Source organism: Mesocricetus auratus, unplaced genomic scaffold, assembly GCF_017639785.1.
Source record: "Mesocricetus auratus isolate SY011 unplaced genomic scaffold, BCM_Maur_2.0 Super-Scaffold_100038, whole genome shotgun sequence".
Lineage (NCBI taxonomy): Eukaryota > Metazoa > Chordata > Mammalia > Rodentia > Cricetidae > Mesocricetus > Mesocricetus auratus.
In genome coordinates this window covers 11261472-11323219 of record NW_024429216.1, presented here as the reverse complement: position 1 = coordinate 11323219, position 61748 = coordinate 11261472, and the positions used below count along the sequence as shown (strand labels likewise).

The 61748-nt window shown below is 55.7% G+C and overlaps 3 protein-coding genes and 1 non-coding gene across 12 annotated transcripts; 3 read left to right on the top strand and 1 right to left on the bottom strand.

Moving 5' to 3' along the window:
- Positions 1-5256: 5256 nt before the first annotated feature.
- Gpr4 (G protein-coupled receptor 4) lies at positions 5257-16357 on the top strand. 4 transcript variants are annotated; one of them, XM_040734453.1, is made up of 2 exons: positions 5257-5381; positions 14400-16357. In XM_040734453.1, exon 2 carries the CDS (start codon positions 15166-15168, stop codon positions 16255-16257), a length of 1092 nt encoding a protein of 363 aa, XP_040590387.1. In that variant the 5' UTR covers positions 5257-5381; positions 14400-15165; the 3' UTR covers positions 16258-16357. The 4 variants fall into 4 exon arrangements, with proteins under 4 accessions (XP_040590387.1, XP_040590386.1, XP_040590388.1 ...); XM_040734452.1 differs by lacking the exon at positions 5257-5381 and adding an exon at positions 8324-8442; XM_040734454.1 differs by lacking the exon at positions 5257-5381 and adding an exon at positions 9928-9985.
- A 5805-nt stretch (positions 16358-22162) lies between these two features.
- On the top strand, positions 22163-48117 carry Opa3 (outer mitochondrial membrane lipid metabolism regulator OPA3). 2 transcript variants are annotated; one of them, XM_013125447.3, is made up of 2 exons: positions 22163-22476; positions 46434-48117. In XM_013125447.3, exons 1-2 carry the CDS (start codon positions 22335-22337, stop codon positions 46862-46864), a joined length of 573 nt encoding a protein of 190 aa, XP_012980901.1. In that variant the 5' UTR covers positions 22163-22334; the 3' UTR covers positions 46865-48117. The 2 variants fall into 2 exon arrangements, with proteins under 2 accessions (XP_012980901.1, XP_005086359.1); XM_005086302.4 differs by lacking the exon at positions 46434-48117 and adding an exon at positions 34455-37070 and having other exon boundaries at positions 22187-22476.
- LOC121135615 lies at positions 31719-31880 on the top strand. The gene has a single exon (XR_005872718.1). It is a non-coding gene; the product is annotated as a U1 spliceosomal RNA (small nuclear RNA).
- On the bottom strand, positions 47883-61535 carry LOC101822629 (vasodilator stimulated phosphoprotein). Of its 5 annotated transcripts, XR_005872691.1 has the most exons (14): positions 61316-61519; positions 54398-54569; positions 53934-54099; positions 52522-52609; positions 51618-51655; positions 51284-51525; positions 51069-51169; positions 49978-50029; positions 49808-49844; positions 49581-49626; positions 49341-49431; positions 48808-48865; positions 48470-48694; positions 47883-48022 (listed from the first exon to the last, which is right to left on the bottom strand). XR_005872691.1 is itself a non-coding variant. In XM_040734670.1 (13 exons), the coding sequence occupies exons 1-13, from the start codon at positions 61318-61320 to the stop codon at positions 48657-48659; spliced, it is 1134 nt and encodes a 377-aa protein (XP_040590604.1). In that variant the 5' UTR covers positions 61321-61519; the 3' UTR covers positions 47883-48656. The 5 variants fall into 5 exon arrangements, 4 of the variants coding, with proteins under 4 accessions (XP_040590604.1, XP_040590605.1, XP_040590602.1 ...); XM_040734670.1 differs by having other exon boundaries at positions 47883-48694; XM_040734671.1 differs by having other exon boundaries at positions 47883-48694; positions 49808-49841; positions 61316-61515.
- Positions 61536-61748: the final 213 nt, after the last annotated feature.

The following is a 61748-nucleotide window of genomic DNA, read 5'->3' as shown; positions in this document are numbered from 1 at the left end:
CACCTTGATGACCCTGGGGACAGGTCTGTGTCTCTTTCACTGACTTTGAACCCTGGATGGGAAGAGCCAGGATTGCTGGTCACTAAAACTTGTCTCCCAGCTCACTGCAGATGTAAAAGCCGGAACTTGGGCATGGTCACTGAGTGGCAATTAGCAGATGTTTGAATAGTGAGTGTGTCTATTGCGTACAAACTCCTCAAAGGGCCTGGGCCATGCCTCAGTCTGTGCGGAGCTCCCTGTGGGTCATGATGGTCTCTGAGCCAAACAGCTGCTGTCTTGGGGAGCTCACTTGAGCCCCCTTGCAAAAGGTCACCCCTGCTGGGATTTTTGCACTGTTTATTCCTTTCATACAGGGCTGGGGGGTCAGAAGACCCTACCCTGAGTACCCACCCACCATGCAAACACGAGGTCCCAGTTCAGATACCCACCCACCATGCAAACACGAGGTCCCAGTTCAGATACCCACCCACCATGCAAACACGAGGTCCCAGTTCAGATACCCACCCACCATGCAAACACGAGGTCCCAGTTCAGATACCCAGCACCCTCTCGAAGGACGGGATGGTGACGGCTGCAATCCTAGGGTAGCTGGGGTCGAACCTGAACCCGAGTTTTAATTTCTCTTTCCTTTTTTGGCTTTTCGAGACAGGGTTTCTCTGTTGTAGCCCTGGCTCTCCTGGAACTCAGAGATCCGCCAGGGATTAAACATGTGAACCACCACTGCTAGGCAAGCTTCTAGTCTTTTAAAGCCCTGCTTTCTGGGCCGGGCATGGTGGCACACACCTTTAATCCCAGCACTCGGGAGGCAGAGACAGGCAGATCTCTGTGAGTTCGAGACCAGCCCGGTCTACAGAGTCCAGGACAGCCAAAGATACAAGAAATCCTGTCTAGAAAGAAAGAACCAATTTTCTGACATTCTTGGGTAAAATCCTTCTTTCCTGTCGTCGATGTCCCGACCTGTCCCTTGCCCCCCCGCCACCTCCCATTGACTCCCCCATTCCTAGTTCAGCCAAAGTGACACCTGCTAACAGCGGCTTTTCCTTGAGCGCTCTTGACTCTTCGTTGCCCCCTTGTGGTCATCTTTGGATCTGCGTGGAAGGATATACCTGGAAAATTGCTGGTAATTCTCCACGCATCCCTTCAGGGTCACTCCCGGCGTTTGTCCCCCTGAGCTGGGTCGTGAGAAACTGCTTTTGTGCATGGCCTCTACCCAACGACTGTCCCTTGCCCTCCATCATGCCCCCCAATGCAAGGGCCAGGGAAGAGAAATTTTCCATTCTGAGGATTGCATGTGCACCCCAAAGGCTTGCAGGATGATGGCTTCCTTCCCACAGCCGCGGGTCCGCTGCAGTTTCTAGCTGTCTTTCTAAAACTGTCCTCCTGTAAACGTTCCCAGCGAAGCTCAGAGGAGCTGTGTTTTGCCGGCTATGTGTTGTACCAAATTGCGGCAAGCGTGGGGTGCTCCAGAAGAGGAGGGGCCCCACCCCTGCCGCCGGGCACTCGGAATTGCTCTATAGAAGCAGGCGGTGGTGGCTCAGTTGTAACCCAGATACTCTGGGGTGGGGAGGGGGGAGGATCGGGGGTTCAAGGCCGTCTTCAGCGGCATGTGCAGTTCAAGGCCCTCCCGGGCTGTGTAAAACCGAGTGCCATCTCTTAGGATTTATATAGGGCGACCATGACACGTGCCTTGGACCTGTCCTTGTAACTCTCAAGCATTGTGCGCGACCCCTCTGCACCCCTCTGCGTTGCGATTAACCCTCTCATTGCCTGCGTCCATCAAGCACCCTGTAGGAAGGGAAGGATGTGGTTCAGAGAGGGGAGGTCACCTGCCCAAGGCCACACAGCAATGTACAGCATCTATTTTAAGCTGTTTAATTTGAAGGTGTAGAATGAAAACTACATCTGTGATGACTGCAGAAAGAACGGGGTGCTGGGGAGACGTTGTCAGTGAAGTGCCTGCTGTGCAAGCATGGGGGTGCCTGTGTGGAGCTGGAGAGACGGCTCAGTGGTTAAGAGCACTGGCTGCTCTTCCAGAGGACCCGGGTTCAAGTCCCAGCACCCAGGTGGCAGGTCACAGCCATCTGTAACTCCAGTTCCAGATATCCGATGCCCTCTTCTGGCACTGCAGGAACATAGTGCACAGACATAGAGGACAAAATACCCACTTACATTAAAAAATAAACCTGGGCAGTGGTGGCACTAACCTTTAATCTCAGCACTCGGGAGACAGAGGCAGGCTGCTCTTTGGTTTACAGAGTGAATTCCAGTTCTACACAGAGAAACCCTGTCTCAAAAAAACTGGGCGTTGGTGGCGCACACATTTGATCCCAGTACTCAGGAGGCAGAGGCGGGTGGATCTCAGTGAGTTCGAGGCCAGCCTGGTCTACAGAGTGAGTTCCAGGACAGACACTGTGGTTGCACAGAGAAACCCTGTCTGGCAAAACTAAAAAAGCAAAACAAAACAAAAAGCTAGCTGAATTATAGCCGCTGAGACTACTCGCGAGCAAAGTCATTCGCCAAGCCTGACAACCTAAGTCTGGCCCACGCGAAGATGGAAGGAGAGAGCCAACTCTGTTTGCTTTTGGACCTCACATGGGCATTTCCCCCGCTCCCCACATACCATCAGACACCATAATGACAAACAGGGTTTTGGTTAAGCTCGTTGGTGTACGCCTTTTGGGCTACACTCAGGAGGCAGAGGCAGGTGACTCTCCAGTCTTCTGCAAAAACAGCAAACACTCTTAGTCACTATACCATTGTCCCAGTCCCTAAAGTAAATCCTAAAAAAAAATCCACCTTTGGGGCTGGAGAGGCGGCTCAGAGGTTAAGAGCACTGGCTGCTCTTCCAGAGACGTGAGTTCAAGTCCCAGCACCACATGGTGGCTCACAACCATCCGTAATGAGATCTGGTGCCCTCTGCTGGTGTGCAGGCAGGAACAATGTATACACAATATATAAATAAAATAAAAATAAATCCACCTTTAATTCCAACACTTAGGAGGCAGGACAGAGTGTGTCCCAGGACCATCAGGGCTACACAGAGAAACCCTGTCAAGAGTAAAACAAATATCTAAGATGATGACTCCTGAGGAATTTCTAAAATAACTTCTATGTACACACACACACACACACACACACACACCCTCACAGATACATGTAGCGCATGCTCACTACATATATGTTATATACATACACAAAAAGATTGAGTTGGGTATGTTGATACACACCTTTGCTCCAAGCACTGGGGAGGGGGAGGCGGGGTAAGGTGAATCTCTCTGAGCCTCAGGCCAGCCAGCATTATATAATGAAATCCTGTCTGGAACAACAAACAAATGTAGCACTGAGTGGTACACTCAGTGATAGCGCTCCTGCCTAGAATCCCCCAGTGAGGGGCTGGGGTGTGGCTCAGTGGTGGAGCCCCTGCCTAGAATCCCCCAGTGAGGGGCTGGGGGTGTGGCTCAGTGGTGGAGCCCCTGCCTAGAATCTCCCCAGGGAGGAGCTGGGGGCGTGGCTCAGTGACAGCTCTAGCATTGCATGCATAAGGCTTTTGGTCCCATCTTCTACACCACTCAGGATAAAATAACTATGTGAATTCTAATTGCTAAACCATCGCTATATGCCAGGTGGACCAGAATTCCTCGCGTCTACAATGAACTCTCAGGACTGAACTGTGCAAGAAGTGATGGCCGTTATAAAGGGGGGCAAGGCGGCTCTTTGGAACACTCGCCCACTCCCTGCACGCCGTGGGGATTTCACTTGTCGGCCACGGACACAGGACAGCATTGCTCCCCACACACAATGGCCTTCCTCCCACCAGGCAGGCTGATAACTAGGGAAAAGATTGAAAGGCGACATCTGAGCAGTGACATGCAGAGGTGGCCTGTGGGGACATCGAGCTCTAGAGGGCAGTAGGGACATTTTAAATATAGTTTCTGACTATTTGGCCTGGTACTCTCAGCCATCCTCCTGCCTCAGCCTCCCAAGGGCTGGGGGACTAAAGGCGCGCACCACCAGCCCAGAGTGACCCCTTTGTGCAGATTTGACGTTGTATTCTGTGATGTGACATGCCCACAAGAAAACGGCCCGGCCTAAGCGCTGCAGAGGAAACTGAGGCAAGGCTGCCGATCTGACTCCCTCCCGCATAAGGCCCCTTCGTCTGTGGCTCTGGTCAGTGGGTTACTTAATGAGGCGGCGTGACACGGGACAGTGAGGAGGTCAGAGGCCGGCTTGCAGGAGTCATCATTCTCTCTTTCCACGCTGTGGGTCCAGGGAATTGAGTTCAGAGTTGGCTACAGTTACCCCTCTCTGCCGAAACACCTCCCTGGCCCCTGAACAGACCCCATTGTCCTGAGTCCCTCCGGGTGACACACGGAGAAGGCGGTTAACCGAGGCTGGCAGGGAGGGGATGACAGGCTGGAGGTCCGAGGGCCAGGGGGTGACAGGCAGGAGGTCCCAGGGCCAGGGGATGGCAGGCAGGAGGTCCCAGGGCCAGGGGGTGGCAGGCAGGAGGTCCCAGGGCCAGGGGGTGACAGGCTGGAGGTCCCAGGGCCAGGGGGTGACAGGCTGGAGGTCCCAGGGCCAGGGGGTGACAGGCAGGAGGTCCCAGGGCCAGGGGATGGCAGGCAGGAGGTCCCAGGGCCAGGGGGTGACAGGCTGGAGGTCCCAGGCCAGGGGGTGGCAGGCAGGAGGTCCCAGGGCCAGGGGGTGACAGGCTGGAGGTCCGAGGGCCAGGGGGTGACAGGCTGGAGGTCCCAGGCCAGGGGGTGGCAGGCAGGAGGTCCCAGGGCCAGGGGGTGGCAGGCTGGAGGTCCGAGGGCCAGGGGGTGACGGGCAGGAGGTCCGAGGGCCAGGGGGTGGCAGGCAGGAGGTCCCAGGGCCAGGGGGTGACAGGCTGGAGGTCCCAGGCCAGGGGGTGACGGGCAGGAGGTCCCAGGGCCAGGGGATGGCAGGCAGGAGGTCCCAGGCCAGGGGGTAACGGGCAGGAGCAGGAGGTCCCAGGCCAAGCTTCGCTTCCCAGACGCATGCTTAAATTGGAAGCGTGGAGTTGGAGAGAGAGAGAGACAGAGACAGAGAGACAGAGAGAGACAGAGAGGGACAGAGAGAGAGTAAAGGGTTAACGGGATACCGTTCTGAAGGCCGGCGAGGTTTCCGGGGTTGAGTTCTTTATGGGGGGGCGCGGCTCGGTGGGGTGCAGGGCAACGGCAGAGGAGGGGTTAACGGGGGCGGGCCTGGCTGGGGCGGGGCCTGAGCTGCAGACTCCAGCCCGGGGCCAGGGGTTGTCGCTGTGTCCTGCCCCGCGGGGGCGCCCGCCGGGTCCCGCGCTGCGCAGAGAGACCGGACCGGGTCGCGGACACCGATCGCCCAGCCCGGCCGTCCCGCAGGTGGGTGCAGCCTCTCCGGTCCGCTTCTCCCCCTTCGCAGGTCCAAAGACGTCTGCGTGGCCGCTCCGGTGCCTCAGTCTCCCCTCCCCGCCGTCTCCCCGCCCCTCGGTCCGTAGAGCCTCTCTTCTTCATCTCCCCCCACTCCCTGGGATCTCTGTCTGTCTGTCTGTCTGTCTGTCTGTCTGTCTGTCTGTCTGTCTCTCTCTGTGTGTGTGTAATCTCACCAAACAACAAATTTAGCTTCGAGCTCGCCCTCTTGCCCAAATTGGCCTCAAGCACACAGCCATCCCCCTGCCTCAGCTTCCCAGAGTACGTACACACTGGGATTGCATGCGTGGGTCACCACGCCAGTTCCGCCCCGCTGGCTGGCACTTGTGAGACAGCCCCTGGCTGCACAGCTCAGGTTTTCTTTGAACTGGCCATCCTCCGGCCTCAGTCCTTTAAATGCTGAGGTTCTAGGTGCTCTTCAGCAACCGTGGGGGGGGCTCTGCTTCTTCAGGGCTCCTCCATCTGCCCCCCCTCCCTCTGGGCACCTGCTGCCGCCTCAGCCCTGGCTTCACACGCTGGGACCCCTCCTTCCCTTTGGATGCCCCCAGCTCTATCCATCTCAACGTTCCTGTGGAACACCCCCCGCCCCCACAGGGCTCTGGTTCTCTTCTCTCTGTGTCTCTCACTCTCAAGCTCTCGTGGCGCCTTCAGCCCCGAGACAGACCTTGTCTGTTCCTCTCTCCCTAAACCCTAAGACATCGCTGAACTTCTTCCTTCCAGCTTGTGGGGCTGTTTAGGGTTGGGGTAGGGGCCAGTGGGGTCGCAATCCAAGGCAGATGGACTCTGGGTGACACCGTGACGCCGGCGCCCACTTTGTAGTCACCCCATGGCTTCTGAGGTCACACCTACCCCCCTCCTGGTTTCAGGAATTCCTGACTGGGGGGGTGGACTTCCTCCCCCATTTCCTCCCTTCCAGGATTTGGCTAGGTCTCTGTTAACCCCTTCCAGAGTTGCCTCACTCCCCTTGCCCGGGACTGAACTCTGTACCCCATCCCCTCAACCAGGGTAAGGGAAGGCTCCAGTGCGTGTGTCAGAGAGAGAGAGAGACAGACAGACAGAGAGACAGACAGAGAGAAAGAAAGCTGGATTGCACCAGGGCACTGCTGTAAATGATGGAGAACACCCCAGCATTCCTTCTGAACCCCTAACCAGCAGCTGCACCCCACCTGGAAGCCTCCCTACCATCCCTGTCTCTGAAGTCGAACGTGTCTTCAGGGTTAGATACTGGGGATCACCCTGGGAATGCATGGGCAGGATGGACAGAGGAGGGTTCCTAGACTCAGACACCCAGGGACCCTGCAGCCCGGAGTCCAGCACCCAGGGACCCTGCAGCCCAGAGTCCAGCACCCAGGGACCCTGCAGCCCGGAGTCCGGCACCTGCCAGTTATCCTAGCACTTTGAAGCTAGAGACAGGAGGATTAAAGAGATTCAGGCTAGCCTGGGCTGCATGACACTGTCTTAAAAACAAACAAAAAACTCTTGTAGTGGCACATGCCTGTCACCCAGGCTAGGGTGGGGAAATCTTGGTCTGAGGCTGGATGAGACCCTGCCTTCAGGTCTTTGAATATTGGGGCCAGGGATGCTGAGACCCTCAGACAAGCACAGGGAACCAGAGCCTAGTGATGACCGAGTCCTTTAACCCTGCAGACGATGCTGACACCTCGCTGGCTTTCGGTATCCACCTGTGGGAACCATGTAGGCCCTCCCCCTTCCATTTTACACTTGGGGAAACTGAGGCCGTAGGGCAGAAGTGACCTTTTGCCAGCCTAGGGGACTGGGACTCTTGGCCAGCGGCAACCCATTTCCGGAGACCCGGGCTCCCTGGGCCATATCTGGAGAACTGGATTCTGGGACTACCACTAAAGTCGGATTAATTCAGGCAGTAAAGTCCTCAGCTAAGCGAGTAGGGAGCAAAGCCAGACTTGGGTATGAGCGGCTGGAAAAGCCGGAGAGAGGGCGTGCGGGGTGGCGCAGTAAAGGTTTTTCTAAGGGCTTGCTGGTGGAGAGGGAAAGGTACCAGAGGCGGCCTGCCTGCGCTGGGGGGTTGGGGGAGGAGTTTCAGAAGGAAAGAGAAAAACCGAGGGATTAACTCTACCCGTCTCCTGACCACCCCCCCACAAGCCCACTGTTCCCCCGGGACAGGGCCTATAATTTGGTTTGTGTCTAGACAAATAATAACTTAGCTGGTGCGAAAAGGAGGGAGGGAGGAGGCCAGACCGTGAGCAAGGGGTCAGAAGCAGCCTGGGCTTCTAGAGTCCCTTCCCCAGGTGGGGAGAATATCATTTTGGGGGGCCGGTTGGAAGTGACAGCCAACTATCCTATCCTGACACCCCCGGCGCACACACCCACACACGCGCGCGCACACACACAGATTCTGGGAGCCTTCAGCATCATAGAATGCTGCCCCATCCGAGAATTCATGGGGTTTTTTTTTCAAAGTCAGAGCAGAAACGGGGAGAAAAGAGGAAGTGGGGTTCACCTATTTACAACGCGTTCCCATTTCTGCAGAGAGCAAAAAGGGAAATGTGTATTCATTTGCTGGGAAAAGATAAAAATCACCCAGGGTTTAATAATAGATTATGAAAGTCATAGTGTGTTTTTTTAAATTCTTTATTTTTTTTTTTGAAATCATAGAGGGTTCTAACAATAGAACTTCAGAATCTTGGGCCGGGAGGCGCCTGGAGTATTGGAAACTGACAAGGGTGCAGCTGGCAGAGGCGAGGATAATAATAACAGAAAGCAGAGAATCAAGACTCCAGAGTGTTAGAACATTCGACCCCAAACCGGGCTGGACACAGCAGCCTCGGGACTTGAGAGCCAGTGGATTCTAGAATGTCAGCGGGGAAAGTTCTAACAATTCCACCTTCCTGCTGGGTGGCGTGGGCGTAGCCGACAGGGGAGGGGTGGGGGAGAGACGCGCCTTAGTGGAAATGGGGAAACTGAGGCCGAGTCAGGACCTGGCGCGTCCTGACTGCACCCCCCTTACCATTTCCGCTTGCTGCCAAGGCACCAGGTGGGCAGCGAGAAACCCTGATCACATTTCAGCTCTAATGAGCAGACCGGAGCTGGCTGGTCCCCTGGGGCCTCCAGAATGGGGGAGACTGGGAGCCCATGATGCAGGGAAGGGGGAGCCAGCCAAGTGGCCTCGGAAACAAAGGTGGTGAGTGGGCTAAGGGCGGATGATGGGGGCTCCTGTCAGTCCTTTCTCTCGGCTGCTCAGCCCTCCGTGCCTTTGAATCTTGCTGAACTGGGCAGGCGCCTTGTGAGACCGGGGATTTTTTCCTCTCTTTCGCAGCTGAGGCCCGCAGGGGCGAGCCTCTCCTGTCCCCCATATGTCACACGCTTTGTGCCACACTTGAACTTATATTTTCTGCAGGAACCTGGGTTGGGAGGAGGCTGTACAATTCGGGCACTCACCTTCCCAGCAAAGACTCAGTGAGGGTTTAAGATAATATATTGACTCCACCTGGGGCTGGCCAAGGGATGGAGGACACTCCAGTCATGGTGGGTCAGAGAGAGAGAGAGAGAGAGAGAGAGAGAGAGAGAGAGAGAGAGAGAGAGAGAGAGAGAGAGAGAGAGAGAGAGAGAGAGAGTGTGACCACATGCATGTGCAAAGTGATTTTGTTTTTCAAGATTACTCTGTGTGTAGTCTTAGCTGTCCTGGAACTCACTCTGTAGACCAGGCTGGCCTCGAACTCACAGAGATCCGCCTGCCTCTGCCTCCCGAGTGCTGGATTAAAGGCATGCACCACCACTGCCCGGCACAAGGTGAATTCTAATTTGGAGAGCAGAGGAGGGTATTGGTGTCTTCTCCCACACCCACACTCCGTTATGAGATCTGTCCCCGATGCTCACTGTTTCATGAGACTGTCCAGTCAGCTCACCTACCACTCTTCAACCTGGGGATGCAGGCACACAGCGCATTCCTGGCTTTTAGTGGGGGCTGTGGGTTCGAACTCAGCTTCTCTTGCTTTCACAGTAAATGGTCTTACCCACTAACCATCTCCCCTGCCTCCAGGGTCACGTGTGTGTGTGTGTGTGTGTGTGTGTGTGTTTAAAAGAAAAAGAAAGGTCCCCATTAATGGGGTGCAGTGGTGCACATTTTTTTTCACATTTTTAATCCCAGCACTGGAGAGGCAGAGGCTGGATCTCTGAGTTTGAGGCCAGCCCAGTCTACAGAGTGAATTCCAGGACAGTCAGGGCTACAGAGAAACCCTGTTTCAAAGTAAAATAAAATAAAATAAAATAAATAACAACAACAAAATCCCACGTCCCCATTTTTGACAGATTCCCCAAGGGTCTGAGGCCCCCAGAAAGACAGGAGGACAGGAAGGAGAGGGAAGGAGTATTCAGAGGAGGGGGCACTTTTTAGCCCAGAGAAAAAAACAGGCTTTCCACCCCGGCTCTCAGTTTCCCCAGACGCACCAGGAAGAGCGAGCTTCCTGTCCCCACTCACCCTGGAGCTTGTGCTGTGAAATTCTAAGAATCAGAGGGTTCTGTGATGCCGTGGGGGAGGGGGAGTGGTGGTGGCCAGATGCCAGGCGGGAAGAAGACAGGTCGGTCTGTCAGCCTGCCCTTGTGTTTGTCTGTCTGTCCGTCTGTCAGCGCCCCCCTGCCCCGTTCCTAGCATCCCTATGACTCAGGTAGGCTGAGGACAGGGTGGATACCAGACTCTGTTCCCTGGGAGGAAATTGGCAATGGGAAGTTCATTTCCGTTGGCTGCCAGGAATGTCTTTGCTGCCTGTGTACCCGGTCTCAGCAGGGACCCGGGGCCGTGGGGTGGGAGGGCGGCTCAGGGGACATCCAGCTCTCCCTCGAGGGCTGTCACGTGGGTGCTGAGAGTCTGAACGCAGGTGATCACCTCACACACCGATCACATCCCCAGGCCACCACTCTCTCTTTGCCCTTTGAGACAGGGTCTCATTCACCCCAGGCTGGTCCAAAGGACTGGAGAAATGCCTCAGGAGTTAAGAGCACTGGCAGCTCCTCTGAGAGGACCCAGGTTCAATTCCCAGCACCCATATGGCAGCTCACAACTGTCTGTAATTCCAGTTCCAGGGGATCTGACATCTTCTCAGTTGAATAATTAAAAAAAAAAAAAAGGACTGGTTTATCAAGTGCTGGGGATTTGATCCAGGGCTCCCTGAATGCTAGGTGAAAACTTCATCAGCCAAGCTATATGCCTAGCCCTCTTGTGTGTATGAGAGAGCGAGCGTGTGTGTGTGTGTGTGTGTGTGCGCGCACACGTGTGTGCATGTGTGTGCACGTGTGTGTGCATGTGTGTGCACGTGTGTGCACGTGTGTGCATGTGTGTCTGTGTGTTGTCATGGGGATTGAACTCATGCATGTAGAGAAATGTTAGAGAAGTACTCCACTGTTCAACCATGGCCTCTGACACCCACTGTCAGACTCTGGGTAAGCTTTCTGTCATTAAGCTGTATCCCCAGGCGTGAATATTGCTCAGTTGACTGACCATGCCTTATTTTTTCAAAGATGTCCGTGTATGATGTGATTAGGATAAAGATCATACCTGTCTTTTGCAGAAATTAGGGCTTCTAGAGGAAAAGAATCCCCTTGATGTCACGAGGATATGGAGAGAGAGAGAGAGAGAGAGAGAGAGAGAGAGAGAGAGAGAGAGAGAGAGAGAGAGAGAGAGAGAAGAAAGAGGGGAACAGAAGGCAAGAGAGATTTAGGGATAAGACTTGGACCAGGGCTGGGTGGTGCCAGGGCACCAGCACTCGGCAGGTGGATCTCTGTGAGTTTGAAGCCAGCCTGGTCTACAGAGTGAGTTCCTAGTCAGCCAAGGCTACACAGAGAAACCCTGTCTTGAAAACCAAACAGAACAAAAAGACTTGGTCTAGGTGGGAGGCTTTGATTGGTGGTAGCACGCCTACCCATTGGTTCCCATTGGTCTATCCAGAAACAAACCCATCCTGTTCCATCTCCAAGGGACCCAGAAGTTTCCAGCTCTGGGGTGAGGATGGCAGGTGTGTAAGCACCGCCACAGTGGGCTGGCCTTAGGGATCAGGACACAGCCTGACCTTCCTAAGTCAGTTAGGGAGCAGATGGGTCCTGCCTTTTAATCTCCTCCCTGCATGCAGCCTCTCCCTGGGTCTCCCCAGGGCTTGTTGATGCCTGGGGTACGGTGTGGGAGGAAGAGAGGGAGAGCCGTGACGGGAGAAGGGCTGGCCAGGGCGCCGTGCCTTCTCCCGGTCTCTAGAGACTTCTGGAGTGACTTCTGTACCCAGGCGTTGATTGGGCACTACAGTTTGCAAGACCAGATCTTCACACAGCCCACAAGTCACTCAAGTCCCAGTCCCCCGAGAAGGTCCAGGCAGACACAAGTGAGTCAGTTAAAAGTGCCAGGAAGAGATGGTCGTGAGGGTGGTAGGGAATTGTGACGGGGTGAAGGGGGGGTGTAGGCAGAGGTGCTGAAGAAGGGTTAGGCTACTCAGGGAGGGAGTGTGGAGGTATCGGAACCGGAGGAAGCTCATTGGTTTGAATGGCACTGAAGGGAGGAGTAGGTAAGGCAGCTAGGCTAGCTGGGAAGAGCCTCATTACCTGTCACCAAGCACCAGAGGTTCAATTTGTCCTTAAGTCCTTTTGTTTATATTACAGGTAGAGCCCAGGACCTTGCACATACTAATCAAGTGCTCTACCACTGAGCCACGCCCCCAGCCCCTCACTGGGGGATTCTAGGCAGGGACTCCACCACTGAGCCACATCCCAGCCCCTCACTGGGGGATTCTAGGCAGGGGCTCTACCATTGGGCCACACTCTCAGCCCCTCACTGGGGGATTCTAGGCAGGGGCTCTACCATTGGGCCACACTCTCAGCCCCTCACTGGGGGATTCTAGGCAGGGGCTCTACCACTGAGCCACACCACCAGTCTCTTAGAAGCCTTTGGAGGTTAGTGAAGAAAAGAACAAGAGCTGATCCTCTTAGCAAGGTCTTTTGGCCACCTTGGGAAGTGAATTGAGGGAGGCCCAGTGGTAGGACAGATGCTTCTAGGCTCCTGAGCCGTGAGGGCAGCACAGAATCAACAAGGGGTCAGAGACCCAGGCCTGCATTTACGGTCCATAGAAGGACTTTCCTTAGAAAAAAGAAAGACTCAGGCTCCTGGGAATTTGCTGTGTGACTCCAAGTTCGTTCCTTCCCCTCTCTGGACTACAATTTCCTCATCTGTCCAGTAGACTTGACCAGTTTCTCTCTCTGTCTCTCTGTCCTCCCCCTCCCTCCTATGTCTCCCTCTTCTGTGGATGGGAAGTTGGTGCTATGTGCCACGGAGCATGTGTGGAGGACACCTTCTGGGAGTCAGTTCGCTCCTTTCACAATATGGGTACTGGGGATAGAACTTGGGTTGAAGGCTTGGCTGCAAGCACCTTTACTGTAAGCCATCCCACTGGCCCCTCAAATGGTGTTTTCAAGTGCGTCTTGGGAATTTTTTTAGAGGTGGGTTTCCGGTCTCCACATCATTCCACCCAGACCACATGGCATTCGATCTTTTCAGTGTCTTTGACTGGATTTCTAAGTATGATCTTGATAGTATGGTTTTCTTTCTTTTTTCTTCAAGCGAGGCTCTGTGTGGCCCTGGCTGTCCTGGAACTCACTCTGTGACCAGACTGGTCTCAAGCTCAGGGATCCGCCTGCCTCTGCCTCCCGAGTTTAAAAATGCTTTTAAATCTGGTGATGCTCGCCTATAGTCCCAGCACTCAGGAGGCAGAAGTGAGGATGCTTGCAAGTTTCAGGCCAGCCTGGGCTACATACACTGTAAGACCCAATTTCAAACAATCTACCAAGCCAGCCAGCAAATGGGTAAAGGATGTGGTCAGTTGGTAAAGTGCCTAGAATTCATGAGGACCAGGGTGTCAATCCCAGCTCTGTATAAGCTGGGCACAGCAGCGTACTCCTGTGACCCCAATACGGGGGGGGGGGGCAGGAGGATCAATGAGTTCAAGGTCATCCCCAACTACGTAGCAAGTTCAAGGCCAGCCTGGACTACCAGAGACTCGGGGGGGGGGGGAGAGAAACAGGGGGAGGGAGGGAGAGACGGAGAAAGCTAAATATGTTCAGACCCTGTGATCATCAGGGGCTTGGTGCATGAATGTTCTCTGCTCTAAACTTGTATATCTTCCTAGAAAAAAGGAAGTGATGAATCCACGGACCTCGCCAGGACAATGGGAAAGGAGAGGGATAGGCTGTGAGGGCTGTGTCCCCGATGACACCAACCCCAGACTTCCCCTGGCTCCCTGACCCTGACCTTTCCAGAGTCTAACAACCCCTGCTCTGTTCCACTGTCAACCCCGGGGGCCCTTTTGTGTCCAAGGTGCCCTAGAAACTCAAGGGCAGGCTGGGAAAATGGCTAAGAGCAGAGATTTTCCACCTTGGGCATCAGGACCTTGGACAGGTCTGGGAAATGCATCTTGCTTCCGTTTTTCAAATCTCTCCTCTCTCTCTCCCTCACTCCCTGCCTATGCCTCCCTCCCTCTCCCCAAGTCCCAAGTGTCTGCATGCTTGTTATGCTACACACGCGGGCATCAGAGGGCAACACGCAGAATCGCTTCCTTTCTTCCGCAGTATGAGATCCTGGAATCAAACTCAAGCCCCAAGGCTTGGCTCCTTTACCCCATGAGCGGTCTCCACCACCTCACCCTCCACTGCTCATTTTGAGACAGATTTTCATGGCTTCAAACTCAATGCGTATCGGAGGATAACTTTGAACTCCTGATCCTCCTACCTCTACGCTCTGACTTCTGGGATCAAACGCACGTGCCAACGTGCTCAGCATGTTAGGTCTTTAATGTGTATTTGGGAAGCAGATCCCATGCTCTTGGGCATCCGTCTGCTCCTCAGGGTGGTACCCAGCAGTCCTTGCTGAGGTGTCCCGTTCCCTTCCACGCGGATAGTGGGAAGTGTGGGTGAGCCCAGTATGGGCGGCCATGCCTGCTTCACCATGCTGTCTCTCCCCAGGCCTGCCCAGCCCAGCTCTCAATGTGGTCAGGAGTGGGACAACTTCATCTCCGCCCTCGGCTCTCACCCGGATCAACTCTGAGTTAGTTTCCCGGTGCCCTTTCAGGGTTTTCCTTCTGCCCACAATCCTCCTGTGCCCAGCCCTTACTCACCTTCCTGTTTCCTAGCCTCCCTTCCCACAATTCCCGGCCCTAGCAAGCCCTTCCTCCTCCTGCTCTGTCTGTCCCCAGAGGACACTTTGGTGAGGTTACAGCGTTCGCTATTTCCTGCTGGTGTCCTTGCAGATGCCAGCATCCCAAGTTGCATCTTCCCAACTCTGTGTCTTTTTCTCAATGCTCTCCTGTCTTATTTCCCGAGTCTTCTAGAACATTCCAACCTAGTGGTACTTTATCATGCCCATGCTCACTCCTAAGACCCCAATAAGCGTGACACCTCTGGCGTCCTCATCTCCTCCGTAAACACTGCCTTCACCGGTTTCTCCCGGCCCCTGCCTTCATGCTCTGACTGCTGGCACAGACACTCCCTCTGACATTAGTCCCACCTGCTATCCTACCGCTATCCTTCCTTGACGCTCTTCCTCCCCAGTTCTCCTTTTGCTTAGCCTGCCGCAAAGCAAACCGGGACCCCTGTCCTCGTGAACCTCTTCCTATCATGTTCCCCTGAGCCTCCAAAGAGGGGGCTCAGGGGGCCCGATGGCCTCCCGCCCCCCGTGGCCCTGTAGCCCCAGCGGGCCAGGGGAAGAGCCCAGGAAGCCGCAGCGCCCAGGATGGGCAACCGCACCTGGGAGGGCTGCCACGTGGACTCTCGAGTGGACCACCTCTTCCCGCCATCCCTCTACATCTTCGTCATCGGGGTGGGGCTGCCCACCAACTGCCTGGCCTTGTGGGCAGCCTACCGCCAGGTGCGCCAGCGCAATGAGCTGGGCGTGTACCTGATGAACCTGAGCATCGCCGACCTGCTGTACATCTGCACGCTGCCGCTGTGGGTCGACTACTTCCTCCACCATGACAACTGGATCCACGGCCCCGGCTCCTGCAAGCTCTTCGGCTTCATCTTCTACAGCAACATCTACATCAGCATCGCCTTCCTGTGCTGCATCTCCGTGGACCGCTACCTGGCCGTGGCCCATCCACTGCGCTTCGCGCGCCTGCGCCGGGTAAAGACCGCGGTGGCCGTGAGCTCCGTGGTCTGGGCCACCGAGCTGGGCGCCAACTCGGCACCGCTCTTCCACGACGAGCTCTTTCGAGATCGCTACAACCACACCTTCTGCTTCGAGAAGTTCCCCATGGAGAGCTGGGTGGCCTGGATGAATCTGTACCGGGTCTTCGTGGGCTTCCTCTTCCCCTGGGCGCTCATGCTGCTGTGCTACCGCGGCATCCTGCGGGCCGTGCAGAGCAGCGTGTCCACAGAGCGCCAGGAGAAGGTCAAGATCAAGCGCCTGGCCCTGAGCCTCATCGCCATCGTGTTGGTATGTTTTGCTCCGTACCATGCTCTCCTGCTGTCTCGAAGTGCCGTCTACCTGGGCCGGCCCTGGGACTGTGGCTTCGAGGAGCGAGTCTTCTCCGCCTACCACAGCTCCCTGGCCTTCACCAGCCTCAATTGCGTGGCCGACCCCATCCTCTACTGCCTGGTCAACGAGGGAGCTCGCAGTGACGTGGCCAAGGCCCTGCACAACCTCATCCGCTTCCTGGCCAGCGACAAGCCCCAGGAGATGGCCAATGCTTCCCTCACCCTGGAGACACCCTTGACCTCCAAGAGGAGCACCACCGGCAAGGCCTCCGCGGCTGTCTGGGCGGTAGCTCCACCGGCCCAAGGGGACCCGGTGCCACTGAAGGTGCTGCTGCCGCCGGCACAGTGAGCCCCGCCCCCGAGTCTCATGCCCCGCCCCTCTCTGCTGTATGCAAATGTATGTAAATATGGCCTGTGAATATCGGTAAGAATACAAGGGGGAAAAATGAGTTTTTTGTGTCTCTCTTATCTATCTTCCACCCCGCAATGATTCACTTTAACTGGCAGGGCCTGACGGGGGATTGACAGAACCAGGAGTCATCAGTGGGCTCCCAGAAGGGAAGTCAGTCAGCATGAGGTGATAATTAAGTCAACTGTTTCTAATAGACAAAGACAGAAGAGCCTGGCCTTGTAATCCCAGCCACTAGGGAGGCTGAGGAAGGAGGATTTGGAAATTCAAAACCTACTTGGAGGCCAAGCGGTGGTGGCGCATGCCTTTAATCCCAGCACTCAGGAAGCAGAGGCTGACGGATCTCTGTGAGTTCGAGGCCAGCCTGGTCTACAGCAGCTAGTTCCAGGATAGCCTCCAAAGCCACAGAGAAACCCTGTCTCGAAAAACCAAAAAACAAAGCCTGGGAATGTAGTCTAACAGTAAGTGTCTAGCAAAAATCCCTGGGGAGGGGCTGGGCACGTGGCTCAGTGTAGAGCCCCTGCCTAGAATTCCTCAGTGAGGATCTGGGGGCATGGCTCAGTGGTAGAGCCCCTGCCTAGAATTCATGCTGACGATAATTCTTTCTTGCTTGTATTTTGGAAAAAGTGTGTGGTTATTCATCAGAGTCTGTCTTTGAGCTCATGGTCCTCCCTCCTCAGCTTCCCAAGTGTGGAGCAGAGAGTTTCTTTTTTTTGGGGGGGGGGGTTTCGAGACAGGATTTCTCTGTGGCTTTGGAGGCTGTCCTGGAACTCACTTTGTAGACCAGGCTGGCCTCGAACTCACAGAGATCCACCTGCCTCTGCCTCCCGAGTGCTGGGATTAAAGGTGTGCGCCACCAACACCTGGCTGTGGAGCAGAGAGTTTCTGAGATTCTACAGGAAAAACATTCTCTCAGTCTGGTGTGGTGCAGGAAGACGGGGATGCTCAGGAGAAGAAGAGCATCCACCCACCCACCCTCCATAACCGTCTATCCATCCATTCACTCCTGCCTCAGAAATGATGCCCGGCCAGTGATGACCAGATTCTGTTCTTGAGTGGTTTCGTATCACCAAGTAAGCAGTGAACACAGCAAGACAAAAACTTTAACTTATTGCTGGGTACGGGCTCTGCCACATCACTCCTGTGGCAGTCAGAGGACGACTTAGAAGAATCTGTTCCCTCCTTCCTCCATGTGGGACCCAGGAGCTCAAACTCAGGTCACCAGGCCTGGATACAGCCTTTACCTGCTCTTGCTGGCTCCTCCTTCCGCCTCAATTATTGAGGTACTAGGACCCCGCCCACTCCGGCACTCCTCTTGGCTGGTTCTGTACTCTTGAGGTCCACACAGCCTTGAGCATCTGATCTCCCTACCCTGCCCCGTTTCTTGAGTAGCTGGGCCACCAGGCCCAGGCTGTTTCGTTTTCATTGTTGCTTTTTAGTCCCATCTCACTGGGTAGCCCTGGCTGGCCTGGGACTTGCTATGCAGACTGACCTAGGACTCACAGACATCCCTCTGCTTCTGCCTCCTGGTTCTGGGGTTAAAGATGTGCGCCACCATACCACTGGGACCAGTCTTTAGGATGTACTTTGAAGGAGGCCTTTGTGGGAGAAAACGAGGGTCTAAAGGATTGTGTAACTTGAGCCCCTGACCCATTCTGGGAAGAGGGTGCCCAAGGGGCCCGGGTGGAAAGGGCCTCTGGGAAGCAGCCCAGGCCCTGGTCCAGGACAGTCACTCAAGAGGCCACAGGGCGAAGGGTGGAAGGTCCCACGGTGAGTCAGTGCTGGCGCCACCCTGGGCTCCCTGTCCCTCCCAGATCTGCGTCCATTCCCACGCCCCAGGGTGGCCAGGGCTGCCGGACTTAGCTTATGGTGTCCCTTCCTCTTTGTGGCTTAATGGGTCATCCAGATGGCTGTGGCCTTTCCTTCACCAAGCAGGAGGGGACAGGAAGTGCCCAGCTCTGACCAGCGCGTCCTGCCCCAAGAGATGCCTCTCCCTATGACTTAGAGACAGGCCCCTGAGATGGGAAGATCACACACACAGAGACAGACACACACACACAGACACACACACACAGACACACACACACAGACACACACACAATCACACACATATGCAGACACACACACACAGACATAAGACACACACACAGACACACACACAGTCACACAGAGACACACACACAGACACACACACAGACACACACACAGACACAGAGACATAGACAGACACAGAGACACACTCACACAGACACAAGACACACACACACAGAGACACACACAGACACAGGCACACACACAGACATAGTCACACACACAGACACACACACAGACACAGAGACACAGACACACACACAGACAGACACAGAGACACACTCACACAGACACAAGACACACACACACAGAGACACACACAGACACAGACACACACACAGACACACAGAGACACACACACAGACACAGTCACACAGAGACACACATAGAGACAATCACACAGACACACACACAGACACACTCACACAGACACAGACACAAGACACACACACAGTCACACACACAGACACAAAGACACACACAGACACAGTCACACAGAGACACAGAGACACACACACAGACACAGTCACACACACAGACACACACAGACACAGTCACACACACACAGACACAGTCACACAGAGACACAGAGACACACAGACACACACAAACACAGTCAAACACACAGACACAGACACACACAGACACAGTCACACAGAGGAGGAGGCTTGAAGAGAGGGATGGGGGTACAAGGGCACTCAGTAAAGAGGAGTGGAAAGTGATGGGTTTCAGCAGGCTGCAATCTGGGGAGGACACGGGGGTCTCTGCATGGTGGGGCGGGCCTGTATGCCCAGGACTCTGCAGGTCAGTGCAAGATGGTTGTAAGTTTAAGGTCAGACTAGGCTATGTCACAAAATTGTTTTGTTGTTGTTGGGTTTTTTGTTTGTTCTTTTGGTTTTTCAAGACAAGGTTTCTTTGTGTAGCAGCCCTGGCTGACCTAGAACTCTGTAGACCAGGCTGGCCTCGACCTCACAGAGATCCGCCTGCCTCTGCCTCCCGAGTGCTGGGACTGGAGGTGTTCATCACCACTGCCTGGCTGAGACTGTCTTCCCAACAAAAGAAGACAAAACAAAGTGTATTCAACACATACTCTGTGCTGGAAGCTGTTCTAAAAGCTAAGGACATGGCCAGAGAAGAATTACATATACATCTACAAGTTGGGGTCCTAGAGTCCCTAGTAGGCCCTTTGTCCACCAAGGATGAGAAGATAGCCCTGAGCCAAGAGGTGGTGACCACGGCTCTAGTCCCAGCACTCAGGAGGCAGACAGATCTCTGTGAGTTCAAGGTCAGCCTGGTCTACGGAGAGAGTTCCAGGACAGCCAGGGCTACACTGAGAAACCCTGTCTCAAAAACAAAAACAATACAATACAAAAAGTTGACCCTGGGCTGGAACTCAAGAAACCCCAGTGTCATCACCCTGATTACCCATGGAAGCTTGGGCCTCAGTTTGGAAGTCTGTAGAATGGGAAGAGGGGGCTCTGGAGAGATGGCCCGTGGTTAAAAGCACATACTGCTGTCCCAGAGGACCCCAATCCACTTCAGGTGGCTCACAAACACCTCTAATTCAGCTCCAGGGGCTCGCGATGCCCTCTTCTGGCCTCCACGGTTACTGCACTCATGTGCACATACCACTGCCCCCCCCCACGGGCACGCACAAATACACATAATTAAAGATGAAAATAATTGGGAAGCAGATAATGGAACTCATCCAACTGGAGGAGCTGCTTTTCAAGATTCTGGACATTCTTCATAATTTAGACGTTTGGGTCAAACACGTGGTCCCCTGTGATGACTATTCTTGGTTGTCAACTTAACTGGGATGAACTAGAACCTAGAAATGGAGGGCGTGCTGGTGACCTGCATCTTGAGGCCGCACCTTCTCCTGGGGGCCTATATAAGGACGATGGGGGAGGAAGGGTCCATTCCTCACCCGCTTTCCCTCGCCTCCTCAGCCCATCCACTCCTTCTTTGGGATCCCGCAGAAGGGCCGAGACACCCGGACTTGTAGAACTGAGCGGCCACTAGACTCTGGGGCTTCCCATTCATGGCGAGCCATTGGAGGGCAGCCTATAAGTCATTTCAAGAAGTTCCCATGCATACTCACTCCAGAAGTTCTGTGACACGACTGATACACCCCACTTCTCTCTGTCCAGAGTGGGCATCAAACCCAGGGTCTTGCAAAAGCTAGGTGAGCACTTTACCCAATACAGCTACACCCAGCCCCTTTGACAGACATCTGACAGTGTGTGACACCAGGCCCAGCTGCCATCAATACGGACAAAGGATTGGTCCCCTGGTGTGGAAGTTGACCAGAGACACTGAGGGAGAAAATCAGGGTTCCCTGGTCCCCTCCTGCTAGCCACCTCTGCTCCTGTGCCTTCTTGTCCCTTCTTGTCCCCAAATACCCATCCTCACGCCATCATCCAGGAATTTCTCTCAACTCAGTCCTGACTTTGTTTATATGATTTTGCTCCCTGCTGGTCAAGGGAGGACAGTTTGGGATGTGTCCTTAAAGTTCCTTCCTGAGCCTGCTCCCTGGGGACGCTCACCCTCCCCAGGAGGAAGTTGCCGTACTGCAGGCCCATGTCACCCGTTCTTCCGGGCCTCCGTCTTTTGGTGAGTTGCTTGGGGAAAGGATGGGCTAGCTACAGAGCGCCTTTAGGCTGGAGTTAGAGATTAACACGGATGCATGCACGGTAGTGAGGGCTTTTAGGGGGCTTGCACCATTCCAGCATATCCATGTGCGTCATTTCCTGTGCTTACACACTCTCAGAATTCACATACAAAGCCTGGGATTCAGCTACTGCAAGAGCCCTAGCCCAGAACCACGCGGCGACAGGGCCGAGTTGTGGCGCAGCCTTGACTCCCCCAGTGAGGGGCTGGAGCCAGTGGCCTAGCACGGGAAATGTCTTGGGGGTCCATCCTCAATCATGAAAAAAAAAGAGAGAAAAAAATCAGAGACGTAGTTCCAAGACAGGTCTCGGCTACGCTGGGGGCTCTATGCCAGGCTGGGTTTTTGGTTTATTTATTTATTTAAATTTTTTTTTGGTTTTTCGAGACAGGGTTTCTCTATATTGTTTTGGAGGCTGTCCTGGAACTCGCTCTTGTAGACCAGCCTGGCCTCGAACTCACAGAGATCCGCCTGCCTCTGCCTCCCGAGTGCTGGGATTAAAGGCGTGCACCACCAACGCCCGGCTTGGTTTGTTTTTAAATAACTTAATTTTGTTTTATGTTCCTTGCCGTTTGGCCCGCGTGTGTGTCTGTGTGAGAGCGTCAGAGCCCGGGAACTGGAGTTACCGACAGGGGTGAGCCGGGAATTGAACCCCAGGTCCTCCGGAGGAGCGAGCGTCAGTGCTCATGACCACTGAGCCATCTCTCCGGCCCGAGACCCGGCTTTTTGGGAAAAAATTAATAACGATAATGATAAAAACCCAGAACTGACTTCCTAAGGGGCTGAGTCCCTCCTCCAACTTCAGACGAGAGTGAGTAAGCGACCAGGTCTGCGCGAGGACGCGGCGAGCGCTCATTAGACTTTAAATGGGGCTCCAACGAGGCGCCGCCCGTGGGCCGGGAAGCCGACGCAAGGGCGCGGTGACGCCAGCGACGTCGGGGCTCGGGTTCCGGCCACGCCCCCCACGAGCGGCCGTTTAACGGCCCCGCCTTCGGACGCCTCACTTCCGCTTTGCGTTTGCAATCCCCCCCGCCCTCCTCCCCCGCGCAACGAACGGACGTCGAGGCGGCGACGCGGCGACGTCACGGGGCGTCTCCGCCCCCGGCGCGAGCGTGGGAGACGCGCGCTCGTACGTAGGGACGCCCCGCCTTTACGCAGGCACGCCGCGGCCCAGCGGCGGGCGGGAGAGGCACGGCGAGGTCAGCGGCGCCCCGCCCAGTCGGCGAGGCTGCGCGTGCCCAGGGCGAGCGCCGAGATGGTGGTGGGCGCGTTCCCCATGGCGAAGCTCTTCTACCTGGGCATCCGGCAGGTCAGCAAGCCGCTGGCCAACCGCATCAAGGAGGCCGCCCGCCGCAGCGAGTTCTTCAAGACCTACATCTGCCTGCCCCCGGCCCAGCGTGAGTCTCTCCCCGCGGTGCCCCAGCCCTGCCATTCCCGACCTCGCTCGGGGGAGGGCGGGCTCGCTGGACCTGACCAATCCCGGCGCGAACCGGCAAAACCCTGGAGCCAATGGGGATGGCCTCTGCCGGAGGGGCGTGGTGCTTGTCTAATAGCGAAGGAGGGCGTGCGGTCGGGGCGTCGCCGCGCGTGTTGGGGAATGCAAGCCAATGGGGAAGAGGGCTTGCGGCGGTTGACGTCTACGACGGCCAATAGGACGAGGGGGAAAAGCCGGCAGGGGGTGGGGCTTACGTGTCAGTAGTTAGGAGCGGCGCGGGTAAGCCCACTCGGATCCCTCGCCCTACTCCGGGAATTCCATCCCGTTCCTCAGTTTCCCTGCTGCCCTGTGGGTGCTTGCCTGTCTCTCTGGGTTTAGACCACGGTGCTTACGGCTTAGTTTTACTCTGGGCCTGAGTTAGGGGCGAGATGGTGGTGGGATCTGGGGCCCTGGGGAGCAGCCCTGCATCCTGGCAACAAGATGAGCCCAGTATCACGGGCATCTTCGTACCCATCCATTCATTCGGTAGCTGCACCGTGCAGGCCTCTTGCGCTGGGTACTGGCAGATAGGGTCCTAATATGGCAGCGTTATCTCAGAACGGTCAGGGACCGCAGGCAGTCTCCGGGTGAGCCCAGGCAGCCTGAGACCTCACTGGCGTCGCAGACGCACCCAATAGGAGCCCCTGGCAAAGGCTTATCTGTCTCCGTGGAGCAGAGACGAGGGGGAAGGTTTTGTAACTTGCTTGGTCGGGAACTACCGTTCACCCGTCGTCCCGGATACCTTATGTATGATGGGCGTCTGTTTCGTACGAGGCCTGAGCTGTCCCTGCTTAAGAAGCGACAGGGTCTATGCCAGCACCTGTTTGTCAACCAAAGACCTATGCTGTGACAATCTAGATGGGATGGCAGAGCCCACTAGACACGTGACCTGGTGTGGAGTGGTACTTCCTGACAGGTGGGTGGGACCTTAGGAGAATCTCACCAGGCCACGGAGGGACAGGGACAGAGATGGCCCCAAGGGAAGGAACATGTACCAAGGCCAGCTGGCTAAGGGGAGGCTTGTCCTTTTTTCCTCCCCCTGTGTGTTTGGCAGTTCTTGGTCCTGTTGGCATTTGGACAAGGGTTGGGTTTTGAAGTCATGGGGGTGCACACTCATGTCCCAGTATTTGGGAGGTTGAGGCAGTAGAAGCAGGAGGCCAGGGCCAGCTTCAGATACCTCAGTGAGTTCAGCCTGTCTCACACCCACCACCACCAAAAGGAACGGCTGGCATCATGCGCTTGCAGTCTCAGCGCCTGGGAGGCAGAGGCAGGAGAATCGCTGCAAGTTAGGAGCTGGCCTCACTTCCACTGTCACTTCCAAGGTTCCCAGGATGCAGGCTGAGGGGACAGCATGAAGTCCACAGAAGAAGAAAGTGAGGCCTCTGGGGCAGGAGTGGGGTGCTGGGGTCACCCTCCATCACCGCGAGGCTGTGCCGGAGCCTGGATGTGGACTCTGGACTCCCGGGCTTGTTCAGCACTGGGACTGCTCTTAGCTTTGTAGTTGGAGAACAGTGTGGCCCCACCCCCAAACTGATGACTTGGGCGGATCACTAATCCCGCATGAGGGATAGTATGGAACAGTAGCTCTCGGTGGCTGTCACTGTGTTCTTGCAGTGACACCGAGTCCTCCTCAGCCACTGTCTGCAGTGTCCTTTCCCACTGTTTGTGTGGCCTCTGCACTGAGCGCTGCAGTTCTGTGAGGAGCAGGGAGATACAAGGAAATCTAGGTCTCGGCCAGGCAGCGGTGCGCACGCCTTTAATCCCAGCACTCGGAGCAGAGGCAGGAGGACTTAAAGTTCAGGACCAACCTGGGGAATAGAGAGTTCACGGCCAGCACATGTTTTGAGGCCCGGTTTGAAAGGAACGAGTGAAAAGAGATCGCTGGAGAGGCATCACTGCAGCAGAACACTTGTTACAGCACGGGGGGTGGGCGTGGGGCCAGGCGTCAGGACGGATACTTAACCGTGCCAGCACTTGAGGGAGGGGATGAGAGGGTGAGGAGTTCAAGGTCACCTGCAGTTAAATCTAGTTGAGGTCACCTGGGCTCCTTGAGGGTCTGCTGACTGTTCTCCTCCATTATGGCTGCCCGCCTTGTTTTTCATGAGGTTGATGCTGGCCCCCAGGGGTCCAGTGTGGGTTCCCCAGTTGAATTTGAGCCCTGTGTCTCTGGCAGGGACCCCACTGACAGAAGGAAGGAACATGACTAGGAATGCAGGAGGAGGAGGTTTGTTGTAGACGCGTAGGAGAGCGTAGCCAGAGGCAGGGACACCTGGGAGAGTCCCTAGTGGCCATGACCTTGAGACATGAGGAGATGGGGCAGGGAACCAGGTGCATCACCAGGAGGCCCAAAAGAGGAGATGAAAGGGACGGTAAGCTCAGTGGCTGTGTTCTATCGGAAGGTTAGCTGGGGAAGGCAGCCAGCCCTGGGCTGGAGAAGTTTAGGGTTCCGCCAGCCAGAAAGGGCCTTGTAACAAACAGGTGGGGACTGAAGGATCCGGGGAGAACCTGGTAGCCAACATCCCTTTGACATTTCTTTTAATGTAAGGGTGTGTGAATACATATTTTATTATTTTTTATTTTTATGTGTATTGGAGTTTTGCCATGGATATCAAGTCCCCTAGAACTGGAATTACAGACATTTGTGAGACATTGAACCCAGGTCCTCTGGAAGAGCAGTCAGTGCTCTTAACTACTGAGCCATCGCTCCAGCCCCTCCCCCCCTATGTTCTATGGCACCTCAGCCGTTTGTCCCAGGTTTGAAACCTAACACCCACAAAGTATGGTGTGTCCGTGTCTGTCTGGGGAAGGTGTGTGCATGTGTGGACATGTTCTCGGTGTCTGTCTGTCCCCCACTTGGGATGATGTCCTATGGTTATCGTGTCAACTGTGAGAGGAGCCCGTGCTTTCCTGTCAGTGGAGACTGCCCTGACAGCTTGTTTGGAGGTAGAGCTGACCGGACTCAGGCAGGAGAGGGGAGATGGCAGACGGTTCTGAGGTTCGAAAGTCTCCCCCCCCTCCCCGTGCCGGGTTCATGTTTTCTTTCATTCCGTGCTTCCCGTCTTCTCACTGCTAAGTGCCTGTGACTCAGAATTCCCAGTCAGTTCACCACGACTGTGCCCACCTGAGGTTCTTGGCACTCGGCAGGGTAGGCTTGCCCCTTGTATTGTGTTTACGTTTTTCTTGTTTGAAGATAGGGTTGGAACCATAGATGTGAGTCACCGTAACTGAAGGAAGACATTGGTTTTGTGTGAACAAAAACACTGGGCAAGTGGGTAGCATGGATAAAATTTAAGACATCACCTCTAAAATACAGTTAATGAAGCGCACGCCTTTAATCCCAGCATTTGGGAGGCAGAGGCAGGCGGATCTCTGAGTTTGAGGCCAGCCTGGACTACAGAGCCAGTTTTAGGACAGCCAGGACTACATAAAGAAACCCTGTCTCCAAAAACAAACAAAAAGTAGGGTCTCACTGTGTAGCCCTGGCTGGCATGGAACTATGTGGACCAGGCTGGTCTCGAACTCATAGAGATCTCCCCGCCTCTGCCTCCTCAGTGCTGGGATTGTGTGTGTCAGTGTTCTCAGTTACTCAGGATAACCAAAGGAGAGGGTCACTTCAGGGTGAAATTAGACCTCTCGGGCAGCTGGGAGAGAGGTCCTGCCTTAATGGACTGAACCTCCAATAGCTGTACAGAAGCTTTTTTATTGATTGTTACACAAAAGTTGTTTTGTGGGTAAAACAAGTTCCTCATAGCAAAGCCCCTGATCTAATCTATGTTTCAAACGTCACACCACGCACCTGTAGTCCTTATTGTGGCACTGTTTGCAGTACTCAGGTGTGCCAGGGCCGTCTTGTGACGAAAGTCACGCCACGGCTGTAAAGCGCTTTCAGAAAAACAGCTCTAGAGATAAGAGAACAAACTGTTTTCCACCATGACTTCAGTCTAACAGCTTTTTCGTTCTAATGTTGCCCCAAGATACAATGCTCCATGATTTCCTGCTACGGGTGTGTCACCGCACCTGGCTGCCTGCCCCTTATCCACACAGCTGAGCGGACAAGAAGCCCTCCAGCCCCGAGGCCAGCCAGGTAGTTCCTGCCTGTCCCCAGGAGGCTACACTCCTGGGAGGAAGAGAGGCCTAGCATCTGGTCCAGTTCCTTGGTGCGCTGTGCGATGCAGGCAGAACTCTTTCTTTTGTTCTTTTTTGAAGGTTAGAAGACAGGGTCTTGTACAGTAGCCCAGGCTGGCCTGGGCCTGGAGCTTCAGAGGTCTTTCAAGTGTTAGGATTGTAGACACGCACCACAGTGCCTGACTGAAAAGTTCTCTCTTTCTCTAGCTCCCGTGCGTGTCAAAGAGTGTTATCGATGCGTCCAGGGAAGCTGTAGGTGACTGGGCAGGAAGGAACCCCCAGTTCATTTATGCTTATCCCTTTCCAGCATACAGCTCATTTTCCTAGCTTGCCACACACAGCAAGCAAGGCCACAGTCATTCAAAGATGTCCACATTGACATTAGTTGTATTTTCAACCCTGTAACCTAATAGTTGAGGCAGACGAGGTAGATAAAGAAAAGAGGTTATTTAGCTGAGAGTCGGCAGCACTTGTGTCTGCTTGACTCTTTTGATGGTCTTCGTGCTGGTAGAGTCCCAGGGTGTCACTCTATTTGTGGCTCCTCTTCAGCCCTTGGGCTCCATCATAGCGATCTTAGGATCTAACGTCTTCACTGTCTAAGTCTCCACTCTCTTAACCGCTAACTTAGAACTCCAGGCAGTCAGGCAGGAGGATCTCAAGTCCCTTGCCGTCCTGGGCTGCGTAGTGAAATAATATCTCAAAACCCAAAGGAAGGCTGGGTGGTGTCGCACGCCTTAGTCTCAGTACTCGGGAGGCAGAGGCAGGGGGATCTCCGTAAGTTCGAGGTCAGCCTGGTCTCCAGAGTGAGTTCCAGGACAGCCTCCAAAACATTACAGAGAAACAAACAAAAACAACCAAAGCAAGAGCCAGGTGCAGGGCTCACACCTGGTGGTCCCACCACGTAGGAGGTGGAGGCAGGAAGTTCAGGAATTTAAGGCCAGCCTGGGCTACTTGATACCTTAAGAAACAAATATTAAAAAGGGAAGAAAGGCTAGTGCCGGTGTAGCCCAGGGGTTGGGTGCTTGCTTAGCATGCACAGGGCCCCGAGCCCCGTCCCTAACAGCGCACACCGGCAAACAGAGAGGGTGTGCAGTGTGTGTTCTCTAACCCGGCACCGGGGAGGCGGGTGGGCCTCTGTCAGCTGGAAGCCACGCTAGGCTACATACCCAGACCATCCAGGGCTCTGTGACGAGACCCTGTCTCAAAGACAGACGGGGGGGGGCACGGCAGGCAGACAGACACCTGATTAAGTACAGCTGCCCAAGAGTTGGCTGAGCAACAAGTAGACGACCTGCAGGAGCAATGTGGCTCTGTGGGCACTGCCGGCCTGGGCGGCCTGGGGAGGCACTGGCATTCTTATTCTTAATGGTATCCAGAGAAAGTCACTTCCCCAAGTCTATTTATATCTTGACAGTGGTACATCAGCTCCAGCTTGTGGCCACCAGGCTGTGGCTGGTGACCTCCAAACATTCAAGATGCTCTCCTTAAAAGAAACGGTGAGAGCGGTTTTTCTCTGTGTGCGCGCACGCATTTATCATAATTACTGGTTATGCATTTTGCTACCATAATATACGGCTATATTGTAAGTATTTTAAAAAACCAATTAGAAAGGGTAGCATTAACCTTTTTGTTTTTTGTTTTTCCAGACAGGGTTTCTCTGTTGTGCCTTGTCTGTCCTAGAACTCAGTCTGTAGACCAGGCTGACCTTGAACTCTTGAGATCCACCTGCCTCTGCCTCCTAAGTGCTGGGATTACAGGTGTATGCTTTATTAATTATATTTTAGAAGTGATTTTTAAATTTTATCCATGCTACCCACCCACCAGTGTCCTTGTTCACATAAAAACAGTGCTTTTCCTTCAGTTATGGTGGCTCACATCTATAATTCCAACCCTCAGAAGTCTTGAGGCAGGAGGATTGCTGATAGTTCAAGGCCAACTTAGGCCAAAGAGCAAAACTCTGCCTCAAAAAAAAAAAAAACCTAAGTAGGTGATCATTGTGTGTCCCCGAGCAGGTCTGAGCTGGCATTTGGATGCCACCCCCAACTCTCGCCGCCGGCCTGGGTGGTACACTCACTCCTACAATCCTAGCTACTCGGGAGGTTGGAGCTGGAGGATTGTGAGTTCAAGACCAAGCTTGACTAGTGAGCCTGCCTGAGAATAAAGTTTTTAGCCAACGGGTCTAGGTGGCTTACCTGACGTTTGAGAAGCAGGAGAACCAAGAATTTAAGGTCCTCAGCGACTGAACAAGTCTGAGGTCTCCTGGGCTACGTGCAACAGGGCAGGGCATAGCCGTGTGCCTGACCCGCCTGAAGGCCTGGCTTCCACCTCCAGTGCTACAAATAAACAGGCAACCGCCTGGTGAGGGCTGATGGGTTTACAGCCCAGTGTGGAGAGTCTCCTTGCCCGGCTGCTGACAGTACTCGGAACAGACAGGAGAGGGCGCCCGAGTTGCTTCCTTGGCTCTGTCCCCCGGTCGGGTTCGCTCTGTCTGGATGGCAGGCTTGGGAGGCTGGCGGTACAGCTGACTCCCTGGTGTTTTACCCCTTCTCACGTTCTCTGGAAACCAGCCAGGAAATCTTCACCATGCCTGGACTCATACCTCCTGCTGGCTAGACAGCAGGCCCAAAGGAAAACACCTCTAGGTGGTTTTGTGGCTCTGTCTAACTCTTCCTGAGTTTTTTTTTTTAATTCAGACAGTTCTCCTCCTGACCTCACTAAGACTGCTGGAGCTCTGAGCACCATGCTTCTTATTTCTTTTCTTTTAATTGAGAAGTCTCTCTTTTAGATTTGTTTATTTTATGCATGTGCCTGTTTTACCTACATGTATGTTTGTGCCCTACATGCGTGCCTGCTGCCTGGCAGTTCAGAAGGGAATACTGGATCTCCTGAAACTGGCGTCATGCAGTTGGGAGCTGCCTAGCAGCGTGGGTGCTGGGAACTGAACCCGGGTCTTCCAGAGGAGCAGCCCACTTAACCACAGCCGTCTCTGAAGCCATGCTCTGCATGTGTCAGGAGAGACCCACGGGTGCAGCTTAGTGCCAAAGTGTGCTTTAGGCCCGAGGTTCAGTGCCCGGCACTGGGGGAAGGAAAGTGACAGCCATTGGCCAGGTATGGCGGCACATGCAAGTCCAGCGCTTGGGAGGTGGAGGCCGCAGGATCAGGTGTTCAGGGTCCTCAGCTCCCAGCAAGTTCCAGGCCAGCCTCTGCTGTGTGAGAACTTGGCTTAAAAGGGAGGGGGCTTGTCGTGAGGGACGGAGAAGACACTTCTGAAGGTGGAGAGTGTTCTTTCGGGCCCTTCAGAGGCTACTGTGTCCTGGTCATGTGCCACCCCGCTGTGGGGAAGAGAGGCCTGGCCCTTGGTTTTGAGGCGGGGGTCTTACTGGCTCAAGCTGGTCTGAGGCCGTCTTCTTCCTCGGCCTCCTCAGCGCGGGAATTACCGGCACGAGCCAGCACGCCCTCCACTGTGGCAACTTTTTTTTGTTTTGTTTTGTTTTGTTTTTTGAGACAGGGTTTCTCTGTGGCTTTGGAGGCTGTCCTGGAACTCGCTCTGTAGACCAGGCTGGCCTCGAACTCACAGAGATCCGCCTGCCTCTGCATCCAAATGCCAGGATTAAAGGTGTGCACCACCAACACCCAGCCACTGTGGCCACTTTTAAGCCCACAGATGAAGAAACTGGGGCTTCGGGACAAGAGGTGACTCCGCGCGGGCTCCAAGCCAGACATTCTGAGTCTCGGTGGCCACAGTGCTCGAGGGCCCAGCTCCTGCTCCGTTCTTGCAGGTAGCATCTCTGCTGTCTCCAGTCAGAGTGCTTGCCCACCCTGGGATGAGCCAACACCCTGTGAGCCAGGCCTGGAGCAACTCCGCCCCTGGCTGCTGCTCCGTTCTTGCAGTGGGGAGCAGACAGGTCTGTGTGGAGTCCTGACCAGTCACATAGCAAGCGAGCATCAAGCGCAGGACTGGAACCCAGGACCACCCAGCCCCAGGCACACTGAGCCCCTGGCCTCTCTGCGCTCCAGAACTCCCAGGCCTTGGCTCTGCTACACCCAGCTGGCCTGCGCAGTCTGGTGGGGAGCACAGGCAGAGGCCATTAGTAGTCACTCACTCCTGCCTTTAGTGCCTGTGTGCTGGGAGCTCTTCCGGAGGAAGGACCGCAGGCCGGTGACACAGGCGATGTCTGTGCCGTGCACACCCGTGCTCGCAGCCTCCAGAGGTGGAAGCAGGAAGCTCAGGAGGCCTTCAGGGCCAGCCTTGGCTACGCAGGGCGTGTGTCCATGTGCCTGTCTGTGTGTCTGTGTGCCTGATGGCGCTGGAGGCCGGAAGGCGGCTTGGAAGCTCTGGGGCTGGAGTTACAAACTGGGCACTGGGAATCGAGCCCGGGTTCGGAAAAGCAGCCAGCGCTCTTAACCACTGAGCCATCTCTGTAACCTGTCTTTTGTTTTCCTGAGGCAAGTTCTCACTATGTACCCAAATCTGAACTCATACCGTGATCCTCCTGCCTCAGGCTCCCATGCTGTGCCACCATGCCAGGCTTTAGAGTGAGCCTTGAACTGACTGGGACGCGTCTAGGAAGGGACAGCCAAGGCAGGGGCTACTCAGAGCCATATGATAATTTACCAACCAGTGACAACGGTGATTACTTAAAATATGCTGTCCATTATCTTGACAAATGATACTCGGTGTTTATTGTGATCCTGACTTTGTGAATGAGGAATATTCCATAGAGAATGAGTCCCCAAAGCAGCCTAGGCTGAAAAATAAGTCCTTCTGGGTCCCAGGCTGCTTCACTGGAGCTTAGTTAGTAATATTTGATTTTTTGTATGTATATTCTATTTTTTTATAATTTATTTTTAGGCCTGGAGAGATGGCTCAGAGATTAAGAACACTGGCTGCTCCAGAGGTCCTGAGTTCAATCCCCAGCAACCGCATGGTGGCTCACAACCATCTATAGTGGGATCTGGTGCCCTCTCCTGACATGTAGGCAGAACAGTACATGTAAATAAAAATTTTTAAAAATAATAAAAGAAAAGATTTATTTTTATATCCTCACCTGGCAAGGGAGATACCATGATCATGAAGGTAAGGTTTTCCAGAGAGAGGGTTACCCATCACACCCCGGGTGTGCTGGCCCTGCAATTTCCCCAAATGTGGGGAACTCGACTGCATAATTGGTGAGTGGCGGGCTGTGTTCACGCTCTCCCCGCAAAAAAGATATATGTTCATTTCTTTGTGTGTATGACGTTTTGTCTGAATGGATGTCTGTGCACATGCTTGCAGTGGACGCTGTGGGTCGGGAATTACAGACAGTTGTGTGTGCCTTGTGGGGCAGGGAGTCGAGCCTGGGTCTTCTGGGAGAGAAGTAAGTGCTCTTAGCCGCTGAGCCGTCTTCCCAGCCCCGTCTATATAGTCTTTAAAGTGTGTTTGGTTTTGGTTTGGCTTTTCCAGACAGGGTTTCCCTGTGTAACAGCACTGGCTGGCCTGGAGCTCACCGTGCGTGCGTGCGTGCGTGCGTGCGTGCGTGCGTGCGTGCATGCGTGCGTTCGTGTTCGAGTGCGCGAATGCCATAGGTGTGCTTAGGGAGGTTAGAGAGTGTGTTCTCCACCATGCGGCTCGGGGGTTGGGTATTCAGGCTAGCTGGTGGTCATCTTTACATATGTACCGTCTTGCCGCCCGACCCCTGACTGTATTATTATTGAGATATAAAATGCACGTTAACACTAAGGGCAGGTCCAAAGTGTACAGAGAACCGGTCTTGAGGGCACGGTCCTGCAATTGCAGCTCTCAGGAGGATTCTGCCCCAGCCTGGATTATATAGTGAGCCTCTGCCTCAACGTGCAATAAACAGGAACAGGAGCCACGGCTCGGTGCTTAAGAGCACTGGCTGCTCGGAGGACCCAGGGTGGTTGCTGTTTTGTTTGTTGTTTGTTTTTCAAACCGTTAGGCTTGTTTTTCTGTATTTTTTGTTTTACATGCCAATCCCAGTTCTCCCTCCCTTCCCCCCCATCCACTCCTCAGAGAAGGTGTGGCCTCCCTTGGGGAGGCAACAAAGTCTGTCACATTTCATTGAGGCAAGACCAAGGCCCTCCCCCCTGTATCTAGGCTGAGCGGGGTATCCCTCCATAGGGAACGGGCTCCAGAAAGCCAGTTCATGCACTAGGGATGAAGCCTGGTCCCACTGCCAGTGGCCCATAAACTACCCAAGCCACACGCCTGTCACCCGCTTTCAGAGTGCCTAGTTGGGTCCCATGCACGTTCCCCAGCTGTCAGTCCTGAGTCAGTGAGCTCCACTTGCTCAGGTCAGCTGTTTCTGCGGGTTTCCCCATCAAGGTCTTGACCCCTTTGCTCATATTATCTCTCCAGAGGACCCAGGGTTAATTCCCAGCATCCACATGGCCGCTCATAGCTGTCTGTTACTCCAGTTCTAGGAGACCTGACACCCTCACACATACGTTCATGAAGGCAAAACATCAATGAACATAAAATAAAGATAAATAAATTCAGAGAGAAAAGCAGAAAACAAGTAAAAAAGAAAAGACCAAAACTACAGAGAAACTCTGTCTCGAAAAACCAAAAAAAGAAAAGAAAAAAAAAAAAAAAAAGAAAAGGCCAGCCTGGTCTGCATAGTGAGTTCCAGGCCAGCCAGGGCTACACAGTGAGAGCATGTCTCAAAAAACAAAACAAAAAACCAACGTAATAAACAATAATAAAAACTAAAATGAAGGCAGGCATAGTGGTGCATGCCTATGATCCCCTCAGCTTGAGAGGCTGAGGCAGGAGGATTGCTACAAGTTCAAGACCAGCGTAGCTCTACATGGTGGATTCCAGATGAGCCAGGCATAGTGAGGCCATCTCAAAAAGAAAAGGCTGTGTTGGAAGTGATTCAGAAAGGAGCTAGCCTGGGCTCCTGCTCTCCCATGCTCCTCAAGGCTGTCTCCAGGGCTGAGGGGAAGCAGGGCCAGTGAGGGGAGAGCTCTGCCCCAGGAGCACTGAGAACCTGCGATTGGAGCCTCCCGACCCTCAAGAGGTACCCAGTGTCTCAGCTGGGCTTTCTGTGGCGTCTCCTCCTCCTCCCGGGGTACGTGGGCGACGGTGCCAGGGAGGAAGACAGCCAGCCGCTCTGTGGTGACCCAGGGAGCTGCAGAGGGAGCTGGGTGTAGCTGCTGGGGCTTTACACCTGTGTGTTCTTGACTCGGAGCGGCTGCTTGTGGCCGTCAAGGACATGGCCTCCACCTAGGACCTCTTCTGCCTGTGCTGCTCTCTGGAATCTTCCTGTGCTTTGAAAGACGCCCTGGACTGAGGCCTGATCCTAGTGGAGCAGGACTATACCCCAGCTACTCGGGAGGCAGAGGCAAGCATGTCAGGAATTCAGGGCCAGCCTGGGCTAGATCTGGAAAAAAAAGTGATTGGACATAAGGTCCATGCCTGTCATCCAGCCTTGGGAAGTGGAGGCACAAAGATCAGAAGTTGAAGGTCATCCTTGGCTACATAGGGAGTTGAAGGCCAGAATGAGCTACGTAAGATCACGTCTCACATTCACGTAGACAGAAGGAAGATGGGCGTGGTCTCGGGTGTGTCAGGCATGCATGAGACCCTGGGTTCTGATCTGGGGAGAGAAAGCCACAGGTGGAGAGGCATGTGTTGTCCCCTGGGTGAAGCAAGGGACAGATCTTGCTTAAGTCAGCCCCTACGCCCTCCTTGGTCTCTGACTCCAACCAGGACAAGAAACTGGGGGGCCGGGGGTGTCTTCGGAGCACACCTGACCTCTGTCTCCCCTACAGTGTACCACTGGGTAGAGATGCGGACCAAGATGCGCATCATGGGCTTCCGGGGCACAGCCATCAAGCCGCTGAACGAGGACGCAGCGGCCGAGCTGGGCGCTGAGCTGCTGGGCGAGGCCACCATCTTCATTGTGGGCGGAGGCTGCCTGGTCCTGGAGTACTGGCGCCAGCAGACTCAGCAGCGCCACAAGGAGGAGGAGCGTCAGGCAGCCTGGAACGCGCTGCAGGACGAGGTGGGCCGCCTGGCGCTGGCCCTGGAGACGCTGCAGGCCCAGGCCCAGGCAGCGCCCTCTCTGAGCGCCCTGGAGGAACTGCGGGCCGAGCTGCAGGAGGTGCGGGCCCAGGTCTGCAACACACACGCGGCTCCCAAGTGCCACGCAGCGTCTTGCAAGAAATAGCCAGCCGCTGGGGCCTGGACTTGCATGTGGCCGTGAGCCCCCAGCAGGGCCTTCTCCCCACACTGCCTGGCCTGGCCCAGCAGAAGCCACCGGGACCTTGAAGCAGCTGTGACACATGGTCACATACCACATGACAGAATCCGAGCATTTCCCCCAGGGAGCATCGCAGCAAAAGCTGACTCGGAGTACTCACCCCAATCAGGAGTTTCGTTGGACTTGAGGCTCTGCCACCCCGTCTCCCCGCTGTCCTGGCAACAATGGAAGCAGCCCTCAAGCCTAACGGGGCCTGGTAGACAGGTCACCCGCCCATCCCTGGAGCGCCTTCTGCCTTTGGTGGGTATGGGCGTCAGGCCAGGGAAGCCTCTGCTCCCGTGGAGGTCCCCTCAGCCCTCAGCCTGTGGTGTCAGCCCTCCCTTGGTGCGGCTGTCCTGGCTGCTGTCACCACTTCCCTGTCCTCGGCGTCCTTGGGCCTGGTGTCCAGTGACAAGGTGTGTCCTCCTGTCATTCTCCAGTGGCATTTCTCAGGCCTGTGGGTTAGGTGTCACCCCACATCGGTCTGCACCCTCCCCACTCCTGGAGCCCCGGGTCTCCCACCTCCCTACCCCCAGATGTGACACGTTCCTAGGAATGTGGTGCAGGACACAGAGTCCTCCCACAGTTCTGGAAGCCAGCAAGGGAGGGAGGTCAGGGTGTGGGCCCCTCCCCCTTCTGACCTCAGGGGCTCCAAGCCTTCTGGGCTGGTTCCTCTTGCCTTCATGTGGCCTTCCCCCCCCCTTCTGTCTCTTGGACACTGCCCTCAATACCAGGCCCCTACATCCGGGTGACCAGGTGGAAAGATCCGTAATTGCGTGTCTAAGGCCCTGTTTAAATGGGGATACTCTGACAGGCCCCAAGGTTAGCTTGGGAGGCCCTCTGTTCCGAGTGTTAACTACCCTCCTCCGCCGTCCTCAGAGTGCGCAAGGCCACGCTGGGCTCCAGAAGGATCGTGGCCGCAGTGGTCACCGTTGTGGCTGTCAGTCCCTGATGTTAGGAGCCCCCAAATAAGGAGGCGTCCCAAGGACACATAAGTGGCATAATTAATATGAACCTGCACACTGGGCCAGTATTCATTAATAACAGAGAAGAGTGGCTGTGGCAGCTCACGTCTGGGATCCCAGAGGCTGCGGCAGGAGTGAGCCCGAGTCCCATTGTGAGTTCCGAGACAGCCTGTCTCAAAAAAGAGAAAGAAGAAAAGACAAAACCTTGGAGGAAAGCCAGAAAAGGTGTTGGCTCTGATGGGAAAGGGGCCAAGACTCATCCTGTGAGCTCTTTCCCATAGTGGTAAACTGAGGCCCACGTGGAGGGAAGCTGAGGGACTTGGCCAAGACGCCACAGCTCAGGAGAGACAGCCACATAGGGAGGAGGGGACCGCATGGTTGAAGCTGTAGGACAAGGTGAGGAGGGGGCCTGGCCTCTTTCCAAGGGCCAGAGGCACTGAGTTTCCGTTCTTATCAGAAGAGCCCGAGGCCACACCTGAGAGCTCTGAATGTAGGGAACAGATCCATCCACCTGGCCTTTGTCCCCAGAGGGTGAACATGACCCATTCTCAGAATTCACCAGGCTTGCTTCATTCAGAGACATCAATTCCTAGACGAGGGAGAAGTTGGTGTCTTTAAATGTGGGAGTGGCTGAGTTTGGTGCCGTCTGAGAGAAAAATGCAAAGGACAGACAGACTGCTGGATGAGGGAGGACAGAGGGTGGAGCCAGGGGAGCCGCTCAGAGCCTGACTGCCATGGTTACCCCTGAGGTCCAGTCTAGCACTCACAGCTCCAAGACCCTGCCCTGGGTCAGGCCACAGCAGTTATGGCAAAGCCAAGGCAGGTCAGTCTTACTGCAATAGGACAACTTCCCTGTTCTTAGTTCCCTGAAGAACCCCACAAGAACGTTTTCCCTGACGTGAATGTCACCTTCAGACCACCCAAGTATGCAAGTAGGCCTGTGGGCCTCTCCTGACCTGGTGGAGCCTCAGGATCCTGATGCATGTGGACATGTTGGGGCCAGTGAGTGCCCTCACCCATGGTGGCAGTGTGGGTGTGTGGTTCCAGAAGCTTCCACAAGACAGGAGGTCAGAGCTGCTTTCATGGCTCTGCCGTCCTACTCGCTGCTGTGTTACATATTTCCCGAGTGGGGAGGAGGGTGAGAATAAATTTATTAATGAGGCTGCTTGTCTTCAGGCTTACTTGTGTGTGTCCAGTTTATTTGTGTCCATTTTTCATTGAACAAATGTCCAATAGACTTAACAAATGGAAGTCATTTCCTCCAAGCCTGATGACCTGAGTTGAATCCCCAGGATTCGATGTTAGAGAGAACTGACTCCGTCAGGCTGTCCTCTGACCTCCGTGTTCACATTGTAACGTACACACAACTATAAACACACAATAAATAAATACATAAGTAAGATGCAATGAACATTTTTTAAAGTCCAGGTTGGGGGTGTCATATGCCTGTAACCCCAGCACTTGACGGTCCTGCTAAACAAGAAAGGCTTCGTGTTCAAAGGGGCTACATAGGAAGATGCTGTCTAAACTTCCCAGGACTGCAGCTGGCATGGTGGCACGTGCCTGAGTCTCCGCACTCGGCAGAGTCGAGAATTCAAGGCCATTGTCCTCCACAAGTGAGCCTGGGGCCGCCTGGGCTCTGCGAGACTTTGTCTCAAAAACAAACCAAAAATTAATTTTAAAGTCCAATCCTTATGAATCGGGCAGTGGTTACCCTAGCCCGCCTAGTCTACAGGGTAAGTGTCCGGATAGCCAGGGCTACCCAGAGAAACCCTGTCGAAAAAAGAAAAATCCAACCAACCGGAAAAGCTGCCCTTTGTTTCTGCTGCCGTTTGAGGAGGATTCACGGGTTGCCCACTGTGTGCCCAGCCCTGTTCTTTGTCATGCTGGGTGCCCAGCGGAGCCCTGGTCAACTGCAGCCCCAGCCTCGTGGATTTACAGCCCGGTGGGAAACAACTACGCATGCTCTGTTCTCGGTGTTGTCTGCCCTACCCTGGTTATGTGGCTAGATGGGGCTGGACTGGACCCAGACCTCTCCCCTCCTGAGTGACTCTGGGCTTCAGGGTACAGCAGACAGAGCCCCGTTCACACCCCTCCCACAGCCTGGACAAATGTCAAGGGCACTGCCTGTCCCATCCCTGGCAGGCCCTGCTGTCCCTATGTTGGTTTCATTGTCGGACAAGCTCTTGCTTGCAGGAACCAAGATGTTGGAGAGTCACCCCAGAGGAGAAGGAATCTCACACCAGCTCCGGCCAGTTCCCCTGGCCCCAGGGCCACCCCTTGGCTGGCCTCAGGGCACTGTGTGCAGACGAACAGGAAGAGCCTGCCTAGCAGCCGGGGTGCCACCCTACCAGCTGGGTACATGCTCGCTGAGCGGCTGTGTCCCCATGAGCCAGCAAGAGACAAAGACAGCGTTACTGCCATGGAGCTGGCTCTCCAGTGCGGGGGCAAAGGGCTGATGCTTCGGAGTAGGCATCGTGTACAGTTCTTGTCTGGCATGCCTGAAGCCCTGGATCCAGTCCCCAGCACTGCTTAAACTGTGCCTGGCAGCCTGACACTCTGGAGGGACATCAGGTTCAAGGTTGAGAACTCGGGGGAGACTCCGGTGAGAAGAAACTGCAGTCTTGACTGCAAGGCTTAGCAGACTTGGCCCCTGAGCCAAATCAGTCAATAAAGGTTTATTAAAACGGCTGTGTTCACTTCACTTTTCACGTTATTGCTGGCCACTTGAGCAGAAAGCAGTTACCCACTGTCCCGTCACAGAAGAGGTTGGCTGACTCCACTCAGCAAGGGCCCCCTCTGCGCAGGAGAGCTGAATGTGGTAGCACACTCAGCACTCGGGAGGCAGAGGCAGGAGGATATCTGTGAGTTCCAGGTCAGCCTGAGCTATGCAGAGAAACCCTGTCTCAAGACGAGAGAGAGAGAGCGCGCGAGCGAGCCAGCCTCTAGAACAGAAGGTCATACGTAGGGTCTCTAAAGACTACCCCCCAGTCACACGTTAGCCCCTCCCTCTTCTTTCTGTGTCCCCCTCAGTCCCCACAGAAGCGAGGAAGGAACTGAGCTTCCATCGAAACCCTTGAGGAGGAAGAGTTTCTGTAGTCCATCAAGAATACATTGTATAATAATTCGGTTCTCCCTGTATGCAGATCACAGTGTTGGGTAATTTGGGGCACGTGCATACATGTAATAACATTGTGTGTGGTGTTGTGTGTATGTCTCTGGAATGACAGTTTGGTGAGGTCATCACCTAGCAGTAAGTACGTCCTACTATGCCGTTTATTGATAATCCAGTTCATGAGGAACCGTATTGGGTTGGAGAGATGGCTCAGCAGTTAAGAGCTCTTGTTAGTCTTGCTGAGACACCAAGTTCAGTTCCCAGCACCAGACAGTGGTTCACAGCCATCCCTAACTCCAGTTCCAGACATACACATGGTACACAGACAGACATGCAGTCATCCGTACACATAAAATGATATGTAAATGTAGTGAGTCTTCCTCTGCCCCGCCAGCCAGCTCCCAAACAACCACATGGAGACTCACTACTAATAATGAAAGCTCGGCTGATAGTTTAGTCTTGTTTTTGTTAGCTCTTTTTTTTTTGGTTTTTTGAGACAGGGTTTCTCTGTGGCTTTGGAGGCTATCCTGGAACTCACTCTGTAGACCAGGCTGGCCTCGAACTCACAGGGATCCGCCTGCCTCTGCCTCCCGAGTGCTGGGATTAAAGGCGTGCGCCACCACCGCCCGGCTTTGTTAGCTCTTATAACTTAACCCATTTCTATAATCTATGTACTTTTACATGGCTTTGTTACTTTTACTGTGTCCCGGAGTCTCTGCCCTTCTTCCCATCATGCTCTGTGCCTGGAAATACTGGCCGTTAAGCATTTTATTAAACCAGTCAGAGTAACACATCAACAACAAATCAATATTTAAAAAAAATATAAAGTCAGGTGTGATGGCATGCGCCTTTAATCCCAGTACTCAAGAGGCAGAAGCAGATGGATCTTTGGAAGTTCAAGTCCAGCATGGACTACAGAGCAAGTTCCAGGACACCCAGGGCTGTTACACAGAGAAACCTTTTCTCAAAAAAAAAAAAGCCAAAACCAAACAAGACACTATATTAATTTGTGTGTGTGTGTGTGTGTGTCTATACGTGCATGTGTGTGTTCTGTGCACCTAATATGTATTCTAAACATTAAACTGCCCTGATGTGACAGCACATACCTCAATCAGCTCTGACTGAGACAGGACAATTGTCACAAGTTTAAGTTTGAGCAGCCTGTGTGTGGGGTTCACACTTGTAATTCTACACTGGGCAAGTGGAGACAGGAGGGTCTGGAGTTTTTAAGATTTTATTTATTATGTATACAGTGTTCCACTGCATGTCTGCTTGCAGGCCAGAAGAGGGCACCAGATCTCATCACAGGTGGTTGCTGGGAATTGCACACAGGACCTCTGGAAGAGCAGCCAGTGCTCTTAACCTCTGAGCCATCTCTCCGGCCCTGAGGATCTGGAATTTTAAGATCATTGTCAGTTACATAGCAAGTTTGAGGCCAGCCTGTGCTACATGAGAGCCTGTGCCCACCCCCCCACCCCCCACACACACACACGCGTGCGCGCACACACACACCAAAAATGTTCTTAGTGGTGCACACCTGGTATCCCAGCACTTGGAAAGTAGAAATAGGAGGATCAGGGAATCAAGGATAGCCTGGGCTAAGTAGCCCTTGAACTCACTAAGTGGTGAGTTAAGTGCCAATTTGGGTTACATGAGACCCTGCCTCAAAATACAGAAACAAGCAGGCGTTGGTGGCGCACCTTTTAATCCCAGCACTCGGGAGGCAGAGGCAGAGGCAGGCGGATCTCTGTGAGTTCGAGGCCAGTCTGGTCTCCAGAGTGAGTTCCAGGACAGCCTCCAAAACAATACAGAGAAACCCTGTCTCGAAAAACCAAAAGAAAAAAAAAAAAAAAACCACACAGAAACGACGCAACAATACAACCATAAAAACCCCGCAAGCGCGGTGGGTATGTCTGCACACGTGGTTATGCAGGAAGGGACAGAGTCACGGAGTCTGGGGGCTCCAGCGCCTGGGGCCACAGCAAGGGCACAGCATGACTGCAAACGAGGGGAACGTGGAGACCCATGTGTCCACATCCGAGCTCTGCGCCCGTGTGGGCAGCCAGCGGGAAGAGCGGACTCCAGGTTAACACCGTGAAGGCGTGTCGTCACTAACGAGCAGTGCCCGGTGCCCAGTTGCCTTTGCCGGCTGAGGTGCACACGGCCGTCTGCCTGACACATTCCATCCCAGGAAGCCCAGCAGCCAGGTGTAACTGCAGATCTGTCACCCCAGCCGGAGGCCGAGAGGCAGCAGGTCAAGACCAGCCAGGGCTGCCTGGTGAGAGCCTGTCTCAAAAAGAAAACAGACAATAGCCTTTGTAGCTGTTTTGGTGACCTCAGGTTACAGACTCGAACTCCACGTCCCTGTTGCACCTGCTCAGGTGGCCCCTGTCACCGATGAGCCAGATGGGTTTGCTGAGGGCCACTGAACCCAGAAAAACACTTCTGCTTACAGGCTGCTGCGGAGACCTCTGGCTAGGCCGTGGGTGAGGGGACAGCCTCCTGTGGGAGATAATGCTCTGGTCACATCTGCTCATCCGGAGTTTGCAGGCCAGCTGAGGAGAGCCGGTAGCGCCTGTTTCCCTCAGATTCCTCTGGATCTCTGCAATGTCCATCCCCCCAGGGCAGGGAGCAGGGCCCCTCAGGAGTAGATTCCTGTGACCTGCTGTTACACAAGGAAGGAACCATCGAAAGATTTCTTAAGTGCCCAGCCAGAGTCACCAGAACATTGGAGTTTCTGTGGTCAGTATGAGGAGATCAGTTACAATCAGGAACTATGGTTGAAAACTCTAGCTGGGCTGGGCGTTGGTGGCGCACGCCTTTAATCCCAGCACTCGGGAGGCAGAGGCAGGCGGATCTCTGTGAGTTCCAGGCCAGCCTGGTCTGCAAAGTGAAAAACCCTGCCTCGAAAAACTAAAAAAGAAAAGAAAAGAAAGGCTGGGTGGTGGTGGCGCACGCCTTTAATCCCAAAGAAAAGAAAAGAAAGAAAGAAAAAGAATAAAAACTCTAGCTGGCTGCAATAGTACATTTCTGGAATTCCAGTACTTTTGAAGCTGAGGCAGGAGGATAGCCTGGGCTACATAGTTGCAAGATTCTGTCTTAAAACAATGAGGGAGAGCAAAATGACTGCAAGGATAAAAGACCTGAGTTCAACTCCTGGATGGAGCAGGGTTGAAGGAGAGAAGAGACTCCCTGCAGGTTGTCCTCTGACCGCACGACAAGGGCACATAGTCAAAGATAAATAAACGTAAGGGCTAGGGAAGGCTGGAAAGATGGTTCAGGGTCAACACATGGCAGAAGAGTTGTCCTCCGACTCCACAGTCTCCAAATGGCACATTTGACACGCAAACCAATAGTGAGTTCAGTGAAGATAAGCGGAATGAAAATAAAATAAAAGAGAAGCCAGGCATGCTGGTGCAATTACAGGAATACATAAGCATACGCACACACACATACATGTACGCGCACACACATACATGTACACACACATGTACGCGCGCGCACACACACAGGCAGAAGAAAAATGCGTAAATGAGGGAGAACAGAAACCCTATCATTAGCAGACACTACTAGTGTGTGTGGCCAGTGCCTCAGGACTGTTTAGTGGGCTGAACATTCCAAGGACTTTTAAAGATTATCTCCTAGGATCCCAGGGCAAAGGCCAGGCCTCCGTGTTACCAGGATAATCCTTGACTGTACATAAAAGGAAAATTCCAGGACGGAAGAAAGAATTCAGACAGGAGATAGAAAGGTGGAGTCACTCAGTCACCCTGCGGAGCACAGTCGGGTCCATCACCAAGGGAATCAGCCTTAAACCCTGAGCAATGAGCCTGCCTTCCTGCGTCTGTTCCGTCACCAAGCAGGAAAAGATACATCAGCTCCGCAAGGGTAGCTTCAAAGTCTTAGCAGCCACATAGCCAGCTCCAGTCCAGCCTGGGCTACATGCGAGGCTGTTGAAAATGGGAGTAAACATCTGGGCATGCTGCCTCATTCATAGTTGTAACCCCAGCCTTGGATGCAGAGACAAGAGCCACGACACGAGTCTGGGGCCCACGTGGGCTCCAGAGTAAAATCCTAATTAAAAAAAGGGAGGGGGAGCGGGGCAGTGGTGGCGCACGCCTTTGATCCCAGCACTTGGGAGGCAGAGGCAGGCGGATCTCTGTGAGTTCGAGGCCAGCCTGGTCTACAGAGCAAGTTCCAGGACAGTCCCCAAAACAATACAGAGAAACCCTGTCTCGAAAAACAAAACACACACACACACACACAAAAAAGGGGGGGGGCTGGAGAGACGGCTCAGTGGTTAATAGCACTGACGGCTCTTCCAGAGGACAAGGGTTCAATTCCCAGCACCCACATGGCACCTTGCAGCTGTAATTCCTGTTCCAGGGGACCTGACACCTCTGGCAAAAAACCAGTGCACATTAATCAATTAATTGATTGATTAATTTTTAAAAAAAGGAGTCTGGGAAGATGGCTCAGTAGGTCTGCTGCTAAACATAGGACCTGAATTCAAATTCCCAGCAGCAACATCAAAAGTTGGACTTGTGGCTAACGAGGTGGCCCAATGAATAAAGGCCCTGTGGCCACGCCTAGGGACCCAAGTTTAGTCTCCCAATATGGAGGAGAGATTCACCTTCCATCGGCTGCTCTCTGACGTCCACAAGTATGCCTTGGTGTCCACATACTCACACAAATACAATAAATGAATAAAAATAGAATTTAAAAACTAAAGTGAAAGCCAGGTTTGGTAGCATATATCTTTAATCCCAGCACTCAGGGGGCAGAGGCAGGCAGATCTCTGTGAGTTCGAGGCCAGCCTGGGCTACAGAGCGAGTTCCAGGACAGCCAGAGCTACACAGAGAAACCCTGCCTCAAAAAACCCAAACAAACAAAATTGAAATGAAATTGGACATGGTGGTGCAAACCTTTAGTCCGCAGTCAGGAGGCAGAGGCACAAAGATCTCTGAATTTGAGGCCAGCCTGGTCTACACTGTAGATCCAGGCCAGTTAGGGCTACATAAGCTACATAAGGAGACTCTGAAAAATAAAAACAAAAACCCAAAACAAAAAGCCAAAACCCTGAAGCCCCAAGAAAGAAGGATTCAAAACCCTTACCACACACCCTCTTGGAGATAGGTGCTCAGGAATATTCTCCAGCACATCTAAATCTAAATTGCCCAAAGACAGACTAGAGGCCAGACATTCCAAAGTCCCAAAGCTCCAAGGAGCTCCCAGCAAAAGCCACGCCTCCGTAGGGGTAGAGGATAGATTCATCTCTTCATTGTTTTCTTCTTTTGTTTTTTTGAGACAGGGTTTCTCCGTGTAGCCTTGGCTGTCCTGGAACTAGCTCTGTAGACCAAGTTGGCCTCAAACTCCAAAAAGATCCTCCTGCCTCTCCTCCAGAGTGCTGGGATTAAAGTCGAGTGCCACCATGCCCAGCGTGCGTGTTTTCATCTTGACTTCGCAGGAAAGAGACGTTCCCAGGTCAGAGAGAAACAAGTTTCAAGTAGAAGATAGAATCCAGCCGTGGGTGGCAGAGAACGCCTTCAATAGCAGCACTTGGGAGGCCGAGGCAGGGGGATGCAGAGCACCCTCAAAGGGGGTGGGGGTGGGGAGAAAAAAGGAGAGGTGGTGTGTGGATGAGGGGGACACGGGGAGCCGGCTCTGCAGCCTCGGGGACTGACTGAGAATAGCATTTGTGAGAAAGCAAAGGCTTCAGAGTCAAGTGAGGACCCAGGGCAGCAGCTCCAGGGGGTGGTGAGCTTGTCTCCTGCTCGTGAAGCCCTGGATGGGTTTGAGGCTTAGTCCTCCAGCAGCTTTTGGGAGGCAGAGGCAGGGGGATGTTGGTGATTTCCTGGCAGGGTTACAAAGGCGAGACACGCACGCACGCACGCGCGCACTCGCGCGCGCGCGCGCGCACACACACACACATACTCCACTGACAATAAGGCTTAAGTGGGCTTGTGAAAACAGCCTAACTTAACAGAGCAGAGCAGGTTAGGGCGGACAAGACCGGAAGCTGCCCCAGGAGGGGGAGCCCTCAGGGGACCCAGTATCCTGGCGCAGTTCTCTTACTCTAGTTGACAGATTAGGTCGTAAGCATTTTTCTACTAAGCATGCCCTGGCCCACAATGTATAATTGAATTTTTAAAACATTTTATTTCTTATTTGTGTTTATGCGCATGTGTCTGTGTGTGTCATGTGTGTTAGGATGCCATGGAGGCCAGAGGAGAACATCGGATCCCCTCGAGGGACAGGCAGTAGTGAGGGGCTAGAGACTGCTCAGGTCCTGGGCAGGGCAGTGTGCTCCTAACCGCCAACCCCTCTTCTCTAGTCCCAGAATGCATGGCTTTAGTCGTACATACCTGGCATGTAAGACACTGGCTGGTAAATAGGGATCCTTCCTAGAATTTACCTGAGGATAATTTATGTTGTTGCTGCTTCTTCATGACAGGGTTTCTGTGTAGCCCTGGCTGTCCTGGAACTCACTCTGTAGACCAGCCTGGCCTCGAACTCAGAGATCCGCCTGCCTCTGCCTCCCGAGTGCTGGGATTAAAGGTATGCACCACCAACGCCCAGCTAGGCATGGTGATTAATATATTTTTATTTTATATGTATGAATGTTTTGGGGGCCTTGTACACAGGACTTCCTTGTGACTCTACCCCATGTAGAGGTTCCCAAACTGAAAGTTTCTTTTTTTTTTTTTTTTTTTTTTTTTTTTTGGTTTTTCGAGACAGGGTTTCTCTGTGGCTTTGGAGGCTGTCCTGGAACTAGCTCTTGTAGACTAGGCTGGTCTCGAACTCACAGAGATCCCCCTGCCTCTGCCTTCCGAGTGCTGGGATTAAAGGCGTGCGCCACCAACGCCCGGCTGTTTTGTTTTTCGAGACAGCGTTTCTCTGTGGTTTTGGAGCCTGTCCTGGAACTCCCTCTGTAGACCAGGCTTGTCTCAAACTCGGATATCCGCCTGCCTCTGCCTCCCAAGTGCTGGGATTAAAGGCCTGGGCCACCACCGCCCAGCAATTGGTTGGTTTTTAAGACAGGGTTTCTCTGTATAACATTCCTGGCTGTTCTGGCATTGGCTCTGTAGACCAGAGTGTTCTCGAGCTCACAGAGATCACCTGCCTCTACCTCCGGAATGCTGGGGTTAAAGGCGTGCACCAGCAAGACCCAGCGACCTTGACCTTTTGATCCTGCCGCCTCATCTCCTGAGTGCTGCGATTATCGGCCTATGCCATCCACCTGGGTTCCATTTTAAAACCATATCCTCAGGTCCTCCCAGGCCAGAAAAGTTCTTATTCTAAGCGTGCAGACTGGTGACTGTCCCCTAGGCAAGCTCTTCTGGCTCTGATCTCCAATGAGCCGGGAGTGGTGCCCACAGGGGACAAGAAGCCAGGACAAAACAAACCCTGACCTCTGTCTCCCCTGCAGTGTACCACTGGGCAGAGATGCGGACCAAGATGCGCATCATGGGCTTCCACTCCGAAGCCATCAAGCCGCTGAACGAGGAGGCGGCGGCCGAGCTGGGCGCCAACCTGCTGGGCGAGGCCATCATCTTTGCCTGCGCGGGCAGCTGCCTGCTGCTGGAGTTCTGGCGCCAGCAGTCCCTGCGGCACCGCCAGGAAGTGGAGCGCCTGACCACGCTGCGGTCGCTGCGGGCGGACGTGGACCGCCTGGAGCAGGCGCTGGACGAGCTGCAGGTGCAGATGCGGGAGGCGGCGCTAAGGAAAGAGCTGGACCAGCTGCAGGCGGAGCTGCGGGCGGAGCTGCGGGAGTTCGCCACCAATATTTGCGAGGAGCGCCATGAGCCGGAGCCGGAGCCTCAGCCCGAGCCCCAGAAACTGCCCCAGCCCCCCGCGTAGAGGCCCCCGGACTCTGCCCTTGGACGAGGACTGCTGTCTGGGGTTGTTGCCTGCCTGGCCTCTCCCCGTGGGTCCACTGGGAACCGAACCAGCTGACATGCCCTGGTCTCGGGACCGAGGGATCCTAGGCGGGGAGTGGTGTGATGCTTTTCCACGGGGTCGCTCACCCAGTGGTGGGACATGCCAGGGACACTCCCAGACCCCCAGCCCGCCAGCACTGGGATGCTGTACTTGGAAGGGAGGACACAGCGAGTTGGGGACCCCTCCACCTGGGCACTGGCCATCACAGGGGAACACTCCCTAGAGTCCTGACTCTATCTCCCTCCCTTTCAAGGGAAGAGGCCCGGGGTCTGCCCAGCCCGCATCGCTCTGGCTCCTGAGTTGCCTCTGCCTGGCGTTCTCTCCCTGGTGGACCCGGCTGGGTGCATCTTCCTCATGTCTTAGGAAGGGGAAGTCGGCTCTAACCAAGAATGAGTCATTCTGCCTGTTTCCGCTTGGCCCCTTGGTTTCCTAGCCCCTTCCCCTGACAGCCTCTTAGCTGGCTTCTGTAAGGAACCGCCACCACCGCCACAGGTCACAGAATTCTCAGGGACCACCCTCCCTTTCTGGAGTATTACCCAGAAAGCGGCGGCCTGTGGGCTCTGACTTCTTTTTTAAGGTTTTAAATGTTTTATAATTAAAGGAGACCCAGGTTGAGGAGTGTGTCTCAAACTGTCGTGTGCCGAGTGGAGAGAACTTGGGGAGGGGTCTTTGAGTGGCAGGGGGACAGTCGTGAGACTTTCCCAGGTAAACTGAGCATCCCAGTTAAGCCGGAAGACTTAGGGACACACGGCTCAGCACTGTGGATGGAGGACCTGGGGAGGGCAGGGGGGAGGGCGCAGCTGGCCAGAACAGGTTGTGTGTGTGTGTGCGCGCGCGCGCACGCGCGCGTGTGCAGGACCAGGGACTGGTGGCATCTGTGCAAGGGCTCCCACGGCTGGCAGCAACCCCCTCTCCCAAGTCACTCCGGAGACTTTCGTTTATAAAAACCGAAGATTTATTCAGCGAAGGCCCGTGTCCGAGAAGCTAAGGCGTGGAAGTCGGAGGACCTATTTTTCCTCTTCTCCTTCCCCTCACTTCATCTTCCCAGAGGGCAAAAATGGTCTGGACCCTGAAATCCTAACCCGAATAAAAAAACCACAAAACTGAGGTTCCAAAAAAGTTAGAGAATCTTAATTTCTCATAGAAAAGAGGGAGGAGCCAAGGAGAAGGGGGAGGTGTTCCTGGGTGGTAGAGAGCCCTTCCACCTGCTGGGACACCTCCCCCTTATACAGCTGCCTCCAACGGGACGAGCCTGGGGTTATAGCTTTTAAAAACTCTCACACGCCATTGTATCAAAACCAAAGAGAAAAAATTTCCCTCCCCCAAACCCAAATATATATATATATACTTTTTCTTTAAAAACAAAAAAATCCAAGGTATTAAAGCGTTAAAGTGAATCCAGAACTCGGGAAGGTTCGGCTCCCTCCCTCCTTCCTTACTGTGGGAACTGGGTGCATCCCCAGCAGAGGAACCAGCCCCGAGGGGACGGCAGAGGGGAAGGGCCAAGGAACAAAGGGGTGGGACCTCAGCCAATCAGCAGCCAGCGGAGTGTGGTCATGGCACCAGGAAGCCACACCCTCTGGAATCTTCGAGCAATCCAGCGAGCCGTCGGGGAGTGTGCCTTCTGGTGCACTCTTGGTCAAGTTGAGGCAGGGAAAGCGGGCGCCAGGCGGGAAGCACAGAGGAGAAACGGGTCTTGTGGGTCCCTTGGTCAAGGAGAGCCCCGCCTCCTCAGCTCCTGGACAAAGGCTGCAAGGACGGAAGGACGGAAGGGTCAGGCCAGCCTGCCCCTCCTCCACGGCAGCTGCCCAACCACACGAGGCCCCGCCCGGCAAAGGCTGGCTGGCTCAGCCGCGCCTCACCTTCAATTATTTCCTCCTTCATCTTGTGCAGCTCCTTCCGCACCTCTTCCAGAAGCTCCTGGAAAGAAACAACCAAGGAGACCTGGATGGCAGAGACAGTGACCCCTCTCTCATTTCGACTCTAACGTTCCTGAACAAGTACTTGTCTGTGCCGGCGGCGCACGCGCACACAGCGTCGGCCAGAGACCGGCCTGAGTTAGCTCACTCCTCCTGCCCCGTGGGCTCTGAGCGTGGACCTCAGGCTGTCAACACTGGCGAAGTAGCTGCTGAGCCATCGCAACAGTCCCTCATTCCAGCGACAGGGATGGCATGCCAACTCTGACTGGAGATGGACAGCTGGCGCCGCTGAGGGTTCTGCGTACCGAGCAGGAACAAGCGCTGAACACGGGTGAGGCCTGTTACAGGCACGGGAGTGGCATGGGTGTTGGTCCCCTTTCTCAGACCAGAAGACTGAGGCAGGCTTTAAGCTTTCCCTAGAACCACTCAGGAGGTGTGTCTCTCTGGGCATCATGGGAGCTGCTTCCCCACGCTACCTGCTTCACCCTCTCCAAGTCAGAGTCATCACTGGAACTGGGAGGAGAGGGGTGGGCCTCGGACATCGCCACCGAAGAGGAGGACTTCATCCTGGAGGGGTCGCGGGACAGGAATGAGGTTAGGGAGGGTACTGCCACCCCCCCCCCGGGCTTACACTATGCCCCCTGTCCCGGGCTGACACTACGCTCCCCGTCCCGGGCTGACACTACGCTCCCCGAGGTCAGCTCTTCCATGCCTACCTTGGCAAGGTTGTGCTGTTCCTCTCCCAGGGTCTCCGCACAGGTTCTGGGTGGATGAGGGAAGTCAGAGAGATTAGAGACGAGCATTGCCCCCACAAAGTATACCCCACCCAACCCACCACAATCCCCAGTATTGTTTGCACAAGTTTCCCATGCAAGTGCTTTCAAAGAAGAACAGCGCTTCCTGGGATTCGTAGTTTCTATGGCTTGACAGGGCTGTCACTCACCACTCTGGGCGGGGACTCGGGCCTCTGGCTCCTCCTGCTGGCGGTAAGTGAAAGTGTCATAAACCACCCTTTGCAAGCCAACGTTCCTCTTCCAGGTCCTAAACCAGACGACCCTGTCACACCTCCCCCCAGGTACACCTTAGGGACTACAGAGCAGGGAGAGGACTTACACTGGCCGACTCGTCTCTGGGGGGCTTCTCCCCAACCTGTGTGGCTTTCCTTCTGCAGAGGGGCAAGAAAAACAAGCTACGGTTCACACTCTGCCACTCAAGAGCGCCCTCCCGCGGCTAGATCCAGGGTAACCTGAAGTTGAAGACGGCGGGCAAGGCGGCTTGCACCACGCCGGGTCACCCGCTGACATCCCAGGGACCCATGGCAAGTTGAAAGTGGAGAACCAAACCCTGCACATTATCCTGTAACCTCCAGACGTGTGCCCACACGCACAAAGCACTCAGAGTACTCAGAGGCAGAGGCAGGAGAGTTGCTTTAGGTTGCAGCCCAGCCAGGGCTCAGAGCAGCAATAACAAGGATGCAGTTGCGGGCAGGAGAGAGGGCTCGGTGAGTAAGGGTGCTTGCTGCCAAGCCTGACAACGTGAGTTCGATTCCCAGAACCCACATGGCGAAAGGAGAGAAAAGACTCCTCCCAGGTGCCAAGGGCACACTCACACATACGACGGATGAAAATAAATCACTTAAATTTTCTGCAAAAACAGCCTGGAGACCACTCCTGTAGAATCTGGAGGGGGTCCCCCATAATTCCCACATCTCGGGAAACCATAAGACCGGAAGGGTGAGGTTTCTCAATCAGCAAGTTGAGATTCTTTTTTTTTTTTTTTTTTTTTTTGGTTTTTCGAGACAGGGTTTCTCTGTATTGTTTTGGAGGCTGTCCTGGAACTCGCTCTGTAGACCAGGCTGGCCTCGAACTCACAGAGATCCGCCTGCCTCTGCCTCCCAAGTGCTGGGATTAAAGGCATGCGCCACCAACGCCCGGCTGTAAGTTGAGATCCTTAAGAATCTAAGGTTCCAGAACATTCTGTGATAGTCTGTGAGCCACCTCAAAGGATGACAGTCTCCAGCACTGTATCCCAGACATGGCTGTCGGCATCAGGCAGGACCGCCACCCAAAGAAGCAGAGAAGCTGGGTCAAGGGTGTCATCCCAGCACACAGGAGGCTGAGAGGCAGGAGGGAGGACGGGTGTGCAGCCCAGAACAGACATGAGAGCACCCCAAACCTGTCATGTGCCTGAGTCCCCAGGCTCACCTGCGGGCCAGCATGGCGTTCATCTCTTCCATGAGCCCCCCGCCAGTGCTGCGACTGCCCTCAGCTTTGGGGGCCAAGGGCCCCCCAGAGGCCTCCTCCTGCTGAAGGAATCAAAGGAGAGAGGGCTTCAAAGGCAGGCCAGGTCACCCCTAGCCCTCTTGTGACACCTTTGGGGGACTCTGACCACCTCCCATTGTCCCCTCCCAGCCACTCACCTTGCTGACTTTCCTGAGTTTGGCTCCAGCAATGGCAGCAGCCAGGCCTGGGGCCCCGGAACCCCCACCGCTTGGGCCCTGTGCTGTAGGCAGTGGGGGTGCGGGGGGCGGTGCTCCCCCTGCTCCATGACCTGCAGCAGGTGCCCCTGAAGGGGGCAGACCTGGAGGCGGAGGGGGGCCCGGAGGAGGGGGAGGTCCTGGAGGCGGAGGGGGGCCCCCAGCTAGGGGAGCAGGTGGACCTCCTGCAATAAACACAGAGAACCCTGGTCTCTGTCCAGCCCGCCCAGCCCAGCCCTCCCGGGAGGTCCCCGTGACCCAGCCATCGAGTCGTTACCTGCATTGGAGACCCGGCGCTCCATGTGCTCAGGCGGCCTGCCAGGGGAAAGGAAGCTGCCTTCAGTGTCCAGACCAAGCCAGCCACAGGGCCAGCAGCATCTGGTTCCTCAGAGGTCACCAGCAAGGCCAGGACCTGCCTCCTACATCTGCCTACTGAGGGCCCAGGGAAGGAGGGAGGACAAGAGGCAGGAGGTGCTGATGAGGCTTTGGGTGCGAGCATCTCTCCAGCCGTCACCAATAGCTTATTTCAAAGTGGCCAAGGGTCTCAGCTGTGGAACCCAGGTGTGGAGTTGGGCCACACCAGGATGTTGTAGTCACTCATCAGATTCTTGGGGTGGGGGTGATAGTTTTTCTTTTCTATATTTAGACGGTCTCACTGTGTAGCCTTGGGTAGCCCAGAATATACTATGTAGATCAGAGTGGATTCTTTTTGTTTTTCAAGACGGTTTCTCTGTAGCCTGTCCTGGAACTTGTTCGTAGACCAGGCTGGCCTCGAACTCACAGAGATCCGCCTGCCTCTGCCTCCTGAGCGCTGGGACTAAAGGCGTGCGCCACCACCGCCCGACCAGAATGGATTCTACAGTGTCAATTTGCCTGGCTCTACCTTTTGAAAGCCTGGTATTAAAGGTATGCTCCAACACATCCAGCAAGGGTTGTTTTAGGGTCTCATACTGATTTCCAAGGCTAGCCTCAAACTCTCGGCAATCCCCCTGCCGCGGCATCCTGTGTACTGAGATGGCAGGTGTGTGCCTCCAGGCCCGGCTTTACAGTAACGTTTCTTGAACTCGTGGTGCCTGAATGCCGTTGGCTCTAGATTCTTGGGACCTTTGTAGACAGTGAAAGCTGGCAGGGTTCTAAACCCGGGGAGCCATGGACACCCTAAAGGGGGCGAGGGTCCCCACCTTTTCTGCTGTTCCAGCTCCTCTGGGGAGGGGCCGTTCTGTGCGGTGGACCAGGCAGGGGGTGCTGGGGCCGCGGGAGGCCCGCCTCCTGGAAGGGGAAGGAGAACACGGTGAGAAGGCAGGAGCTCCACCCTCTGGCTCATGAGGATCCCCCCCCCCCCAGAGCCCACATCCCTCCAGAGGGGCAGCCTCCCTGGGCCTGAGCTGCCTGCCACCTACACTACACTACACTACAGAGCTAGTTCCAGGACAGCCTCCAAAGCCACAGAGAAACCCTGTGTCGAAAAAAAAAAAAAAAAAAAGAAATATCATGTAGCCCAGCACAGTGGCATACACTTTTATTCCCAGCACTCAGGAGGCAGAGGCGGGTGGATCTCTTAAGTTCCAAGCCAGCTAGGGCTATAGAGAAGCCCAGATCCCCCTCCCCCCCAAAAAAAAAGAAACGGAAAAAGGAAATGGGAAAGGAGACTCCCGTGGGGTAAGGCAGCAGCTACAGAGCCTGCAGACACGAGCTTAGTCCCTGGGCCCACAGGTGGAAGGAGAGAACAGACTCCCAAGCTGTCCTCTGTCCACACAAACACCAGGCCCAGTGCACACTCAATGGATAAATGTTGGTGGCACACACCTTTAATCCCAGCACTCGGGAGGCAGAGGCAGGCGGATCTCTGTGGGTTCAAGGCCAGCCTGGTCTACAGAGCGAGTTCCAGGACAGCCAGGGCTACAGAGTGAGTTCCAGGACAGCCTCCAAAGCCACAGAGAAACCCTGTCTCGAAAAACCAAACCAAACCAAGCCAAAACAAAAACTAAACAAAACAAAAACCAAAAAACAAACAAAACTTTCAAACAAATAGCACACAGGGACTTTATTTCGACCTGGTATGGTACCCAGGGTCAGGCACACGCTGGGCAAGCCTGTACCACTGAGCCTTTGCCATCACATGCCACCTGTGGACTTGGTTTTACATCAAACCTGGCTATGTAGCCCAGGCTGGCCCGGAACCCTCCATCCTCCCAGCCTCACACTACAAGTCTGTGACATCTCTCTAGACCCACAAGACGCGCACGTGCGCACACACACAGACGCTTTTTAGAGTCTTCTGTAGCTCAGGCTAGTCTCAGCCTGCCGTGTAGCTGAGGATGGCCTTAATCTCATTATCCTCCTGTCTCCACCTGCTGAGCGCCGAGTGACAGGCTCTCGTGACTGGGCCTTGCTCACAGAGCCGGGGGCTGAACATGCGGCTTCACGCACACCACGTGAGTTCCCCACCTACAGACCACGTCCCCAGCTGATCCTACTATGTTACTATGTCACCCAGGCTGTCCCGGGACCTGTTGCAATCCCCCTGCCTCAGCCTCCCGAGTGCAGGGACTAAAAGTGTGAGCCCCGGCGTTGTCCCACCTGCCCGTCTAACCTTCCAAGGCCTCTAGGGCACTGGCCATGCCGGCTGCAAACTGCAAGGCCTCCTCCTTGCTGCCGAAGTTGAGGCCCCAGACCTGGCGGGCGTCACGCCACTGATGGAAGATGGGAGTGGCCTGATTGTACTTGACACCCCGAGTGATGGCGCAGTTGATAACCACCTACGAGAGGAACAGGTGGGTGAGAGCTTGGTGGCGGGGGACAGGGGGATGGGGGACAAGGGACGGGGGGGACAGAGGACGGGGATGGGGGACAGAGGGACGGGGGGGGGACAGAGGACGGGGATGGGGGACAGAGGACGGGGATGGGGGACAGAGGACGGGGATGGGGGACAGAGGACGGGGATGGGGGACAGAGGACGGGGATGGGGGACAGAGGACGGGGATGGGGGACAGAGGACGGGGATGGGGGACAGAGGGACAGGGTGACAGGAGGACAGGGGACAGAGGGAGCCTGCACCTGCTGGTCCGGCTGCATCTTGCGGCCGACGACTCGGAAGGCGTTGGCGGTGGGGTTGTGGTAGATCTGGACGCGGCTGAAGGCCTGAGGACCGGTGCCCGAGGGGAGCCAGCGCTTATTGCTGTCATCGTAAAGCATTACGGTGGCCCGGCTGGAGCAGATGACCGTTTCACTGCCAGGGAAGGAAGCAGAGGGGCCGGTCACATTCTCCACCTGCGTCTCTGTCACATGACAAGCGTGGGAAGAAGAGCACAGAGGGAGACGGAGACAGCGGCTCCAAACGCCCTCCCAGACAGACAGACAGACAGAGCACCACCCCAGGACAGGGGGACACACAAAGATACTAAATGGAGAAAAGTCAGAAGAACAAGGCAGGGCCCAGAGTCACGGCTCAGTTGATAAAAAAATGGTGCCAGACACCAAACTGATGACCCAAGGTCAATCTCCTAGACCCATATAGTAGAAACAGAAAACTGACTGCACATAGAATCCCCCAGTGAGGGCTGGGGGTGTGGCTCAGTGGTAGAGGCCCTGCCTAGAATCCCCCAGTGAGGGGCTGGGGGGTGTGGCTCAGTGGTAGAGCCCCTGCCTAGAATCCCCCAGTGAGGGGCTGGGCTGTGGCTCAGTTCTAGAATGTTCATGCTTGCCCAGCTTGCTCAAGGTCCCTGGCTGAATCCACAGTACTACTCAAACAAAAGGTACAGGCTAACAGGTGAGCACACTGTGGGGAGGAGATGGACAGCGGGCCGCACACAGGAAGAGGAGATAAAGTCCCCCGAAGGCTTGAGGTGGGGACCAGGCAGCTTGCTGGGGTTGCAGACTCAGCCTCTAATCTTAACAACAGTGAGGTCAGGATGACTAGAAACGGCCGAGATGCCAGGAATAGAGGGCAGCGAAGTATGGTGAGAACAGCCCCAGCTTGGCCTCAGTTTCCCCCCTAACACCGCCTCAGATCAGCCGAGGGAGCTGCAGCTCAAGTGCAGGGAGTGAGGAAAGATCCCAGGACCCTGCTTTGCCTCCCTGGCGGCTGCTTTTACCGGCCACCTGGTCCACCTGGTTCCCCAGGGCTCGAGCAGCCGTCAGGCTCACACTCCTGGCTGCACCCAACGCCACACCCTGTGGCTGGGGATGGAGACACGGCAGTGGCCCAGACAGCCTGCCCTGCCACCAGGTAGTTCCAGTGCTGGGGACCGACCCACGCTGGTCCAGCAGAGCCTCAGAGTCAAGGAACTCTCTGTGGAACACCCCCGGGGCAGCTGGCCCAGCCCGGGAGCCAGGCGGAGCTGAGGACGGCCATGGCTGACACAGGGAAGATCTGGAGTCTGACACCACAGGCCTGGCTTCAAACCCCCGCGGAACCCTTGTTCAACGTGACCGGGAGCTCATCGCCCTCCTCTGTCACTTAGGGAAGACACGAGGGACCCTGCCTACCTCCTGAAGGCCGTGAGGGCGAAACGAGCATAGTTACTCAAAGTCCTGGGCACAGTACCTCACACACCGGGTACTGTGTCACTTAGCACCGGGGTACTGAGTGCTTGGTCACTGTCAGCACTCGGGGCACTGTGCACGGCGCGGTACCGTCAGAAGGGGACCCTGAACACCCCACACACAACCTGTCGCCCTGGGAGCGTCAGTTCTCCCCCCAGGGAAGGCACGAGGGCTCCAGACAGGAAGTAACTTGGCCAAGGTCACACACAGACAGGGGAAGTGGGGGAGCCCGCCCCACCCCCACCCGGCTTTTTCCTAAAAAGAAGAAGTTCGTGGTTTCCAGGGGAGAGAAACTGCACCCTGCACCGGCAGGGCTGGGGTCTGGGGTGAGCGTTCAGCGGGGAAAGCCCCTGGGCAGCCTCCCCGCCCCCACGCCGCAGGCTGAGCCTCGCACCCCACCTCTGCCCCTCCACAGTAGCCCGCGGGCCCAGACCTCCGCAGCCCCCCACCCCGCTCCCACTGCAACCCTCCAGGGGCCTCGGAGGCCCCAGAGGCTGAGTGCCCCGCCCACGGTCACACAGCTCCTGAGTGCCAGGGGCTTCAGGGTCCCACCCAATATCTGAAACAAGCGTAGCTTCGGGGACTGCTTCTGCTCAGGAACCCTGGGCAGGGCAGGGTTAACGCCCCCCCCCACACCTGCCACCCACACCCCGGCAGACTCTGGCCAGACGCCCAGGGTGTCACCGCCCCACCCAGGTGCACTTTGGCCTCCTAGGTGGTCCTGTCCTGCCTGCCCCGGCTTTGGTCCTCTGGTCCACAAAGAGCACTGTTGGCTGGGCCACCTGGGCTGCGCGGTCCCGCCCTCAACGAGGTCTTAAGGATGACCTTAGGGAAGGACCAGGGTGAGAGTGCGTGTCGCCCTCCTCCTGTCCACTGTGGCGCGGAGGCTTGTGAGGTCGCCTGTGCTCACTGCCCTAGCCCTCCCTTGTATGCCGGATCTCCCTTCCTCGGCACACCCCGGCTCTGCCTAGATGCCCTCACCCGCACCCCCCAGCAATGCTCGGCAGCCTCTGGAGACACCTTGTAGCCCAAGCCCGCGATAAAACATACACCAGAACCAGCCTCAGCTGGCTCGGGCTCCAGCCCGCCATCATCCCATTACTCAGGAGACAGAGGCCAGGAGGAGTCTCAAGTCTGAGGCCGGCCCGTTTCTACACAGTGCCCCGCTGTCTCCCGTAAACACCAAACCCGGGCCGGCTGTGCCATGGCTCACCCAGAAAGGGTTTGCTCCAAACCTCAGGACCCGAGCTCCGTCCCGGAATCGCCACTGGTGCAGTGACTCCCACAAGCTGTCTTCTGACCACCAGACACCCAAAATGCAAACAAGACTAAAAATCATTACAACAGAAAAGGTTAAGAAGGCCCTTGTCACCCGAGGTCAGTCGCCACCTTCTTCTTAAAAGTCCTTTGAGCCACACTCCCTCATACTTGGCCTTTTTAAAAGTATCAACCCCACCCGGCGGTGGTGGTGCTCGCCATTAATCCCAGCACTCGGGAGGCAGAGGCGGGTGGATCTCTGTGAGTTTGAGGCCAGCCTGGTCTACAGAGAGAGTTCCAGGACAGCCTCCAAAGCCACAGAGAAACCCTGTCTCAAAAACCAAAAGAAAAACATCAACCCCACTGTTTCCTCATCTTTCCACGGGGTTAGGAGTTGGGGAGCCTGCTCGATGATTTCGCCACACGTCTCTGTGCCGGCATTCCACCAAAGGCTGACAGTTTGCCGAGTGCAGCGGCTGGAAACGAACCCACGGAACAGCATCACTGCTGACCTTCAGATGTCAACGGCTACTGCGGAGTCTGCTCTTTGCAATCTACGCACCGAGCACCAGTCTAGGTTCCTGGGATGCAGTGGGGAGCCAGAGACCCTCGGGGACCCGTGCTTCAGCAGAGAGGAAGGAAGGAAGTATTCCAGACTGGGAACCCACGCCTGTGACCTTGCACCTGGGAGGCAGAGGCAGGAGGATCTTCATACGCTCCAGACCAGTGGAGGCCCTGTGTCAACTGTCCCAGCAGAGCTGAAATGGAAAATCCCCACAGGAGGGACACACCCACCCGTGACCCCCGCTCTTGGGAGGTGGAGGGCTAGCAAGAGGGCTGCCAACACCGACCACCTGAGTTCGATCCCCAGAACCCACACGGTGGATGGAGGGAGAGACCCAACTCCCAATAACTGTCAGGTCTGATCTCCACGTCCCTCACAAACGCACCTTAACCACAATAATAAAGTGTAAAAGGAGGTTCCACGGCAGGGATGGAGGGTGGCCAGGGGAGGGACTCCCGTCTCTCCTGGGGTCTCTGTCCCCCTGGGCAGTCAGATCCAGACCTACCTCAGTTTCCAGCCCGGGGATCCCAACTCACTGTTACAAGGATAAAAGAGGTCACCAGGGGCCTGAGCCCACAAACCTGCAGGGGACACCCCCACCCCCCCTCAGGAGCTGGGTGTCCTAAGAGGGAGGGGACGGAGGTGACACCAAGTGCAGGCACCTTCCTCATTCGGCCCTTCCTTCCCTGCTCTCTGCCCCACAGCCTTACCTCACCAGCTTCCTGCACCACGAAACTGGACACACACACTCACGCACACAACACCACACAGACACACACGCACTCAGACAACACCACAGACACTCACACACGCGCACGTGCACACACGCACCACACACACAGCATACACTCACACACAGGCACACATACACACGCACTCACACACACGCACTCACACAACACACCACACACACAGCATACACTCACACACAGGCACACATACACACGCACACTTACACGCGCGCGCACACACAGGCACAATTGCTCCCTCTTGACAGGACAAGTTCCGTCTATAAGGTTTGGGGGGTTCATTTTACTCCCTCCCTCCAGTGGGCCTCAGTTTCCCCTAGGTAAAGAGGAAGGCAAGGGTGCTTGCTTAGCTGGTTGGCCACTGAAACAGGCTCAGTGCAGGCCAGGCCGGCCTCAAGCTCACTATGCAGCACGGGGAAAATGTTGTTTCATAGTAAAAGTATGTTATTTGTACAAAAACAAAACAAGAAGCCCACGGATGACTCTATTTTCCTTTTCCTATAATGCCAGTAGACTTAGACAGTCCTGGGTACAAGTTTGAACATCACCACCTCCAACTGTTCGATTTCATATATTTATTTTTGAGACAGGGACTCAGTAGCCAAAGTTGGCCTCCCAAGGGGTAGCTCCAAGTGCTACCGTTACAAACATGAGTCACCACCCTGTGCTCCCAAACTGTTAAACTTTAATAGGCCATTTCCTTAATGTCTCTGTGCCTCCGTTTTACTACCTGTAAAATGGGGGCAAGACCTGGGCACAAACTTGTGTACTGGCATCACACTTAACTGCGGTGGAAGTTTAAATGGAACGAGGCCCGTATTAACAGCGCCTGCCACGAAGATGTGTGACTGAACCCGCCTCATCGTTTCAAAATAAAAACAGTCTGCTTCTGTTATTACTGCAAGAGGAAAGGAATGAACCCAAGAGCTGTCTCTCAGACCCCGTCTGCCCAAGGCCTTCAGACCTCTGACCCCGTCCCTGCCCTCCCAGCTCCCGGATGCAGCAGACACTCAACAAATATTTGTCAAACCGGGAGAAAAGGAGCCACATCTTGGAATTTTCCATCTCAGCTACCTCCCTTCCCAGGACTGTCCCCAGTCAGCGCAGTGCACCCCTTCCCCAACACAGCCCAAGAGCTCGGAGGGCCCTGGACCCAGGCTCTGCGTGTCGGGCCTCAGTTTACCCAGCGGGGGACAGGGGATGGGTGTGTCTGTGTGTGTCCCAGGACTGAAGTAACACAGCCCGCCGAGTGCCCAGGGGAGACCCCTTCTCTCGGGAGGGCGGGGCGCGTCGGCCTGGGCTGTCCCGGGCCACAGGCAGCGGGAGGACGGGGCCGGGGCGGGGGCTCGGGGGGCCGGCCTAGACGCTGCTCCTGCCCTTTTACGGTCTCAGCGAGCGAGGCGGCACTAACTCGGACATCCGCCATCCGCCTTCCACCGGGCCTGGGACCGGAAGCGGGTGGGGGCGGGGCGGGGGCAGCCGGAGGGGGATGGGGGGGCGAGCGGAGGAACTGACCCCTCTTTGGGGGGACAGCACTCCCACGGGGGAGGGCAGGGCAGGCAGGAAGTCTCCAGGGTGTCTCTCGGTCCCGGCTCCGGATCCCGACACTCCCCCAGGCCGAGGGCCGGGCGCGTGAGGCAGGGGGAGGGGAGGGAGGGGTCCCCGCTCGGGGTCCCCGCGAGGAATGTCACCCCAAGCCAGAGTGCGGGCGGAGCGCGCGGGGGTGAAGCCCAAGCTGCCCCCCCAGGGGACTCCTCCCCGAGCCGGGGGCTTTGGGGCAGGAAGTCCCTGCCAAAGTGGAGGAAGGGAGATAGTATTGTCAAGATGCGGCCCCAAGGGGGAGATCACGGGGGCGCGCAGGGGAGGCCGCCGGCCCCGCCCTCAGGTGAGCCCAGGAGTCCAGGGAAAGACATCAATTAATACAGAAAAACCCCAGGCTCCCCGCGCCCCCAGGATCGAATTCCCCAGAAGAGAGCAGGAGAGGCTGGGAAGCCCGGGTCCCCGAGGGAGAAAGAAGGCTGTGACCTTGACGCCTTCCAGCGCCCCCTCCTCCAGTCCCGCGGCCCGGGGAAGGGGGCGACCCCGGGCGCCGCTGAGAGCCCGGGGGGAGGGCCGAGAAGCGGGGCGAGCAGCTGGCCCCGGGCGCTCGCGGGGCCGCCCCCCACGCCAGCTGTCTCGACAGGTGAGTCCGGGAGACAAAGGCCCCCTCCCCCAGCTGCCGCGCCCCCGCCCTCCCGAGCCACCAGGTGGGGGGGCAGAGCCGGCTCCCCCGGGGGGCAGGGGGCAGCGCCCCTGGGAGCCGCCCTGGAGTGCCCCGGGCCAGCCTGGGCCCCCGGGGGGAGACGCGTCCCCTGCAGGCCCCGCGGGCCAGGCTCGCAGATGCCCCTACTCCGCGTCCCCCAAGTGCCAAGGCGCCAAGAAGTACCCCGAAGTTCCGCCCCGCTCCGGGACGCAGGGGTCCGGCGGCCACCGCCCCGGCGGCGAGGCTCAGAGTTGCAGGGCTCCCCGAGCAGCCTCGCACGGCCTCCCCGGGACGGGTGCGGGGCAGCAACTCCGGAGCCCCGCGGGGGCCGGACGCTGCCCCATCTGCCGACGCGGAGCCCCCGCCCGCCTCCCTCCCTGCCTCCCGCAGAGAAAACTCCTCGGACCCCGCGTCCCGGGAGCCGGCGCCGCCTCCAGCCTTAGGGGAGCGGCGCGGGGAGAAGGGGCGCCGGCTCGGCGTCGGTCGGGGCGCCCACAGCGCGGAGCTCACCCCACCCGAGTCCAGCCCCGGACGGCTGGGGGAGGGGGCCCGAGGCGGGGCCGGGAGCGGGGTCCGGGGCGCGGGGCCGGGCGGGGAGCGGGGTCCGGGGCGCTCACCTCATGGCTGCGCGGAGGCCGGGCGGCGGGCGCGCCCACGGGGGGAGCTGCCGGGGCGCCCGGGACAGCGAGCGCAGGGGTGCGGGGCGGGCGCCAGGCTGCGCTCAGGCTCGCGCGGGGTCCCGCCCCATGGGGTCCGGCTCCCGAGGAGAACGCGGGCCGGGGCGGGTCCGGGGCGCCGCCTCCCTCCGGTGTCGGGCGGCCGGGAGCCCCTCGGCGCGGCGCGGCGCGGCGGGCAGCGGCTGCGGACCCGGGCGGCGCGCACGTTCGGCCGGCGGCTCACTCTTTACTACTGCGCCCTCCCCGCCACCCCGCCGGGCCCAAGTCCACTCCCCGCGCCCACAATGCCCCGCGCCTTAAAGGGGCCGCGGGCGCCTCCGGGCGGGGGGCGGGGCGCGGGGGGCGGGGCGCAGGGCGCCTAAAAGGCAACGCG

Bases quoted from the DNA above. Each gene is read 5' to 3' on its own strand.
- Gpr4 (XM_040734453.1), top strand. From the start codon at position 15,166: ATGGGCAACCGCACCTGGGAGGGCTGCCACGTGGACTCTCGAGTGGAC.
- Opa3 (XM_013125447.3), top strand. From the start codon at position 22,335: ATGGTGGTGGGCGCGTTCCCCATGGCGAAGCTCTTCTACCTGGGCATC. The intron at 22,477-46,433 runs GTGAGTCTCTCC...TCTCCCCTGCAG, and splicing joins CTGCCTGCCCCCGGCCCAGC to TGTACCACTGGGCAGAGATG.
- LOC101822629 (XM_040734668.1), bottom strand. The intron at 51,526-51,617 runs GTAACGACTCGA...TGTTTATTGCAG, and splicing joins GCGCCGGGTCTCCAATGCAG to GAGGTCCACCTGCTCCCCTA. The intron at 49,203-49,340 runs GTAGCGTGGGGA...TGCCTGTAACAG, and splicing joins ACTTGGAGAGGGTGAAGCAG to GCCTCACCCGTGTTCAGCGC.